General features: G+C 37.2%; 1 long non-coding RNA gene across 1 annotated transcript; it reads right to left on the reverse strand.

Annotated features, from left to right (window-relative positions):
* Positions 1-1,061: 1,061 nt before the first annotated feature.
* Positions 1,062-15,971, reverse strand: LOC148116936 (uncharacterized). The gene is made up of 2 exons (XR_015732829.1): positions 15,383-15,971; positions 1,062-2,887 (listed from the first exon to the last, which is right to left on the reverse strand). It is a non-coding gene; the product is annotated as an uncharacterized LOC148116936 (long non-coding RNA).
* Between the last annotated feature and the right edge of the window lie 56,118 nt (positions 15,972-72,089).

Raw genomic sequence — 72,089 nt, forward strand, 5'->3', positions numbered from 1 at the left:
GATCTCCCCACTTTCCCTCTGGTTCCACTTTAGATTAAATACAATTTAACATTTAGTCATAAAACTGTAATTAACCAGTAACACTGCTCATTGGAACAAATTAGCTAATTATTACTTGAAACGGATTTAACTTTCAGGCATCATGAATCTTTTTAAAAACCACAGTTTAGTCAGATTTGAATGATAAAGGAAAACTTGGTTAGTCTAAAACAGAAGCTAAAGCTTCTAAATCATTCAGTGGAACTCTGTCAATCCATCAAGGGCAGGAGAAGCCAATGTTCACAGATGGTTATTTTCATTAAACTAAACAATGCTTGAAGATGCTATATGTGAACACATCTACTATCTTGGATCTTTTAGATCTTTAAACCTCACACTGAGAGGTGAAAGCATTCTTGCTGGGCTCAGAACAGCCAATTTTAGTATTCAGAACATCTGATATCAATAAGAAGAGCATTTCATGAAAAAGAAGAAAAGAAATTGTGAAGATGGAAAGCAGAGGTTATTGTGAATGTCAAACATCTCCCTTTGCAGTGCTGAAACTTAACTTCCAGCGATACTTGGCATATATGGAGCAGTAAAGCTGCTAAAAGAATAACTTGTTCCTCTCTAATGGCATATTTAGTTCATCTTGGGTAATAAGGAATGCAATGAAATGCAACGTTGAGCAAAATATTGAACTAGAGATATTGGAAAAGGTTTACATGAATGGAAAAGGGACAATAGCTGTAGTTCCTGTTACATTTCACTGTAATTAATCCCAAATTGATATTATCTTGTGTAAGATGGGTGGGCAGGCTAAAGTCCAAGGAACAAAAGGAACACAGCAAAGATGGGATAAAAGCTGAACAAAGAAAATTTGGGATTGGTTCAGAAAAGTAAAATCTCTATCCCCACTTCCAAATGATTGCAGTACAAAAGTGTATAACTTTTACTAGTGCCTTAGTTCTGCTCTCTGTTCTGGCAGCTCGAATACCATTTTAATAGCAGAATCCATTCAAACACCTGCAGTCTTATGTTTTTGTTTGGAAAGTCATAGAGAAACTAAACATGCTATATGGTATGTTGATTCAAAGTCAGTATGTATTTATTTAGTCTCGGGTATCATATTAGCAGAATACAATAGGCTGTGGGTGTGGCTAATTAGAGAGAGCATATTTTCTGTTAACAGGGATTTACTTAGTTCATAGCAGCTCCTATTGGGATCTAAAGGGGAAATTAAATTGGGCTATTATTTGGTTGGCAACTGAGGGATGAAGAACTTCATCTCACCCTAAACGCAAATATCAGATCAGGCAAAATTTCAGCCTCTTTTTTATGCATCAAACACATATTTTAAAAAGTAAATTGTTGACATACAGAGAAAACTAGATCAGTTCACATTGGCATGTGATCTCTTTGTACAGCTATGAAGCTCCAACACCCATCCCTGAAATCCTTCTTTTTTTAGTGCTCAGCTGTCATTTTAATTTCCCCCAATGGTTCTGATATAGTACAGTTACAGGGCTTTCTGGGAAATTTGTCCATCTCTTCACTTCAGAAGTTGCGAGTGCTCAATTACTAGAAGCTTTTAAGTAGAGACAGGACAGCCACTTGTCTGGAATGTTATAGGACCTCATACTTGTGCAGGGGGTTGGACTAGAAGACCTCAAAGGTTCCTTCCAACTCTGTTATTCTCTTATTCATATCCATTAGAATAGAGTTACAGTAGATTAGCCATCATGGAGGCTTTGCCAATGGTCCTCTTGAATTGAACTAACCCAGGGCCTAGTTAGGATTGATGGTGCTTTTGGTGCAGGCTACAATATAAAACAATCATCCACTCCCAAAGATCTACTCATTCCATAAGAGGCTGTTGGCTGCTATAAATTGTAATCATTAAGCTGATGGTGAAGTCACCCATTTCCTGATTTCTAAAACATCTAGGATGTTTGTTCTTGCCTCAGTTTACCCTTAGCCTTTTTTTAGTGTATAGGCAGGCATATTTCCAAACAAAGCCCTGGGCTGCAACTGTTTATATTTCAAATTATTTGTTTCAAAAATTAATGTCTGTGAGTCTACGTATGACCAGTGGTATTGCAGGAACTTCAGACTATGTTTGAGGATAATACATTGCTTTATATCCTGGTCACTTTCTATTTGTTTCAATTAAAGCAATTTTTGAAATAAAAATAAAAGAATCTGGCAAGTGCCAAGGACGTTGTCCATGGACAGACTACTGCCCAGTTATGTGTCCAGGAGTTACTGGATACTCCTCACACATAAAATTGAATAGAACATTTAGCCCTCCCTCCCAATAACTCCCTCCTATAGTAAAATTTAGACTTTGTCCAGCGTTTGATGAAAAACATAATGAGTCCCCATAAAGGCCTGATATTTCTGCATAGGTCTTGTATTAACACTTTACCAGAGTTCCCCCCTTGCCCTCAAGCAGTTAAATGATATGGCCTCCAGAAGACCCTTTGCTGAGGGCTTTGTCAAATTAAAGTCAGTGCTGGCTCGATAGAATCATCAAGCTGGAAGGGGACATTTAGATGATCAAATCCAACCCTGCTCTGTGCAAATTACAGCACCCTCAACAGATGTTCATCCAGCTTCCATTTGATTATATCCAGCGAAAGGGAGTTCACTTCCACAGATGTGTAAATGGCATGGTAACATGCAACTCTGTATCTTTTTATTGTATTATTAGATTTTGAGATTTGATAACGGCTTTCAAAATGTCTTCTTGAATCCTACCGTTAGTAATCTCTGGCAGAAAATATGTGTTGCTTGAAGGCTACAAGAGTTTAATGGAAGGAGTTTAAATGCTGGACAAGCCACAGCTGTGCTCCAGCACCAGAGCTGGCGTGAACAAATATCTCCAGCTGTTCCCCTGAACTTCAACCTGGGGGGGCAAGGAACATAAAAATAGGATTATTTTTTTGGTTCCACATCCTTAGCTTTACTACATCAATATGCTGCACATTGCCAAAGACAGTTATGCCTTTTTAGCAACCCTGAGTAATATGAGGGATTTTTATTTACAGCTTAGTGCCAAATGTTTGTAATTCATTTGGATATTTCAGTTTTATGTGACAAAACCAACAAAACTGAATCCTCCTATTTAGGTCTTCAAGCCAATTTGAGATGATGTTTTTTTTTTCTTTTTTAGGACTTAACAGCCCTAGAGAATGAAGGCAACTACAGTAACGAAGTCAGCAAAACAAAACAGAGAAATAAAGAAGGAATAAATTTGCTTTATCTGTTATATTAAAACATGGTTTCCTTGATCCTGATTTGTTCAAGGCAAAATAGCAGGATTTACATAAGATGATCAGTCAAAGCTAACCAAACCACATTGGCTTTTGTTCCTTATTTAGTACAACCATTTTTGTTCATAACTGGAAGAAACGTTTGTGTGAATTTAATGCCCACATTAACAGAAGTAAATTATACATTATAGAGAAATTGCTGCAGGAAGCTGGTTATTCACATATCTACAAATTGCTTGCTGAAGTGTGGATGGCCCCATTTTTTATCCTTTTCCTAATCGATAAAGATATGCTTATTTTGGCACAAGATAGATCAGAAATGCAGCACAAAATTAACATGGTAATACTGAGGGTTCAACATTCAACACTAGAATGATTCCTTCCCCCCCCACACTAATCAAAGATTATATCAGCAGGGCTGGGCAGGAGTTCAGATTTGATCACTAGAAATTTAGCAGGTGCAGAGGCACAAAGGTAGCACCTGCTGCAACCTCATAAAGCATCTGTGCTTTTTTCCAGCATTGTGGAGCAGGCAGCTGGGCACAGTGGGTGATCCTGGAACCACAGCTGTGTCAAGGTGTTACAGGCAATAGTTACATTTACACTCCTGCAGGGATATTTGCAGGGATGTAATGCATACAGGTAGTCCTCAACTTACAACCATTTGTTTAGTGACTGTTTGAAATTACAATGGCACTGTAAAAGTGACTTACAACCAGTCCTCGCACTTATGACTGCTGCAGCATTCCCACAGTCATGCGATTGAAATTTGGCTGCTTGGCAACTGGCATGTATTTACGATGGTTGCAGCATCCTGGGGTCCCCATTTGCAACTTTCCCAGATAGCTTCTGACAAGCAAAGTCAATGAGGGAAGCTGGATTCACTCAATGATTGCATGATTCACTTAGCAACTGCAAATGAGGTCATAACATTGGGCATGACTCACTTAACAACCCCCTTGATTAGTATTGGAAATTGGGGTCCCAACTGTGGTTGTAAGTCAAGGACTACAGAGCTTTGACCTTTGTAGCTACCACTTTGGCTTTTTAAAAAACATACTTTGCGATACTCCTGTGCACTTGCATGCTAGAAACATCCTTTGAAAATCAAATAAAAAAATCCTGTCCAGCCCTTGTATCCAAAATCATTAGTGCTGCCATATTTTTTTGGGACAAATTTTCTTTACCTGTTGGCAGATCATTCTATGAAGGCACCATACAATCATTGCTGAAGCTGGCACACTTGAATAAACACTTCTTTCAAGGGCTTTGCACAAGTCTAGCCTCAACCTCTTTTCAAAACCTGGCAATTCTGTGTGCACACAGCCTGTAAGCATGGCATGTGCTTGTAGACTGTGCCATAAATTTTGCCATTCACATCAGCCGACTATTATTGATGAAAATTCCATCTGAAAAACGCCTCTTCCAAATTAACATGGGGTGATATGATACCAGAAAAGCATGATTCAGCTGCTTGCAATAAGTATACGAGCTAGCAACCTTTCTGCCAACATTCCCTTGGCCAAAGTCACCTCTAAGTTTTGAGTGCCTCATTTCTTTAGTGCAACCTGTATTCCTACTCTACATAACTGGGAAAGAGGGAAAGGTCAGGGCTGCTGCTTATGACAACCTTGAAGTCTGAGAGAGGGAAGTTCCTCAAGCTGAGACAGCAAAGAAGGGATGGAAAACTCTAGACTCATACCTGGAGTCAATAGGAAGTTAACAATGCCATCCTTGAATTTTCCTCAGAAATAAAGTAAGAATTTCCATAGGCAGGTTCCGCCACCAGTGTTGTAGCCTTCCAGATTGCAGAACCTCTACTGGTAACTGTGAAACTGCAATCGTGACATCACATTTGCCTGCAGAGATTTCTCAATCTGGGACTGATATCTAGTCTGAGAGATGTTTTTGTTTATTAAAGTATTCATTGTAAGCCAAATAAACTGACTTTTCCTGGCATTTCAGTATTCTTCATTTACACAAGGAATAATATTTCAATTTTCAAAAACAATATATACAGTACTAAAACTCTAAGCTACTGCGTTGCTGGGAGGCATGATCAATAACTTCATTTCTACTCTACCAACACACATTCATCAAATGCACAAGAGGTTTCTACAAATACACTTTCTCTATGCAAATGTCTAAGTGACCCCTATTATTAGTTGAACGGGTAGAGCCCAGGAACAGTTGGAAAGTTATCTCCTTCCTTCCACCCAGTTTCCAGAGATGACAATCATGGAGATGAAGTGGCTCTTCCTCTCCAACATTACTGAAAAGGGACTGCAGAAACACATATTGTTATAATTTGTACACCAATAAAAGTAGCTCCAGAGGAGGCCTTAAATAACTCGTGGTAAATCAGAGTTCATTCTATTAAATGGATTATTTATTATTCTGCATGGCATACAAAAAAGGAATTCTTACTTGATGCTTATATATATAAAACAGCCCTTTTTGTATTGGGGGAAAATTGGGTGGGGGGAATCTCTTTGTGAACTTACAACCATTATGTCACAGTGTTTTCCACAACGGCTATTTGGCAACAGCTGGCTCGTGTTCCTTTCTGACAAAGCTGTGGTGGAGCTGAAGACCACCTTGGGGTGAACCATAACCGTTGCTTTGGCAACAGTTAGTCAGCACATGTTTGATTGTTCCACTGTTTTTCCTGGGGTATTTGCAGGTGGTGGGAGGCTGTTCGCAAAGAGGGGTCATAACCTTGTGATCTTTTCAGATGTTGCAACAAATTGGGGGACAAAAACATTTTTTTTCCAAACCGATTAAGCAATTCTTGCTATATGTCACTGAGGAGACAGCTGCAGCCCATAGCTGGAATCTCTTTTGAAAGTATTGGTCACAATTCAACAAAAAAGTGCTACACAAGACTAGGCTACTTGGTGATAAGAGAGCCTGGGCAGTCATTTTTGTTCCCATCATATCCACATTTTCAAACAGTGGAACTTTTACGTTTCATGAACGTAACTATTGCAAATCACTTCAAGGGACATTTTCAAAATAATTATTTATATTTTCCAGCTGTGTCTATGCATATGCAATTTCATTTTAAAAACTTCTAACATCAATAACATGGAAACCAAAACAAAATAGCAAACTGAGAATTGAAAAGCTGCAGTAAAGTTTAGTAAAGTAAACTTACCATGTTTAGTAAAGTAAATTTATCTTGATCTATTGGCACCCATAAGATGACAAGAGTAGCACTGCCATCCTAAAGACAGTAATTTTCAAATTACACGGTTCACTGTTTATTTTTCAGTTATTTTTCACTCTTGTGCAAATGCTGGGATGAACAGTCAAATCCCACCCACCCACCCCACTTTAAAGTACATTTGCATCAGTGTTTTTCAAATGTGACAACTTTAAAATGTATGGACTTCAACTCCCAGAATTCCCCAGCCAGCATTCTGGGAATTAAAGTCCGCACATCTTAAAGCTGGCAAATTTCAAATACTCTGCTCTCCATTTTAATATGATTTCCTGATGTGAGTTCCAGAATCATTTGGGGAGATGATGGTGGTGGTGATGGCGGCTGCTCAACTTCCTTCCCTTGGTGCTTCTTTTGAGATTACTGACCTCCTATGAACTTCCACTGCTACCTGCCCCTGTGCTTACTGGAAGATTTACAAGGGTGACATCAGAAGAACCATTGAGCATTGCTTGTAGAGGTGCAAACTTTCTTGCACAGAACCTTCAATTATTCAGCTTAAATTGCTTGCTACTGTTTTTTCTTTTCCTTTCTACAAGGAAAGTTTTGAAATACTGACCCAACAAAAAAAATCATTTGTTTAAGGTCACCTCACGGTCCTAATAATAACTATCATTATTAGTAGTGTTTATGTGACAATGGAATTCTCAAAATAGGTGACAAAAATTAGAATTATTTAATTTTGCCACATTTAATTTGCAAAAAGCTCAGTTTTGCTTGGAACCATATACGGTAGATATTAAGGCAGCATTTGGGACAATTCCTTTAACTTTAGGTTAAAGTTAGAATCGATCCTAAATTGCCAGCATTTTCTGACTACTCTTCAGAAGAAATTATATAATAACAATAATAACATAGTCATTGCATATACCTATTCATGAATTTGTTGGATGCTATTTATTTAGATTTCTTTCTTGAATGGGTAGCTTGCCTTACCAATCGCTCAGGGTGAATACTAGCTGAAATGAAGTAATACATTTACTAAAGCATTCTAATAAAGGAAGCTCTGAATGTGATGAACATAGGATGCAAATGATTCAAAATAATGCTTAACACAGAACCTATGAAACTTGTAGACATAGTAGACTGTAATCCTACTTCAGTGGTAAGCTCTTTAAAAGACAGGGAACTAACTTTTGAGTCAGCCATAAGATTCCTGTTACTTCCACTGAGAGAGATCATTGTAGCCCCTGAGGTCCTATACTGGTAACTGTTTGGGCGGAGTTCTTTTCTTTTAAAGAGAGATCTGGAGGAGCTATCAGAAGGACAAAAATAATTTTTGATGGCTCAGTATATGAAATTTGGTAAGGATGGAAACATGGTTGTGCATAGGCAAAACCAACCTATCTAGTCATGCTGTTAAGGTTAGAATTGACCAGCTTGGTTGTTACTTAGTTTAGATCCACTTTTGCTTATGTTGAATTATGAGGAAGTAATTGATTTATGTTATAAATATTTACATTAGCTACACACTTCTATGTTCAAAAAATTGTGCCTGTTTATGGGTTATGCATAAGATCATGAGTTTCAGTCATTGATTACTGATTACATCGGTTATTTGATCAGTACTGGAACAGATTCATATCTGTGAGAGGTATTCACAATCCTCAAACCTTGGTCAGGGAGGAAAGTTGTTTAAAGTTCCTTGCTTGCAACAATGTTCTTGCCTTTCCTCTGTGGTTGTTTTTTTTTAGCACTTGATATAGCAGCAAATGTGAGTTATCTATTTTCACTGAAAAAAAAAGGACATAGGTGAATCCCTTATTTTGGAATTTGAAGCATAAAAATCCCACAACTGCTTCTTCCTCCCCCTCCCTGGCAATACAATAATACAAACAACAATGTGCTGTCCCTCCGTAACACCCAAACCAATTACCTGAGGAAGCTACCTCCCTATCTCTCCTGTTTAGAGCCGGACCAGTCTTTTCTGGCAAAAAAGACATTAACTGGCCCTTTCACCTAGGTTGTAGGTAATGATGGAATCTGGTTCTCTTTTGCAATGCTTTGGTGTGGCTCAGCTCTTTTACAACTGGATCTCTTCATATGAATTGCCCAGTTGCCAGCTTAGTGTGGCTATAATGCAGAAGTGTTTGACACTGGGCATTCCTAGCTCAAATTCATTCAAATGCTGGATAAGTTTCAAATATAAATACTGAAATCTGATGGCTGCAGGTGCATTTGTATTTAACTCACTTACCTAATTAATTCTTTTCTGGGTTCATGCAGTACTTTGAACCATAAATTTATCAAATGGCTTTGATTGGCAGAAAATGCTAAGCCATAAGCAAAACTAATCAAAATTAATCTTATCAAAGCATAGCATGTTGTGAAAATAAATCTAAGTATTTATCTAACCCGATTAAGTATAGCGTGAAAACAGATGCTGGCATATTGTAATGAAATTTTATTTGTCACACTCAACTATTTTATTTAAATTAACTGTTCTGTGATCTGCTTTTAATACAATATTGTTGTGGAAAATTGCTAGGTTATAAGATTATTGTTAACAGAAAGACATAGGAAGGTAACTCATACAATATTGAAATGAGTAGACAGCGTCTCCTGCTGTCCAGTTTGAGGAATTCATGGATTTTTTTCACAATATCTGAGGAAAACTCATTTATAGACTTCAAGAATGGTCAATAAACTTTAGATTTAGGGATTTTTCATTGTTTCTTACTAAATCCAGAGTTGCATTGTCTGAAAGCAGCTCAGGAAGACAGGCAGAACTTCCCAAAGAAGGTGAAAAATGCAAGAATTTGCTCATACCATTAAGCAATGCTACCATTTGTGTAATTTGTACACAAATCTGCCCATAAAGCTAACTCTTCCTTTTTTTCTGTAGGAGAAAACTGTAGTTTAATGTTGGAGGAAAAAACAAGGTGTTTTTTTTTGGTTAAACTAAAAAAGTTAAATTGCTCAGAAAAAAGCATTTACATTTTATAGAAGTTTACCAGCAGAACCTGTTTTATTCTCACCTGAATTACAGACACTGTGAGCTTTAGAGCTTTCTTATATAGAGTCTAAAGGCAAGTGACCCATTCATATGATTTTCTATGCTCAGAAAAAGAGAGAAGAATTGGTGAAATCTCTTATACCGGTACATTGTCCTATAGGTTCTATTTCATGGAGTGTAAAATTCTTAGGATGAGTGAATATTCTTGTACACTATAGTGTTCTATATATCTCATTGGTCATTATTTATTAAAATTGTTTATTTCTTAACAAAAATGAAAATTGATCCATTCCTTCAAAAAATGGATATATTGTTATACCAATATAAATTAAATAATATTATAAAATAGAGAGGAATGGGGAGTTGGTCAGTTAGGAACTAGTATAAATGTATGTTCCTTATATAACTCCATGCATCTGCTGTCTGTTCTTAAGTGAAAGAGAAGTTGAAATCAAGAGTAGTTTGATTAATTTATATTCGTATGTACCATTATTATCAAAATCAACCTTCTACAACCTGGAACTGCAACCTTCTACAACCAGATGTGTTAGATTATACCACAAAGATTAAAGTTGCAGTAAACTAAAAGCAACACAAATCAAAAATCTTTTATAGCCTTGAGGATGGTTATTAATTACAATATTGACAATATTTATATTTATGCACCATTACCTTTTCAATTGAAATTTATCAGGCGATTTTCTGTAACTTAAACTACAAACAGAAAAGATTACCAGAACAAAAATTTGAGTATTTCAGACTACATGATAAGAAGGGTCTCTGGTTCTCATATATCCCACTGAGTTAAAGACTTGTCATCTACCCTTAAAAAAAAGCCAGCTGAGAACAGCTCTCGGCTTTCTTAGGAATGGATTCTACAATTTCACAGCTATAGCAGACAAGGGTCTTCCCACCAGAGGGTGATCAGCTTATTTCTTTAAAAGAAAGAGCTTGGACCTAGCTTGAGTTTTTTTTAATGCTCAGAGATTCTTGAATGTCTTCCTTAAGATCCTTGAGGTGCAGGCCATACATGTTTATGAGATCCAAATCACCAGCCTCAATTGGATCTAGAATACAGATAGGCTTTCATAAAGAAGCAACAGTGCAACTCTGTGAGTTTACATCAGGGGTGTCAAACTTGTGGTGTCATGTGACGTATTGTGACATTTTTCCCCTTTGTTAAACTGGGGGGGTGGGCGTGGCCAGCATGTGACGCATCCGGCCCGCAGGCTGTGAATTTGACACTCCTGGTTTACATGGATTTGATGTTTTCTGGATATAAGACAGAGCAACAGGAAGTCCATTCTTTGACAATGATATGCTAAAACTACTTCAAAATTTGGGCAATCTTGACACTCCTCTTTTATTTATTGAAGGAGGGTATCTTTTTCAGGCTTCTCTGGGAATCTGAAAGAAGATGCAGCTGTTTTAAGAATTACAGTAACTCTAAATCAAATTCTTAAACCCGCTGCATGGAAGCCTGGGGAAAAAAAAAGCTTCAATGATTAGCAGACAGTGATATGATGCTCTGTGTTTCACACATGTGCTAATTCTAAACCACATCAACTATTTTTAAAGCCTATGTACAAGATAGTCTGGTGTCAAAGACTAGCATAGTTGGGTACCTATTAATCAAGAAGGAACCCAATGCATGGTTGATGATGTAGGAAGACTTATTTTCCTGGAGTTATGAGAATGGTGAAAAATCGGTTTGCCAGTTTCAATCACTGATTTGATAGATGATTTGACAAAAACTGTGAAGAGCACATATACAGAAACTCATCAAACTGGGGAATCAATTCAAAAGCACCCAATTTGACTCAAGGCATCAAATCAATCCGGCAGTCCGATTTGAAGACTAAATAACCTTTGAATCAAAGGTAGAAATTTCCACCTGTGTTCCTAGTTTAGGGTTTCTTGTCTCTGCAGCAAGTTTTTCTTTGCTCAGAGATGTCCACAGGGTGTGATTAAAATGACAAGATGGTTGCAGCAATGCAGTCAAAGCTTCACCCATTTTTATATCTGTTCCCCACAGGATGCACGTAAGAAACAGGCAGAGTTTTGACCACAGGGCTGCAGTCACTGTCTTGACTTTTTTAAAATCATAACCTGCAAACACCTTGACTCTGCGTCTCCACTGTTTCATCCAGGTCAGCTGAGCAGCAAAAATGGAAGAAAGATAAGAATTCAGACATGATTTGCAGGTAAAATATGGTTAAATGGTGAGTTAGGGTTTTTGAGGGGTTTGATTTTATGTATTGGATGAATCCAGTCATTATAGTTTTGTACCACAGTGTATGGACATAAATCTGATTTAGTTAATAAATTGTAGCTAAACAAATTGGATTATTATGTTGTATTTCATGTTGGTATAGTGTGTTTGAACCAGCCACTGCAGTTTCTAAAACATGGCTTTTGGCTTAATATTGTGTGAACACATCGATTTTGTTCATTTTCAAATCAAGTTTAAAACGACCATCCTCTATGATATGAGAATCTGATTAGTGTGTTATTGGAGAAAATGAAAAAATAAGAATAGAGAAAAAAGGGGGGAAGGGTGACTGAATGGAGTGATAGGAGAATGTGAGAAAGCCAATTGTGTGGTAGAAGAGTAGGAAAATGAAGTCATGCTAAGAGATACGTTAATACATAATTAATCTCCTTCGGAGATATAGATTTGTGTGAACTGGAGAGTATGTGGCTTTGATTATATCCCTGTTCATTGATTTTCCCATGCAATTTCCCATTCCCTTTCATTGGCACAGCAATATGAATGTACCATGGAGAAGGTGATTCAACTGAATTTGTCCACTTAGGATCTGCCTTTTGGCTATGAAAGGGAAGACACTTTTGTGTTTGATGTCTTCTCTACAACTGCTCTTTGGACCCTGAAGGAAAGGCTAAGTGCTCCATTTCTCCTTGCCATCCATGAAGTAGTAACTTGAAGCCATGGAAAAGCAAGCACTACAGATGGAACCTCAGAGATCTGCTTTTGAACCAAACCACACCTGTCATCAAGTTTTGCTTTCAAGGAAAGACCAAGCTATGTGTAAGGATCTCAGTGTGTGCATGTGGGACAACCCATTTAGAGAAAAGGGTTGAGAGAAGATGTTGACCCCCACTCCTTGATTAGCACACATCAGACTCCCAAACTACATCCAGCTCAGAGCAAGCACACATGCCACTCAATTCAGCATGCAGAATATGTTGATATTTATGAAACATCGAACAATGATAACTGGCTGAAATGGGTAAAAGGTGATAAGGATATATATCACATATTTCTTTACATGACTGGAAAAACTGGGGCTAAGGAATCAAGGAGTTGAGCTAGATATGATGTAGAGAGTAAACAAGAGGATATTTGTATTTTATATAGTCTGTGATAAGGCTTATGAAATTACAGATTAACAGATTTGGAAGGGACCTTGTAGGTCATCTAGTCCAACCCCTGAAACTTCCGAAGGCAAGCTGTTCCATTGGTTGATTGTTCTCACTGTCAGAAAATTTCTCCTTATTTCCAGGTTGAATCTCTCCTTGTTCACTTTCCATCCATTATTCCTTGTCTGCTCTTCAGGTGCTTTGGAAAATAGCTTGACCCCCTCCTCTCTGTGGCAGCCCCTCAAATATTGGAACACTGCTATCATGTCTCCCCTGGTCCTTCTCTTCACTAGACTAGTCATGCCCAGTTCCTGTAACCATTCTTCATATGTTTTAGTCTACAGTCCCCTAATCCTAGTTGCTTTCCTCTGCACTTTTTCTAGAGTCTGTGATTCAGATATAAAAAAGATGTTGAGACTCTAGAAAGAATGCTGAAAACAGCATCAAAGATGATTAGAAAGAACAGTTATAGGAATTGGATATGTCTATTTTAATTAAAAGAAGGAAATGGTAGCAGTGTTCCTATAGTTGAGGGACTGCCACAGAGAAGAGGGGGTCAACCCATTAAAAGAACTTGAAGGCAGAACAATAAGCAATGGGTGGAAACTAATCAAGGAGAGAATCAACCTAGAACTAAGGACTAATTTCCTGACCGTGAGAACAATTAATCAGTGGAAAGACTTGCCTCCAGAAGTTTTGGGTGCTCCATCACTGGAGGTTTTTAAGAAGAAATTGAACAGCCGTTTGTCTGAAATGGTATAGAGATTCCTGCTTCAGCAGGGGGTTGGACTAGAAGACCTCTAAGGTCCCTTCCAACTCTGTTATTCTGTTCTTTGTATCTTTTCAGTACTCTAAGTAATTAGCATGGAGAATCCCAAAGAAATCAGACTTTAATTATTTCAGCCTTAACTCGTCTTATATACATAGTAACAGCAGAACAAAGATGGAGAATGGGACACCAGGTGATCCCTCCCCTGTTCTGCACTATAAACAGTTTGCTAGATGGGAATGATGCATCCCTTAACATAGACATGAAAAGAGGAAGAAGGGTGAGGGGGCTTCATTTAAAAATAAACAAGCAAACATTGACAATTTAACTGTTTCCGAATTTTCGGCCCTAGGGAATAGCCATCCAAAGGACTTTTCCTACTTTTATGCCAACCATACCTCTGGCTATTGATAGACCAAGTAAAAGGCTTTCTGATTACTCCGTGTTAATTAAAATATCCCAACTCAATCATTTTATAAAAAGGTTTATACATTTTTTTTAAAAAAATAAAACTTCAAGCAGCAACAATGCAATTATTAGACATCATGATCATTCCAGCAGAATCAGAAATGATGCAGAAGGGCCTTTTCAGTCTTCAGCAGAATCTCAGAGAAAAAGTAGTCTACTCCCTGGCTGCCAGGGACTTTTTTCATCAGACAAAGCTGGATGTCAAACTTGAGCTTGCTACCCACAAGAGGGAGGTTTCATCACAAAACTAAGAAGGTCGATCCCTTGCATAAAGGAGTTTCCTCCCCACTTAAACTCACTTTGCTGCCACCAGATGGCCTCCCTGGAGCGCTTAATTGTTGAAGGATTCTACATTTGGTATATAGATTTGTAGGATATTGCTTTTTTAAAATTAACTTTAAAAAAATCATTTCAGTTGTAGAACAGTTGTAGAAACAGTTCTTGCATTTTAGACATTTCATTTTCATATTTGGTTTTTTTTAATCACGTAAGAAATCTAAGGCCTAATTATCATTTGTTTTTCACTGCTACTATTTTATTTTGATTCTTTTTTAAAACTCTTGAATAAGAAAAATTCAAGAAATAATGTCTTTATTCCTCCATTGACCCCATTCCTACCTAACATAAACTAGATTACAACTCATCTTAAATGCTACAATACATTTGTTGAAATTAATAAAACAAGCTATGAATTGTTGATTGGAATTTAGCTTACTTAGAATAGTCCCATTGAAACCAGTGGGATTGTATGTCAAGTTTAAATTAGTCTTTCTCTTTGTTTTCAATGACACGGTTCTCAGCTCACTGTATTTAAACTTTTGTGCTAAGCAGTTTGTCAGCTTTTATGCTAAACTTGTAGACACAGAAGCAAAGAAACATCAGTAAAGCTGAACAAAAATTAAGAAAGTAATCAAAATAATCTTTTTATCAGGAGATAGCATTACATAATTTGGTCTTTAATGTTCTAATTATCTAATGTGTTGGCAATCCTTGATGAATCTTGTGCATGTTCAAAATGTTACATATATCTGAGACTAATGACAGCTCTTAGCATCTCCCCCCATTCAGCATGCATGCACATGCGGGTGCATGCACATGCCCCCCCCCTTCAAATTTGTAGGCAGCCCCATTGAGTCAGCTGGGATCGCCAATGTTCTCAAATCTGTACCAACTTTCCTGTATGTTGGACACCCACTATACCACACATTTGGTCTTGTCTGGGACCAACAGCTCATACTATCAAACAGATTGCAATCAGTAATGATTTACAAAAATAATTGCCAGTGGTTTACAAATAATTATTAGCAGATAATAAAAAGTGTTACGCTTACCAGAAAAGATTTGTTTGTAATGCTCCTGGATTCAAATGTACCCATGGATTAACAGGTGGGGGGCATGGTTTATAGAGAAGGGGGAAAAATATCAAAAGGTTTCCAGCTGAGAAGTAAAGAGCAAAAATTCACCTAGGTGGCATTTTATAGGCAAAAGTATCCTATTTTTGCTAGCTTTTGATAAGGCCATCCCCAAAAATAAAAATGAAAAACTAGACAGCATCTCTTCTACTAGTAGATTTTTGCTGAAATGGAATCCTCTGTAGTCTTCACTCCCAAAAGCAAAACTTTATTATTTCTATGCTCACTGGAGGTCCTCCTGCTTCCTTGATTTCAATTTCCTACTTATTTCTCTGGCAGCAAAGCCTCTGGCCACTGCGTAGGGCGGCCAAATGCTTTTGGAAGTTTCTGAAGCTCTCCCAATCACACTGAAGAAACCTCAGGAGTGACATGTCCGATGCAAGGCTTTCTACATGTATGAAAAAGTCTGGCAGACTACATTTGTTATTCACTTCATAAGCAGAACTCCTTCTGACCGTCCTAAAGCTCAGGCCCTGCTGGGCTCAGCAGGAGTCAAGCGCTCAGGACCATCTGTCAAAGCTTTGGGATCCACCCCTGCCCCTTGTTCTAGTCTGCAATCTGCTAAACAGAAGGGAGTGAATAAAAGTTACTTTATTGCATTGCAAGAGGGAGTTCAGTGATTGACTCTAAGAAGGAATAAGTGCCTGACTCCCAAAATACTGGAAAGAAAACAGGACAAAAAGGCAGTATTTCCGGGCAAACTTTGGCTTTTCACTTAGAATAACCAAGTGTAAGGTAAAAGTAATTCCCCCAATATCTTAGTTTAAAAATATTGAAATGTATACAATCAAAATATTTCTAAAAAGAACCTTGCTATTTGAATTATGGCTTGTTCTTCCCTCCTTCTTTCCCACTCTCACCACTACACAGTGAATACCAATTTTAATCTTAAATTCTTCAAAAATATGCAAAAATTCCATTTTTTCCCGAAAGCTAATTAGTTTTAGAAAGTATTGAACTTTGTCTGGAAAATGAGGGTTGAAGGTGAAGGATTATCTGCTTCCACTGTTGGATCTGGCAAATAAGAAGTCTAGAAGAAACTTTTTTTGATAGCTTCTTGTGATCTTAGAAGAAAACATGGTTTCAAATATTGAGGTCAAGCAATTCTTGAAAGTCCTCCATAAAAAATGGCATAATGCCCTGCTTCTAACTGAAAAAATTGAGTGTCCACAGTGATTTTTTCATAAAATGGGACTTAGTGCATGTAATAGAAGCCATTTTGGTTAGTAAATTCACAGTGTTCAAGCTTGCACTAAATTATGAATGATGGTTTATAAACCTCATTGTCTGAGTTCAGTCATTATAATAAGCCAGAACTTAGCGAGCTAGTATGGTATAGTGGTAAAAGTTTTACAGTAGGAGCAGGAGACTCAGATTTAGTCTCCTCAACCATGGAAATTCACTGGGGGTCTTTGGATTAGTCAATCTCTCAGTCCAACTTCTCTGATGAGGTTACTGTTATCAATAAAGGATAATATTTGTAGCTCAGGGTTGAAATTAGGGGCCCTTGGTACCTTGAGCTTGGTTATTTTCTTGCAGATGTTTCTGTTGCAATATTTTCAGGATCAGACTCAATAATAATAATAAGAGTTAGAGGTTTAAATATATTTCTCTTTAATTATAATAGGCATTCTATATTCACTGAATATTCACAGATAGAAGCAAAGAAAATGGTGAAGGTGGCTCCTTATATATACAAAGGGTGGAGCCAAGAGTGGGAGTGGTGAATTATGAATACATTAAGAGTCAAAGAATAAGTTAACCCCTGATATCCCATATATACATTATTTACACATTAGGGAATAAGGCATTTACATCTGACAAATCCCCCTCTAAATGCCGGTTCGCTATACAACACCAATTACATTCAGATTCAGGACAATATAAGACATACAATTTGGAAGTTAAGTATTTGTGCTGTTTAGAAGGTAAAGGCTTCGTCAATATGTCTGCTAATTGTTCAGAGGTATCACAATGCACTGCTTTGATAAATCCATCTTGAGACAATTGTCTCACATGCTTAAATTTTATATCTATATGCCTGGATCTTTGTCCAATGGCATCGGATCTAGATATTTCAATGGCTGCTTTATTGTCTTCATGCATAACAAAAGGCAAAGCAGGTTTTTTCCAAACATCTGAAATTAAATCATTAAACCATACAAGGTTATTTGCAGCTTTGGATAAACAAACATATTCCGCTTCTGTGGTTGAAGTGGCTACCAGTTCTTGTTTACCAGTGTACCAGTAAACTGGACAGTCATTTAATAGAAAAATATAACCAGAAGTACTTTTTCTGCATGATATATCTCCAGCCCAATCCGCATCTGCGTAACATGTAAGTTTTGGTTCTTTATTATCACTAGGTTCTAATACTAGGCAAAAGTCTAATGTACTTTTCAGATATCTTAAAATTCTTTTGACAGCTTCCCAGTGATACATTGTTGGTTTGCTAACGTGCCTTGATAATAAATTGAGTGGTAATGCAATATCTGGCCTAGTCCAATTAGATATATAAAGAAGTGAACCTATGACTGATCTATAAAATGTATTATCCTTGAATTCAGGGGAAGATTCATCAGTATTTCTAAGGAAATCAGTTTGCATAGGAGTGTCACAGGGTTTGGCATTGTTTAAATTGCATTTGTTTAGAAGTTCAATAATCTTATCTTTCTGAGTAAGTTTGAATCCCCTTCTAGTTTTGTTAATTTGTACACCAAGGTATTTGTTTACTTTACCTAGAGATTTCAACGAGAAATGTTCATTTAGCTTGTTTACAAAGATTTCTCTTCTCTCTTTGTGTTTTCCTATATATAGAATATCATCTACATAAATCAATACAAATTCAATGTAATCATCACTCTTTTTGACAAAGAAACAGTTATCAGCAGTGGTAGCGTTGAAATCCATGGTCTTAAGTACTTTTACCAAGCAATCGTACCATCTTTTGCCAGATTGCTTTAATCCGTATAAACTCTTGTTCAATAGCCAAATTTCATTTTTATTAGTGTATTGACTGTGAGGTGCTCTTACATATATTTCCTTATCTAGTTTTGCGTGTAGATACGCAGTCTGTATGTCATATTGAAATACATCAAGATTGAGTGCGGATGCTACTACTAGAGCTGTTTTAACACTCTCTGTTCTTACTGTGGGAGAGTACGTGTCAGTATAGTCCTCCGGATATTTTTGTGCATAACCTTGTGCAACCAATCTAGCTTTGTATAGGGTATTGCCTCCTTCTAGGTTTTTAATTTTATAAATCCACCTGGTACCAATAATTGTTTTATCTTTAGGTGCAATCGCAGGTGTGAATACATTTAATCCTTGCAAACTTTCCATCTCTTTTTTCATAGCTAGTTCCCATTTTTCTTTTTCTTCACGAGGGAGTTTTAATACTTCCTCATATGTATTAGGTGTTATTTGTTCACCATCCATATGCATTATGTAATCTCTGTATTTATTTGGTATTTGATTTCTGTTGTTCCTAATAGCTCTTTCAGGTTTGCTATGGTAGTCATGCAAATATCTTGCTTCCTTTTTTGTTAATGTGTCTGTCTTTATTTTGTGTTGACTATTTGTCCATGTTTTGGTTTTGTTTTTATTTTTGTTGATATTTTGATTTTCTATTGTCCCTTCCTCACGAGATTTTGTATCTTTGCATTTATTTGGAAATATTTCATTAAGATGTAATTTAGACCAGTTGGCCTGTTCATGGAACACAGCTGTTCTGGAAACTATAAATTTGTTATTATTATCAATGAATCTGTACCCTTTGGTGCCAGTTTCATATCCCATAAATCTTAGTCTTCTGGATACGTTTTCTCCCTTTCTTCTCAACTGTTTAGGTATGTGTACGTCTGCAGTGACCCCAAATATGTGCATGTGTGCTAATTTTGGTTTCCTATTATACATCACCTCATATGGTGTCTTATTCACAATACTGGACCAGGTTCTATTTTGAGTGTAATTTGAATAATGTAAGGCTTCTGACCAAAATTGTTTGCCTAAACCAGCATCCTCTAATGTGCACCTAATCATGGTTTGTAATGTGGAATTCTTTCTCTCTGCAATCCCGTTCTGGAACGCAGAAAATGGACTAGACGTGTAATGTAGCATTCCTCTATCCTTTAACCATTGGGAGAATTCTTTAGACATGAATTCACATCCCCTATCTGTCATAATTTGTTTTATTCTGATATTATGTTGTGTTTCTATGCGTTTGTAAAATTCCTTAAATTTTTGAAAGGTTTCATCCTTGTGTTTTAATGTGTAAACAAAACCATAGCGACTGTAATCGTCTACTATTGTTAGGAAGTAACGTTTTCTATAAGTGATTGATGGAGTTAATGGGCCAACTAAGTCCATGTGTACTAAGTCAAAAATTTTGTTAGTTGATCTGGTGGATTTTTTTGGCCTGGGACTAGTTTTTAGTTTAGTGGATTTACATACTGAGCATTCCAAATAATTTTCACAATTTTTTATTTTGACACCTTCTGCGTGTTCAGTCATTTTTTGTACTATAGGAAAACTTGCATGTCCTAACTTCCTATGTAAGATGTGAGCACACTCGTCATGAATTGGTTTACCTATTTTTGGTTTCTTCTCATTGTGTGTATCTGTGTGATCATGAGATATTTTACATTCATCATTGTCACTGTTACTAATATTTTCATCATCTGCCTCAATACAATCTTCCATATTTGAATCAATGTTATGTAACCATCTTTCTTTTGTTATCAGATAGGGTAGGCCTCCTTTAATCATCACAGTGCCTACATTTGTTTTATTCTTCTCTAAAGTTGCTTTTCCCTTTGAGAAAACTATATTGATGTCAGAATCTCTGCTTAGTTTTATGGCACTTAGTATGTTATGAGGTATTTCTGGTATTAACAATACCCCCTCTATTTTTCCTAGACCAGGCAAGGTCACATTCCCTCTGCCTAATACTTGAACTTTTTCTTGATTAGCTACCTTTATTACAAACTTATCTTCTGTAAATGAAGACAATATATTTTTGTTATTAGTGGTGTGATTAGTTGCCCCAGAATCAATAAGCCAATTATTGTTCTCATTTTGTTGCGTTTTAGTGCTGTCTTGTTTATTTAGTCCATTCAGTGAACCAGATTTTCTCTCTTTTGAATTTTCTCTGCCCCCTCTACTTTCTCTGTAATTTGGTGGGCTTCTATATTTATGTCTATCTGTGGAAGACTGTCTATAATTGTATTTATTCCTATATTCTGACCTATGTCTTTCCTTTGAAATTTTGGGACAATCTCTTCTATTGTGTTCCCTGGACCCACAATTGTGGCATTTAAAAGTTTCATTATATTTTTCTTGGAAAGCTACCTTCCTAAAAGATTTGTGTTCTGTGTGATTGCTATAACGATTTTTTCTTGAATTGTCTTCTGCTATCAATTTGTTAGACAGACTTTCTATTGATAAATATCCTAGATTGATGGTGTCTAAGTGTGACATAAAACTATCCCATGATGAATCAAGTGAATTGATAATAACACTTTTCATTGTTTGATCTGAAATCACTTCCCCCCTCAAATGCAGCTCAGCTCTTATTTTGTTTAAAGATATTAAATGCTCACTTATGGAAACCCCTGGTTTTACTCTGGAAGAAAAGAAGTCCTTAGACATTCTTGTGGTGGTAGCTACACTATCGCTGTGAAACAAATTAAACATGCATTGAATTATTTCTGAAACAGTTAGATTTGGTTTGATGCTATGATACATTGCAGGAGACACGCTAGATATTATTAAGAAAAATGCCTTATGGTGTAAACAATCTATTTTTAAAGTCCAAGGTCTTCTTGGGGGACTAGTGATAAAAAATAGTAAATTTTCTTTCATAAAGACAACCTGGAGCTGTTGATACCATTCTTGCAAATTAATGCCATCAACCCTAAGTTTTGGGAAGTCACTGGGTAAGTTTCCCACATTATTTTGTCCATTACTTACAACCTGAGGTAGTCCGTGGTCTCGCAAGTGTAGGAAATTGCAAAACGGCATGGGGATGCTCGCGACGAGTCTGCGCGGTTCTCTGGCCAGTTCAAGTCTTTCCGGACCGTCTACGTAGTTTCGCACATGCGCGTTGTTCATTTCTTCTTTGGCGTCGTCGTGGAAGGTTCTCTCCATTGTAGCTCGCTCGCTCCGCTCCTCTTCAGACGAGTCGGTCTCTGGCTCGGTCTTAGGAGTTCTGATGGCGGCGACTGTTCTTCTCTTTCTTTTGGGTGCGTTGGCACTTGCTTCGGTCTGCGGTGTAGGGTGGAATCGACATGGCTCTCTGGGCTCGGGCGTCGTCGCTCTCGAAGTCAGGATGGGAGCGTGCAGGTCTTGAAGTATCGGCTTGTTCGCTTGCTTCTTCGTTGGCGCTTTGGAAATTTTTAATTTTGGCCCAAATGCAGCAAAAAGCGTCTTCATTGCTGACTTTACTTGGGATTTCGTTAAGTCGTCTTCACTTTCTGATTCTGGCTCTTCCGAAGAGTTTGAATCCTCCTTTTCACTTTCGTTGTCTGATAACTTTTTTCGCGCCAGAAATTTTGAACTGAGCATTTTGATTGGCTCTGCTTCGCTCACTTTGGAGGCTTGTTGAAACCAAGATGGCTGCCATTCAAAATTTCGCGCGGGATCACATTTTTTCTTTTTCATAACGACTTTCTCTGTAGTCATATTACTCACAGTTTTTTTGTCTTTGGGTTTCTCTTTAGCGATGTTTTTCTCTCTCGCTGCTCCGCTGTTCTTCAGCATTTCTTGGAGGTTCGCGATGAGGCTTTCATCATTCTTCTGGCTTTTTAATAATTTCAATATCTCTGACCTGAGTTCGTTATTTTCTATTTCGATTTCCTCCTGGCCATCATTTTCATTTATTAATTCTTCTTCTTCAGTGGTGTATTCTTCGGATTCTCTCGAAATCGCGTTTGTGGATTCGTTGATTATTTCTTGTTCAGTTTCTATTTCTTTGCTGTAGGCCCTGGTGTTGGGCCTATCTTTCTTAGACATTTTTAGGTATTTATTGAGTCAATTAACCATCCTCTGCTACCAGCTTGTTGCAATATTTTCAGGATCAGACTCAATAATAATAATAAGAGTTAGAGGTTTAAATATATTTCTCTTTAATTATAATAGGCATTCTATATTCACTGAATATTCACAGATAGAAGCAAAGAAAATGGTGAAGGTGGCTCCTTATATATACAAAGGGTGGAGCCAAGAGTGGGAGTGGTGAATTATGAATACATTAAGAGTCAAAGAATAAGTTAACCCCTGATATCCCATATATACATTATTTACACATTAGGGAATAAGGCATTTACATCTGACAGTTTCATTACCCCAACTAGGTAACATCATCAGTGCTAGTAAGGAGTCGAGTTTGCTCACAACACCCCAATCAAAGAACTGCCAAACAAGCCAACAGTAAACAGCCCAACAAAAGAACTAAGACCACCCCAACCAACTCTGATAGGGCAAGACACAAGAATTTAAACTGAGAGCAAACCCCACTCCTTAGTACCACTAATGATGTTACCTAGTTTGGGTAATGAACCATCTGCAAAAAAACAACCAAGGTCAGAGAGCACGAAGAACCCCACAAGGTTGCAGGGTGTTGTGGGGAAAAATAGGAAGAGGGAGCATGATGTCTCCTCAAGCTCTTCTATAAAATGTGCCATGTAAATATAATAAATAAAAGCAAACAACCATAATTTACCTTAGTGTGGTATGAGGACCCAGTCATTATCAGAAAAACTTTCTCAATTGGAGCAATTGGTACAAATGGAGAGGCATCCCATAGAAGACAAAATAACAACTTTTCCAACTCTTCCCTTGCCACTTGCTACCACTGCAGTAATAAAGTGCAGCTATATTTACTTACTCCATCGTAGCTACTTTAGCTAAATGGCAACACTTAGTCAAGCTAGATCAATCTTAAAAAGCAATGCAAAATGCAGCCTGCTTAGTACAGTACTTGAATGGAAGATCATTCCAGGACTGTAGGCTATAAAGGATAATTAAAAATCCTAAAAATATGGGATTAGAAACCATTTCTGGATCACTGCTAAGAAAACTGCATTAATATGTGCAAGATATCATTAGAAGGTCATCAAACACTATACATTTACTATACATTGTGGTTAAGGATATTGACTTGGGCAAATAATCTCTAATGCATAGTATTGTATAAGGTGATCTGATAGCTCTTCTTCTCAGAAACTGCAGGAACCTCTCAGAAGAAGTCAACACTGAGAAATGTTTTTGAGCCTAGGGCAGAATAGGTTGCCAAGTTACCCTGAGTGAGATATGGAAGGGCCTCTGCAAATGCCTAAAGGCACATGTGTGATTGTAATGGGAATAGACAAGCCCAGCCCAGAGTGGACAAAAGAAGGGAAAATGTCTTTAATGGTTTTGACAGTCTGCTGCAATATGTTTTCTGTGTGTTCATTTGCACAGAGACAGAGGAATCAAGACTACAGCCACAAAGTGCTCTTGTAAGGAGATCGTAGGAACTTGGATAGGAAACATTTTTTAGAATCCATTCATATCCATGCTGTCTTGACCAGCAATTTTGTCATACAGTCATATTTTCCTTAACAACTCCATAAAGGCCATTCAAATTCTACCCAAGATTTTTGATTTGAGATTACTTGCAAATTATAGTCATCTTTCAGACTCAAAGCACAAAAAAATAATATTTCTTTGTCCTCCCTGCTACACTATTGATTATAATAACCAAATATGGAACATGTACCTCCATGAATATAAAAATATTCTCCTATGAATATGTGGCTAAATAGAATTAGATTGCAAATGGTCCCTACAGTTTATTAATCGCTACATTTGTTCTTAGTCACTGAAAATCATTGTACATTACGAAGAGTAGAACTTGTAAATTCAATCCTTTTAAGAATTAAGATAATCTGGAGTTGAGCCTGACTGGATATCTACCAGTGAGAGGAATTTTATTGAAGGCATTGTATGAAAGATTGAGTTAGAGGGAGGCCTCTGGTCGGCTTGTAACACTGAGCGCTTTGCAGAAGTGACTCAGATCTTAGGGAGCCCTATGACTGATTGTTGTTTGAATGAGTAAGTTTTGTGTGGGCCTGGATATGGACCAATTGGAGCAGGGCAGAAGAGAAGTCTCTGGAAGGATGAGGGGGGCTATACCATCTCTATTGTGATGGGTAGGGTGAGATATGATAGAAGAGAGGAATTTGGCTGTTCTCAAGAACTGCACTAAACTCCTGACTATGGTCAGAGTTAGCCTGCAATACTGTATTCTAACCACTGCGCCACCATGGCTCCTACTGGGTTACAATCCTATAATTAATAAGCCCGACGCTAAGGATCATTTGGGACTGTTGCTACTCTAGCAAACTTTCTGCCAGAGATCCTTGACTCAATGGTTGGGTTGGTCGTGGAGTTTCCAGGCCTATCACCTAGGACAGGGGTGTCAAACTTGTGGTGTCACGGCATCGTCACGTGATGTATCGGGACTTTCTTGCCCTTCATTAAACTGGATGTGGGTGTGGCCAGCGCATAATGCATCTGGTCCGCAGGTCGCGAGTTTGACAGCCCTGACCTAGGATAACTTCAACTTGCCTTCCTGGGGGGTGGGGTCTTCTATTCACAATACCTTTTCCTCCAAAATGTTATTTTTCCTTATATAAGGAGTTTGTTTTGGAATGAAGGATTATTCAACAACTCAGTTTGCCTTGCAGCTAAAAGTATTACATCTCAGAAGAAGCTTTGCCAAAGATTAATATATGAATATTGACATGCCCCACTGATTCCTGGGTGGGTGGGGAACATGACATAACTCCTTGAGCAACACTAGCAAAATTAAACTCTTGTAAGTTTTTTAGGTGTACAATATTCCCAGAATGTAAAACCAAGTCCACAATCATAAGCAAATCTAACTTCTTGAAGAGTTAAACTTCAAGAAGTAGGTGACTTGATTAAAGATTGTTGGGGAAGGATCAGCAGTGCCACTTATGCTCTTTACGCAGCAGGAGACTCAGCAGTGACCAACTAGTGCACCTGTTCCTCCCACAATCCTACTGCTCTGGGGTTGTTAGCAATGGTTGCCAGGGAGGTCCATGGAGAGTTACAGAAGGTTTACAATGGATCAAGGAAGGCCTAGAGTGTTCAAGGTTATTGCTGGAGTTATAAGTAGCTGTTCATTTTCATACCACTTGTCTATTTCTCTCTTTCATACATGCCTGCGCACATTCTTATCCTCTAGTTCTCTTCAGAGCTGTATTTAAAGGTCAGAATCTTTGGATATGTAAATTAGACACAATATAAAAAAATACTCTTACATTCTGACTCATGCAGCATTTAGTGGAATAATGCTAAGCAGAGATTACTGGTAAAAACTAATTATACCATAAGAAGATGTAATAGTACATGGCAAAAACCTTGGGAGACAGGAAGAAGAGACATAGTCAAGAGAACAGTCAGATAACTTGCAGCAGAAATGTGGGCAGGGCAGGCAGCTTAGGGAAAGCGACCCTCCATAGCTTCTTGGGACTTAAAGGGAATGGGGAGGGGGAGAAATGTACTTTCAGACAAGGCTGACATAAGGCAAGAGAGGATAAGGATATGTTATAGACATACACAGATGTTCTGAATTGCATGGTTCAGAAGTGGTTGCACAAATGATGGATGGAAATATTCCTGCTGTCTCTGTCCTCCCGGAAGTTCTGCTCCACCTTCATACACTTAAGGATCACTATATTACATGAACCCATATGCATAGATCCATATAGCAGAGATGCACAACATCTAGTCCTTGGGCTGTAAGTGCTCAGCCCAGCACCTTGAGTTTAGCTTCTAGAGTTTCCAAACATAGACTTGACTTGAAGGATTTTAAGAGAGAAGGGAGAAAGGTACTACCAGTGTTATCTACACTTGGCAATATTGTATTAAGATTGCCTTACTATATATATTCATTCATACTTAATTCTAATTCTGTTATCTTAAATCAAAATTTATTTTTTGTTCTTTATTTTTTTTTCTTTACTGACCTAATTTTTCCTATAGCTTTACTGAGAAATTAGCCCTAAATGAATACCTTATATGCTAATTTACATTTTATAGCTTGAAGTAGGAAGAGTAGAGCTTGGATGTACCAAGCCCAACATTTTAGTTTATGTATGTGTTGATCTTTCAACAGACAGAATTTTCATAAAATCATAGGGTTGGATGGGACTTTGAAAGCCTAGTCCAACCTCCTTCCCAGTGCAAGAATTCATGGACCATCCCAGACAAATGGCTGTCTAACATCTGTCTGAAAATCTCCAGTGATACAGCATCTATCTGCTAATATAGAATGCTCAGACACCATAAACCCTCCGAAAGCCCTCTAAAACATAAACAAAATTCAGCCCTTTTCCCAGTATCATCAATGCCTCAACCACGGCCCTCCAGGACACTAAAAGAACAAGAAACATGGAAAAGTGGCAATAAGTATTTCTAAGGTGTGGCTAAGTATTTTTAATCAGCACAGGGTCCTTAATGAATCATCTTTCGCTTTAATTTTCATTTGCACCCTATCGATTTTGAGGGAACACACTATATAGTGTGTGACCATAATTTTCTTAATGAAGAGGGAAAATCAATTCTGCCCCTTCCAACATTTCAAAATTAAATTAGGAACATTTGTGTACTTGAAACATCACCCAAGACTAATACACAACATGGTGTCCTTCCTCCCTTGTTATCACATTGATTGTTTCCCATTGTATTCATTTATCCAGAACTGCCTTGTGTAGGCGATATTGTAGAGAGCTAACACAAACGGTCTTATTCTCCACCACACTTTTGCCCTTTTCTTATGTGTGTTGCACGTAAAAAAAGGCAGAGCTTCGATCACCCTGTCATGACTGCCATCTTGATTTTTGTTTACCAGACCATGGTAAACAAAGACCACAGACCATGTAGACACCTCTGAAAAGGTGTGGGACTCCATATTTATCTCCTCAGATGCATTAGATACTTGTCAGAAACCTACTGCTGTCTTCTTCATAGGTTTAAATTGTATATGCACTGGATATAAGACTTACAGCAAAAGATCATGCAAAAGACCAACAATGTAACCAGCATAAGAACTTTCCTAGCAGGATATCAGACTATTTATTCATCAAGGTCCAAAGTGCCCACTCTGATTGGCAGCTTCTTCCCAGGAGGACTAGGCAGAGAAACCTGTCACTTTACCTGTTTTAGGATCCTTTTAACAAGAAAGAACTTCAGCAGAACCCCAAAGCATCTGCACACAGTGTTTATGTTTTACCACTACTCTCCAACCCTATAATGAGAACAAAAATGGAAAAAAAAAACCAGGTAATAATTTCCTAAATAAAGATTCAGGAAATAGGGTTTCTCCTGAAAAATATGACATGACTTTGGCAAAAACAATGCTTTACATTTATTAGGAAAGGCACTGGAGCAAGATACTCTGCTGGAACTAATTCTAACCAACAGGGAGACATTGGTCAAAGAAGTGAAGGTTACTGGAACCCTGAGAAAATATGGCCATGTTAATTTTGTCTTTCAGTTTCATGATATCGACAGAAAAAAAACAGAGGAGAGTCAGACTTGAATACTAGATTTCAGAACAATGGATTGTGATGAACTCAAATAAAAGTTAATAGAATAGAATAGAATAGAATAGAATAGAATAGAATAGAATAGAATAGAATAGAATAGAATAGAATAGAATTTTTATTGGCCAAGTGTGATTGGACACACAAGGAATTTGTCTTGGTGCATATGCTCTCAGTATATATAAAAGAAAAGATACGTTCATCAAGAATCATAAGGTACAACACTTAATGATAGTCATAGGTTACAAATAAGCAGTTAGGAAATAATATAAATATAAATCGTAAGGATACCAGCAACAAGGTTACAGTCATACAGTCATAAGTGGGAGGAGATGGGTGAGTTAGGCTGGATCCAAGAGTTTTACATCTTGAGGAAGAAAACTGTCCAAGATGGATAAGAAATCCTGTGATATTGAAAGTACAACTGCATGTAATTCCTACCCCCCAAAAAATAGAAGACATCTAGAAAGACCAATCTGGATATGTACAGAGCTTTCTAAAGTGTTACAAAAAAAGAGTGATATGTTTAGGAAATGGAAAGAGAGAAGGCAGTCATCAGAAACTGTGAAAATTATGTCAGATGAAAGTGCAAGAAGGATCTGAAGCTTGCAACAAATGCTCAAAAGAACAAAGAACAAATAAGTTTTTGGGAGATATTTCAGAAACAAAAGAAAAGGCAAAGAGACTGTAGGCTAGTTGCAAGGAGAAATGGGTAAATTGATAAAAGCTGTTGGTGAGAAGACAGAACCTCTTAATTTGCATTTTCCTTCTAAGGTATTTTCTCTCAGAAAAGAAATTAAGTCCCAACTGGCCACGGTTGTCCCACAATTAGATGGAGAAGGAAATGGAAACTCAAGATTCAGAAGGAGAGGTTAAACCATGTCAATGAATTCCAGTCTCTAGGGTAAGATGAATTATATCCTAGAATACTGAAAGTGATCACAGAACAGTAATTATTTATTAAATTTAATAAATAAATAATTTGAGAATTTTGGCAGAACTGAGAAATCTGGGAAAACTAAGAGGAGGTCAAATATTATCCCTACTTTTAAGAAAGGGAAGAAGGACCGAGAAATTATAAACTGTCATCTTAAAGTCTATACCAGGTAAGGTCCACAAGCAGATTTTGAAACTGCTTATTTCTGAGCAACTGGATAGGAATGCAACAATTAACAAGAACATAGGTTATTTTAAATTGGTCATGACAAGTAAATTTATCTCTTTTTTGATAGAGTTATTAGTTCATTAGTTTTGGGAAAATGTCACGGACATAGTTTATCCTGACCTTAGCAAAGCATTTGATGAAGTCTCTCACGATATTCTCATTAATAAAATGGTAAAATATGATCTAGAATGTTATGTACATCTATTGGACAGATTCATAACAAGTTGGATATCTGCACCCAGTATTCATCAAAGGATTTACATCAACTGGAAGAGAACTGCCTTAGCAGTAGTACATGTGAAAAGGATGTACTGTATGTGCTCTAATAGATCATACAATGAATATGAGGCAACAGTGTATTGCAGCTGCTGAAAAAGGGAAAAATATGTTTTGAGGTATTAACAAGAATAGAGAGTTCTGGAAATTCCAATTCCTGGAAATTGTCCATTTATGTTTATGTCAAGCCCAAAAATCAAGAATGACAATGTTAATTCTTCCAAGCTGAGTTATTTATTATTTTCACACCTCTAGACCAAATCTTGAGAAACTGAATCATTGTATTACCTGCATCTACCACATACTCTGAGAACTGTTAGGGAGGAATTATCTTCACGCCCTTTCTCTCACACAAATTATCTGAACTGAGTTGTCTCTTATTGTTTCCCTCCCTCCTGGAAATCCATTTTACTACAATCCATCACAGCTGCTTTAATCAAGTCCCAATGCTCGAACCTAGTTTTTGATACTGTAGACCAAAATAGACTTTTATAAAGTAGAACAAGATAAAAGGAGTGCTTCCAGAGCAATGAGATGGCTAGAAAACTAGTTTTATGAGGAGCAGTTAAAAGAACTGAATATGTTTAGCTTGCAAAAGAAAAGATCAAAAGGAGATATAATCACAGTCTTTTGTCATCTAAAAGAAGAAATGGATTTCTTCTGTCATCAGAACAGGCAGGTGTAGCATGTTGAAATGACAGAGAAGTAGATGAAGGTTAGATATCATGAAGAATTTCCTGTGAGAATTGTCAATAGGTTTCCACATCAAAATGTATGTTTCTCTTCACAGAAGGTTTTCAAGCAAAGCCTAGCGAACCATTTGTCTAAAACCTTTAGTAGTTCCTGTATCAAGCATGGGGTTAGGCTAGATGATCGCTGGGATTCCTTCCGCTATGATTATGTGATTTTATCATTTTAAGTAGCTAGGCATACTAGTTGATACAGTAAAACAATATATACAGATTATAATGTTTAGTTAGTACTACTGTCAATCTTGACAATGTTTATGGGACAGATACAGTTTTACCATGCTGAATTATAAAATGATTCCAATAATGAAATGTCAATAAACATAAACATGACTTATTTTTACATATTTGAAAAAAAGTATGTTAGAAAAAAACTGACAACATACATTTGCATTTTAACTCAAGCCGTAACTTGCAGTAAAGAAAGAGATTAAGAGCTGGGGCATTCATTCTGAACTAACATTCAGAAAAAATATAGAAAAAGTATCTGGTCCAGCTGGTAATGTAAATGTAGAAGAACTTACTTGCTTTTTCTGTTCTTTTATATGCTAGTATTTTTTCTAACTCCTCTGTGTCTGTTGCCTGATATCAGTCCTGATTTGCTAATAAAACAGTTTTGTTACTTGATAAGTCACATGATGAACTGAAGCCCAATGATGTGAACAAGTTATTAACACTTCAAGGCTGACCCTGCCTTATTTCCCAGAATGCTTCTGGTGTTCTTATTGATTGGATGTATGTCTCTTTTTGTCATCTGGGAATTAACAATGTGATGTTTTATTTGACCATTTATCTCTTTAGCCAAAGTATTGCAATCTCTTGACCTTTTAAAATGTTTACGACAAGGTGTTTGCTGTGAATTGCTGATATAAACAACAGAAAACTGCAGCATTAGACCAGGTATCTATAATGTTATTTTTGAAAACTGAAAAGAGCATATTGCACCCAAGAAAATTTCATGAAAAAAGATTGTTGTTGGGTTTTTTTGCCAAAAATGGGCAGACATAGATGTAATACATTTTAATGTGATATTTTTTCAACTTGTAGCCTACTCTTCAAATTTCAGGGCAGTAGTGTGTGTGTATATATATATGGTATAACTTAACCCATAATTTTTAGACTAAATCTGTCTGGTAAATTTATTTTCTGGATCTTACTTTTAATATCATGTACTAATTTCATAGTACGGGTTTAATGCAGCTAGCAGAATTCCCTTTTGTACCTTAATTTAATTATTTCAGAATGTGAACAGACATTTGTTCTACATGTAGGTACCCTAATACAGGGGTCCCCAACCCCCAGTCCATGGACTGGCATCGACCTGTGGCATGCCAGAAACTGAGCCGTACAAACAAGTGAAGCCCCATCCATGGCATGGAGGCAGCATGTGAAACCACACCCCCTCTGACCCATGGAAAAACTGGTTCCTGGTGCCGAAAAGGTTGGGGCCCAACGCCCTACTATGTATTGCATTTCCCAAATCCTACATTGTTGATATTGCTGAAGGGTTACAGAGAGAATACTAGGCAAGAGAGAACTAGTGGTTAAGATACTTCACTTTTTTTCTTTTACATTTACCAATTCTCCACTTAAAAACATCTGAATACCTATGAAAAGATGGAAAAATTACAAATAATATATTGCAAAGGTATTTTCATTCCATCTAATTTAAGATATGGGTAATGTTAAATAATGATAATAAAAAACAACCACAGATGGGAACTTCCCTTTTTCTCTCTGCAAATGTCCCACATTAGTTTTATGAAGTGATTAGATTATTTGGAATCATACTGCATCTGTTAAAACTAATTAATAGGGAGTCAGCTTTAATCAGTAAGGCTGCAAGTGAAAGCATACTTTAAATTTCATTCGAAAATGATTTAATGCACTATAACAGGGAATTTGAAGCATTTCTAAATATAAGTTTTGTCCTTCAGTGAATAATGGGTTATGTTTACTAAAATGTATATTGATTTTGTAACCAGAATTTTTAGTATATTCAAAACTAAATGAATGTATTATTGCTTTAAAAAATAATTAATTTATTCACAACATTTGTGAAAGTTTGGTTAAGCATATGAATTTGTTGAATGGCTTCATGGTCGATCAAAGATACAAAACCACCATTTAGTCCATGCTGGTACCAGAAAAAACAGACAAAAAAAAAAAAGGATAGAAATCATTAGAAAGTCTACAAAGAGTGATATATTGGACAGAATTTTTCAACAAATAGAGGCAATATCCTATGTTAATAAAGGAATCCTGCTTGCCCAGCTCATTTAATGTGTGCCTTGGTTGCTTATAGCAGTCCCCTCGCTACTTAATTTCACACATCAATATGCTTGTAAAGCAAAAAGCACAACTCTCAAAATACATCTTTTCAAATACAAGACCTTGGCATAGACATACAAAAGTGCAGAGGAGCAAGACTGTGATATTGTTACAGTACTGCAGGAGGTGACCAACCGAGTCAGACTCAAACCACAGATATTCTTACACCAATAATTACTGCTGAAATTCTCACTACACTGTAATGGAGCCTCTTCTCTTTTTTGTTTGTAGTATTTCTATTAATTTGTGTAAAACAGCCAATCATATTATCACATCAGGAATATGATGTGATAACGTGATCACAAGTCATTTCCATATCACATTAGGAAAGAACATCTTATTATTTTAGATGCCTTAATAGGTTTTTAAGAAGGAATCATAGCTCCTGTGCTCTGGTGTTTTATGTAACCTAGGACTGGGTCATTAATCTTGAATGGACTGAAAAATGTATATTTAAAAACCTTGTTGAGAAGCCATTCCATCTGCTGCAAGCCTTTATGGAACCATTAAATGGCCCTTCTTTTGGCACATAAAGAAAGTTACAGTTTTAACAGAGGATGATCATAAACTTGGCAAAGCAAAGTGTGTATCATTAAATAATGATAATTTTGAAAAACCTTCTGGATGAACAAAGATTTTCTTTGCCTTATCAAAAGAGCAGCTCTGTGTGGCTTGCCCTGCTGTTTCTTTCCCATACTTGTTCATGTTCAGTGTACGCTTTCTGGTTATTTTTCAAGGTCTGGCTTTGAGAGATTAGGCTAGGGGCGCACTGCTTCAGTCACATCTGCTGCTTTCCTGGAGGTCAATCACACTGTTCTCCATTCAGGACCAGAAGTATAACAGAGGCCTTACAAAGGAAAACAATTATTCCAATTGAAGATGCATCGATCCACGTCCTGTGGCAGTTTGAGGATAGGATGGCTTTTGTGGAAGGGGGTGGGGAGAGGAGGAAGAGAGATCAATTCCAAGGGTTGCTGAATCAGTAGAGAAACTCAAGTTGCTCGATCAGTCTTTTTGTCCAAAAATGTGGCTAAAGCTTTGCAAAACAGCTTGGAAAATAGCACTATTATCTGGAGTGACATAACAGTGAAAAAGGAAGAAGGATCAGCTAGTATCATCTCTGCTTAAACTGAAACATGTCAGAGTTCAAAAATCAGAAAGTTGAATGGTTTCTTATGCATCATTTAGTTAGAATTTATTTCAGGCACATGTTCTTTTCTTGGATGCACTTTTACCAAAAGTGTGGTTGCATATGGTTCTTTTTCGAAGTGGTCTGTTACCACTTCGAAATACAACCAAAAGTGTGGTTGCATATGGTTGTATTTTGAAGTGGTCTGTTGGTGTCCAATTTCCTTGAAAAAATATTTGATATCAAATATTCAGTATTCATGGAATATTTGGAGAATGAATATAAAAATTTGTAGAAAATCTTAGGGAGTAAAAATATGTAGTTCTGGAAGACTGTCAGTTGCACTGCAGAAGTTTCCAATTGGATGAACACTTCAGGAACAAGCAGGCAGGCAGCCTTTCAGATGGAGTCCTTGGCTGTTTTTTAAAGTTTTTCCCCATCTGAAGCGCCTGGAAATTATGAAGTCAGTAGGGGGTTCCATCCATTCCAACCAGAAATACATTCACTTTTGCTTCCATGTGCTCATGGCTCTGTTTGGGGGCTAAATAAAATATGAGATAGCAGATATATAACACATATTCACTTTCATCCATGTGATCCTATCATAGCTGCTTGTTGTATTTATGTATTTTAACCTAACCCACACTTCTATATTTATGTGAAGCATGAATAAAATGTACTTTATTTGGGCGTGTGCCAACTCTGTAAGTCAGTATGCATATATGTATGTATGTATGTATGTATGTATGTATGTATGTTTGTATGTATGTGTATGTGTATGTGTATGTGTATGTATGTATGTTATTATTATTATTAAATGTAGAAGCCACTCAATTCCATATAATTCTAAATGGCTTTCATTTTAAGAGTAATGAACAATAAAACAAGAGAAAAAGATCATGCATGTCCAAAAGGAGCAAACACACAGCACTCCAAAGAATAGCCAACTGAGATTCAACTGCTACACCACCCCAGACCTGGGAGCAAGCTAAGTTTTCAAAGACTTATGGAATATCACTGAGGTGAGAACCCTCTCAAGATGTGCTGTTACAGAGAACAGGCACTGCAACAGAGAGTTTGCCCTGCAAAATCTGCTTCTTTATGCACCATGCTTACCCAATTCATATAAAGAAACGATCAGAGCAACCACAATCTTTGTTTATCAGTCAATTTGTCATAGAACCTGATGCTGATTAGGATTGAGGAGTGACTGGCTGAAGGTTACCCAGTTGGCTTCAGTGTCTGAAGGAGTGGAAATTGGGTGTGTTATACCACACTGGCTCTTAGACAACATGTATAAATACAAATGTTCACTTCTTTTTTAGAATATTTCCATTTTCCATGCTATCTGGAATTCTGTAAGTTATAGTCCTAACTTCTTGAAGGACAACATCTTCCAGAAAGCAGCTCTATCACTTATCAGAGTACAGGTGCCAAGATAGGAATGGATGATAACATAGCAAAATTATGATCTGCCTTGGTCTGTTGACACTACATTAGCCCTGCCTATAGAACCAATGATTTATAATGCTTTAATTCAATGGAATTTCATTTTAATGTATGCCGATTAGTGTACATTTAAAGTGGCAATAAAGTTATTCTAAATTCTAAGTCTAAATCTAAATTATAGCTGCCAAGAAAAAAAAAAGAAGAGTTTCAAGAAAAAATGAGAAAGAAATGTTGAGTATTACTTGTCGGAAAGAGTTGCAAAAATTTCAGTGAAAGACACAAAAGATAGTAAAATATGTTTGAATTAAAAGATTTTATTCACTTATGGCAGAGGGACATGGCTCCAAGTTTTACATACGCAATTGTTTTAAAGATAATTTAAAACAAAAGACATATTCAAGACTATTCCACTGTTTCTATAGCTTCATGTCTTTGTTCATTTCAAATGTTAGTTATCCTTTAGGAAAAAAATTAATAGTCAACAATACTGCAGGCAAAAGGTTTATCATCCATTCTCTTCATAAACCTTTTAATAGAAATTAGTTTGGGAAACCTCTAATCTATACTTGCTGCCAAGGAAGGTAGAAAAAAGAAACCATGTTCATCTTCATAACAATCCATATGTACTTCACCATGAGAGATAATTAAAAATGTATTCAATTTTATCTCTTGATGAAACACACATAAGATAAAATAACAATAAATAGAAAACAGCATCACATTGAATTTTCTGATGCCAAGATGAATTTCAACTACTTTATTTTTGTGGAAAAGATATTTTAAAAATGGGCAAGAAAAAACTCCCTTGGCCTAAAGAAGTAAATAATATGCTTATGCATATATAATATGGGACAAGCAGAAGGGCTTTTTAATGGTGATCATAGCTGTTAGTGAATGATGTATTAGTTAAAGAATGCATGCATTTGGGCCTCCAATGACAATAATCAATTATCTATCTGCTCCTTAAGAGGGAGAATGAGATCCAGCAAGCTACCTATTGGCTAAATCTAGAAACTATTCATTTCCATATTCAGCCTCAGTTTATCAGTCTCGTCTCATTTATTGCTATATCCAACTATTGATTATGGCCTGTACCACACCTACTGATTAAGGTGTGACAGAGAAATAAAGATAGGGGTCACCAACATCATGACAGACTTGTGCTTCAAATCTTCTCCCAACAAATAGTGTCCCATATATCAAAGAATGGAAGGAATATGCTACAATGTAAATTCCATAATGTGTAATATTTTTATCTTTCAATTTTAGGACATAAATGTTTAACATATGATTTCTGATTCCATATATATGCCCTGTTTCCTCCAAAATAAGACATCCCCTGATAATAAGCCCAAATTGGGCTTTTGAGCACATGGCAATAAGGCCAAGCGCTTATTTCAGGGTTCAAAAAAAATATAAGATGGGGTCTTATTTTCGGGGAAACACGATATATATACTGCAACTGCAACTCTCAGAAAAGAATAAAGTAAAACCTGGCTAGAAAGAATATGCACATAAAAGCCTACGAAAAAGAAAAAGACACATTGTACCTTTACAGGGGGAATATCTGAGAAGTGGGTGTGGCTCACTGACGACGCCTTAAAAGGCAGAAATAGCTATCTGAGTCTCCCAGAGAGCAACACAGAGTTGCAGTTTGTCAACAAAAAAAAGCCCTGAAGCTTGTGAATGAGATTTCACACAACCAGAGCTGCAGAACAACTTAGTTTACGTAGGTAAAACCTGGCTAGAAAGAATATGCATATATATATATATATATATATATATATATATATATATATATATATATATATATATATATATATATATATATATATATATATATATATATATATATATATGTAAGTTTTATATATATGATTTTTTTATATATATATATGATTTTTGAAATGGTTGATCGAATTTGAAGTTATGCCTATATTTTGACAGTCATTAAGCCAATCGGCATATTTTTGCTGGAAACCAGAAATAAATGCCAGGAACTCACAAAAACATTGCCTACTGCAAATGGCTATAAAGGTGAGCCAGTTGCCAAGCATCCAAAGTGGGATCACATGACTGTGGAGGATGTGTGGCATTATAATTCCAAAAAACAGGTTGTAAGTACCTCTGTGGAGGTCCATCAGAACAATTGTTAAATAACCAGTTGTAACTTGAGGGCTGCTTGTATAGGGGAGATGGCTGATCAGAGACAAGAACTCATAATTTCTGTTCAGAAAGTGGGACTTTGCCTGCCACCTTATCTGGCAGTGAAAATAGTAGAGAGGTTACTCAATAATTTACATGCAGCTCTCTATACATCCAAGTATATATAAGTGATGCATTATTCTTCCATCTTGAGCAAGTGAAATTGATTGTGCAGTGCTATATCGTCCATTTGCTGCCTTTATCATTATTTATAACTTGTGCTGAGTCTGAGGATCTGTTGAACCGAGCAGGCCATCCGTCAAGATGCTGAATTGCGATTTTCTGATATATATATTCTGAAGGCTACTTCAGCAACCATTATTTGACCTTTACATCACTCGCTGTATTTGGCCAATACCAAAGTTGTAAATTTGAATTAGGAGCTACAACCACAATGCAATCATTTGTAATCAATTTTTCTTACTATTTGAATGATCAGGCATTTTACAAATGAAATGAGTTGGAGAAACCAAGTAAGTGTTATATTATAAAATATGAGATTAGGGTTTAGATGTTTAATTTAATTTAATTTTGTCTTAATTCTCCTTCTGAGTTCTATATTTATAGATGCAGCAACATATATTTATAAAAGTTTCCACTCTTCTTAATGAATACATTTTTTCTCAAGTATGCATTTGTTGGTAATCAAGTTTACTGTAGGAAATTGTGACATAAATATTCTCTGGTATTCAGATTTTAATATATTTTATTTATTTATTTATTTGGAAATTTATATTGCTGCCTATTTGCACATGGCAACTAAAGGCGGCTTACAAGAATACACACACACACACACACACACAGATATATTGTTTTTTAATATAAAAAACAATATAAAAACAAGAAAACTAATAAAAAAGAGAATCAGTAATAAATTAATAAAATAACATAATAAAATAACAGCCCCCACCACCACCACAGCAGCAACATATCACATGAACCATTTAATGGGCTCCATCCCACTCTGCGTTCCCCAGGCCCACTTGCTGAACCAGGTCTTCAGTGCCTCCCGGAAGAATGTTAGAGTGGGGGCCATTCTAATCTCTGGGGGAATGATGTTCCAGAGAGAGGTAGGCACCACAGAGAAGGCCCTTCTTCTGGGTCCCACCCGGTGTATCGCCCTAGAGGATGGAACCCGCAACATTCCTTGCTTCCCCGCTCTGGTGGGTTGGGTAGAGACGTCCCTCAGATAACCTGGTCCCAAGCCATGAAGGCCTTTAAAGGTAACAACTAGCACCTTGAATTGCACCCGGGAGCAAATCAACAACCAATGCAGCTCCTGCAGGAGTGGTGATACAAGTGCACACTTTTTTACTTTTTTACCAAGATTCACATTTTGTTAACATTTTTTGAGTTTCATAGCAAGTCGCAGAAATTTGAAAAAGTGTGGATTTGATACAAATATGAATTATGGATTTTTGGATTTATTCAGCAAGTCTTGGATTATTTTTCCAAAAAGACCAGTAGACCAAATTTATAATTTACATATACTCAAATTGCTATCAAGAATAGAGCCACAAATTTCATATCATGAAACATAAGTCATGTAGGATACTGTTGATGTTATCTTTATTTCAATTTATATTCAAACATTCTGCCCATGAAGCTTTTCAAAACTATCAAACTAAAACAAATTGAAACAATTGAAACCAACCCAAACATTTAAATTACTATTAACATAAAGGCCTGGCTGAGTACTTTAGTGTCCTTAGGATTCATTGATGGTTTGGTCACTTCTCCCTCACTCATCCCCAAATGTCTAAAGAAGAAAGAGTATTTTTATATCAATATTCTTTGAATTGTCTACAGAAAATAAAGTTTATAACAGTGGTTCTCAATCTGTGGTCCACGAAACCTGGGGGCCCATGATGTTGTCACATAAGTTATCACAACTTATGTTTTATGATGGCTAATTAGATATTATTTCAAAAAATAGTGCCTTTTTTTAAAAAAAATAAACATTTTGGTTTTTTTTGTGGAATGGCATTTTCTAATTTCCTACTTAAGGCCTACTTAACTGGTCCTGCCATTTTCACTTTGTAAATTAAATTAATAGACAGCAAACAGAAAAAGCACATCACAGCTTACCTATCCTGTAAGTATAGATTTCTAACTCTTTATCCTTCCCATCACATCTCTTGTTATTTGCTCTGCTTAAAAGAAAAGAGGATCAAGTACTGAATAAATAAGTGCATTAATACATTTATAAATAAAATGGTAAGAGTTGAAGGTCATCCATGCAGTTGTTCAAGTCAGCAATCTATGTAACTTTAACCCTGTGGAGGAAAAGTAATTACCCTTTGGCTTTTCTTGACCTCAACTAACCTTTTCTAAAGGACTAGAGAAAATAAAAGGCTGACCAATTGCTTGCCCTTTGCTGCCCCATGTTTAACCCTCTCCCACAATGAGTCCCTCCTCCCCATGTGGAAATGTTACCATGGAAATACAATTAGGTGAAGAAGAAAACCATTATAATTAATAATAATTTATTTCGAGATAACCACACAACCTGTTCAATAACATATACTTTAAGTTGCATCATCTTTAATACAGGGAGAAAGAATAGGACAGGGAAGAAGGGAAGGAAATCAACTAAAAATAAAAGAGAAAGCAAAGCTTCTTTCAAAACTCCCAGGCTATTGTGTGATCAAAGCTGGGATGCTTTACAAGAGATAACAGAGTTAGAAATAACTTGTGACCCACCAATTATATGAGCAGCAATATCAGACCAGTAGCTATAGTACTATTAAGTCATCCTTCGGTATTGTTTTTGTTTACATTTAGAATTAAAAATAGTGAATTTCTAAGAGTAGGACAAAACTTGTCAGTCTTTACCTCTTCAAACAACTTATTTCACATTCTGTTTCCTTAGTCAAAATTAAGCATCATTACTTAGTTACAAAGACTACTTCTGTACATTAAAAGGGTTTTAAAATGCTTTTACACAATTTTGATACTGCCTCTATTTTGCTTGGGATATGTTGATTTAATTCTCAATTAAAATATACCACAGATATATTACTATTTCTGGTATAGCTAATATTACTCCAAAATATTCCTAACATCTAAGTCTAAATACCAATAATTTCTTATAGGCATTCCCAAAGGGCTGCTCCCCCCCCAAATGATATAGAGGACTGTCAGTTGATCAGATCAATAATCTGGTGTGCCCTTAATACATCCTGACATAGAGAAATCAGCAGGTAAAATTTTCTATGAAGTACAGGCAAATATTAATAATCTGCTATTGCCTACACACTGAAAATCTATTAAAGATAGAGCTACAATGGCTGGATGAAAGGTTGAGGAACTATTTGTCAACTTGGACTGGAATCTAAGGAGATCTCTTAGAAGACGATCAAAGAAGAACAGCATTCAGATTCCTGAGATCATGTTCCCTGACAACTGAGAGACTAGAAGAATGTGGACTGAATGGCTATGTTCACAAAATACTAGGTCAGTTTAAAACGTAATGTTGCATACTTACAACAGACTAAGCTTAAGTAGATTTAATTTTTGTTAGTATTTGTGTGGCTTTGTATATTGTATGAATCCAGCCCTTTTCATAGTTTATGATTCAGTATGTTATGCAAATCTAGAAAATTGATTAATTTAGCTCAAAAACCTATACTGAGTTAAGTGTATTATACTGTACACCTAAGCAGCACATATCTACACATCTAAATATCCAGCTTCCCCAATCACCACACAGAGCTCCAAAGAGATGCCAATCAAAGCCTAAACCAAATATAGTAAGATATGTTATATTGAATCAGATGATTGGTCAAGATAGCTCAATATCACACACAAGAGTCTTTTACCATGTGCAACCCTCAAGCTCTTGTGATCTGTAACTTCTTTCAGCTGTGGACATGTTGCTCAATAGCCAGAAATGTTGGAGATGGTAGCATCTAGATCTTGGAAGTTATCATGTTGGGAAAGTACAATCTGGCAAAATCCAGTAGCATTGATTTACCTTGAAATGCTGAGAATTATACCCAGAATTATTTCCATGAAAAGATGTGCTTTTTCTCTGATCCACCTGCCAAAGTAAGTAAAAACTAAGATAACAAAAAGGATAAGGGAAGCTGGCTAAATAGTTTAGTTACCTTTCTGGAAACTAAAAATGAGATATGAGTCACTTCACTTCAACAGATAAATTTGTGCCTGGGAGTAATGTCATTATTTTCATCAAAATGAAGAGGAAATTTGTTTCACTTTGATGAAGGTCTATCTTAGATTTCTCCCCCAATGTGGGATGAAAGTGTTGGACTTTTTTTTTTTTTTTTACATTTCAGGACTTCCTGCAGCTGCTGGAGCTACCCTGGAACATGTTAGTGCTCCAACATGGGTAGAGGAACAATGCAGGGTCCTAGGAAAACTACAGAGCAGGACAGAATGGACCAGCTTGGTCCCTTTGCTTCATTCTCTGTGCCGTGCTATTTAAGCACCTTCAAGGGGCTGCTTTGCTCAAACATTCATAGAAAGGAAGCATTCCTTGACAGAACCCTATTGTGTAAACTTGTTTCTCGCCTAGCTTTTTAAAAATAGTTCCTCTTTTGCTCGGCACTAGAGCCTCTGAGTGCTGATATTGTTGGACAGCTCCTCCGACTAGTTCAGAAGGCCAAAGTGGGACAGTTAAATTTCAAAGTCACTGTTTGTGGAAAAAAATAATGTCCCACAGCATCACCATCCTAATGAAACAACCAAAGGCCTGAAAGAACAGTGGGGTTGAGTGAATCCCTGCCTTTGGTTCCACTACTTCACATTGCTTAATTCAGAGGACTGAAAGCAAGTCAACTCTCTCTGATCTTATGGGGCATACAGATACAGGTAGTCCTTGATTTACAATAGTTCATTTAGAGACTTTTCAAAGTTACAACGGCACTGAAAAAAAATTACTTATGACCATTTTCACACTTATGACCATTACAGTATCCCCATGGTCAGGTGATAAAAATTCAGACTCTTGGCAACTGACTCATATTTATGATGGTTCCAGTCAGGGGTGAAATCTACTTACCTTCCCTACTGGTTCAGAAGTGCGCGCTCTGCGTGCACATGCTTTCACACACACATCACATGTGCACTTAGACCCTCTGCGCATGCAGGGTCAAAAACAGATTACTTCCTGGTTAAAATCAGAAAGTAATGATGTCTGGGCGGGTGGATGGACCCTCACGCTGCCGCTGCTATTGGTTCTCTGAACCACATACCGCTGCCACCGCTACCAGTTCTCCGAATCGCATGCTGCTGCTGCTGCTACCGTTTTGGCTGAACTGGTCCCAACCAGTAGCATTTCACCCCTGGTTCCAGTGTCCTGCGGTCATGTGATGATCTTTGTGACCTTCTGACTCCATATTCCCTTAACAACAATGTTACTAACTTAACAACTGTGGTGATTACTTAACAACTGTGGCAAGAACGGTAAGAAATGGGGCAAAATTCACTTAACAACTGTCTCACTTAGCAACATAAATTTGGGGTTCAATTGTGGTCGTAAGTTGAGGACTACCTGTATTATGAAAAACAGGCAGGCCTTCAGATTGCTGAGCCTTCTGCCATCATATGTGCATTTGTACATCACACTAAGCCTAAAGTATTACCTACTACTATGCTACCAATTCTAAATCTCAGCGTTTTCCTTATGGAGAGGGATCAATTAAGGAAATCCTCTTTGAGAAGATAGGAAAGAGAAAGGAGGGGGGTGTTTTTAACATTCCAGGAGGATCCTCCTTAAATTAGCTTCTCACATACTCAGAATACTTGCCCTGTAGTATAATGGGCTTAGGGAGGACAATTCAATTTTGTTTTTGTCCCTTTCCTTTCACAGGAAATCCCAACTCTCAATATGTCCAGAAAATTCATGTATTCTTTAAAGGCATTTTTTTTCACTACAAAACAAACCAACCCATTAATACAGGGTAGTCTTGATTTACTACTGTTTTCTTAATGATGGTTCAAAGTTACAAATGATGGCCTTGGAAAAAGTGACTTACAACCCATCCTTGTCACACCAGTCCTGTGATCATGTGATCAAAGTCTCTCAGATCCGGATGGGTTTAGACTCTGACTGGGCAGGGTCTGACGGGGAGACGGGAGCAAGCCTTGAAGGTAACATCTGGGTTGACTTTGACCCTGTAGCTGTAGATGAAGTGGACAGGATTGTTGGTAGATTGGGGGCTTCCACGTGTTTGTTGGACCCGTGTCCCTCCTGGCTTGTTGCGGCAACCTGAGAGGTGACCAGAGACTGGATCCAGGAGATTGTCAATGCTTCGCTGAGGGATGGGGTCTTCCCCACCACCCTTAAGGAGGTGGTGGTTCGACCCCTTCTCAAGAAGCCTGCCCTGGATCCGGCCTCTTTGAACAACTTTCATCCCGTCTCCAACCTTCACTTTATAGCGAAGGTTGTTGAGTCTGTGGTGGCGTACCAACTTCCACAATTGCTGGAGGAAACAGATTATCTAGACCCGTACCAATTGGCTTCAGGTGCGAACACAGCATGGAAACGGCATTGATCGCTCTGGTGAATGATCTCTGGCGGGCCCAGGATGGGGGTTATTCCTCCATTCTGGTCCTACTTGACCTCTCAGCGGCTTTTGATACCATCGACCATGGTATCCTACTGTGACGACTCAAGGGGTTGGGGGTGGGGGACACTGTTTTGCAGCGGTTCTCCTACTTTTCAGGTCGCACACAGTTTGTCTGGGCAGGGGGACAGAGATCCTCCCCGAAGCCCCTCACTTGTGGGGTGCCTCAGGGGTCGGTTCTCTCCCCCTTGCTCTTTAACATCTATATGAAGCTGCTGGGTGAGATCATTCGTAGTTTTGGGGTGAGGTATCATCAGTATGCTGATGATACCCAGCTGTACATCTCCATTCCGGACCAACCCAGAGATGCCCTTTCCATGATGTCTAAGTGCCTGGAGGCGGTACGGGTCTGGATGGGTAGGAACAGGCTCAGACTCAACTCCTCCAAGATGGAGTGGCTGTGGTTGCCGGCATCTCATGGCCTAGTGACCCCATCACTCTTGATGGGAGGGGAGTTGCTTACTCCCTCTGAAAGGGCTTGTAATCTAGGTGTCCTCCTGGATTCGTGACTGTCCTTAGTGGACTATCTGACAACCGTGACCAGGAGGCTTTTGCACAGGTTTGCCTGGTGCGCCAGTTACGCCCTTTCCTAGACAGGGATGCCCTCCGTATAGTCACCCAAGCTCTCGTTATCTCCCGTTTGGACTACTGCAATGCCCTCTACATGGGGCTGCCCTTGGGGTGTACCCGGAGGCTCCAGCTGGTCCAGAATGTGGCCGCGCGGGTTGTTATGGGAGCTTCCCATTACTCCCATGTACCTCTTCTGCGCAAGCTGCACTGGTTACCGGTGGTCCTTTGGATCCACTTCAAGGTGCTGGTACTTACCTATAAAGCCCTACATGGCATTGGCCCGGGGTATCTGCAGGATCACCTTCTGCCTGCCTCCCACTGCCCTGTGCGCTCACATAGGACTGCCCTCCTCCGGGTGTCATCGGCCAGAAAATGTCAACTGGTGGCACCCAGGATGACGGCATTCTCTGTGGGCACACCGACCCTCTGAAATGGGTTACCCACGGGGCTCCGGATAGCCCCCGACCTCCGCTCTTTCTGCCGTGACCTGAAGACATGGCTTTTCCAACAAATTTGCTGATCTGATGGGTGATTTTTAATTGGGGAGATTTTAATTGATTATTTTTAGTAGTTTATTTTTATTGTTTTCATTTTAATTTCTGTGAGCCGCCCCGAGTCCTTTGGAAGAAGGGCGGCATATAAGTATAATAAAATAAATAAATAAATAAATCATAAATTGTGCTCTTGGCAACCATCTTGTATTTACAACGTTTGCAGCTGCTTTCAGTCAATTGATATGATTTCCAACCTTCTCAGCTAGTTTCTGAGAAGCAAAGTCTATGGGGGATGCCAGATTCACTTATGGTAGATTCACACCTATGGTAAAAATGGCCATAAAATTATGTCTGGTCACATAATGACTTGCTTAATGATTGCATCGCTTAGCAATGTGGTTGTAAGTCAATGACCATTGCATGAACTCAGCCAGTTAACAGGCACTCTCTAACTGGATGATAAAAATCCATAACAGTAAAGGGGGCAGCAAAGGGAAAAGTTTATATTATTTTTCTGCTGCCTTCAAGGAATTGCCTGGAGGTTTGCAGTCCAGATATGATATATCTACAGTAAGTAATCCAATGCATACAATGTAATCACAGGAATATTAAGCATTCATATGCTTTAGATGTAAGAATCTATGGAGATTCTCAGTCATTCAGGTCATGGTTGTTGCAAAGGTGCTTTTTTCAAGAGGCAACTGGACTTTCTGGTTATTCTTTGAAGATGTTTTGTTTCTCATCCAAGAAGCTTCTTTAGCTTTGACTGGATAGTCCTTCCATTCCCCACCATCAAGTCAGAGCTGAAGAAGCTTCTTGAATGAGAAGTGAAACATCTTTAAATAAAACCTAGAAAGTTTAGATGTAAAACTTCCAAATTTTAGTAGTTTCCATTCTAAAAAAATCTGGAAGAGACAGGTTGAGGAAGGCAGTGACCTACAACTTCACAAACCATAGAAAGGAATCCAAGAAGTCAAAGAATGATCATATGTAAACTCAACTGGAGCTTTTTAAAGACATTTGTATATAATTTCATCCAGGAATTCAACATCCCTTGTTAGATCACAAATAATATATATTTGAGTAGTGAATGGTTATTACTCAAGGTTTTAAAGATGCAATATTCCCAATTTTCTACAAACATCACACACTGGGCAATCCCCACCTTGAGTCACCGATACTTTTATATACAGCGATTAATTTCTGTATGCTGTATGCCTACCTTTTCTTTCATAAAATAAAGTGAACCAATGCACTATTAAGTAAAATAAAATGGAAACATGGATAAAATAAAATAATGCAAAATATTGCTACCATATTGTGGCTGAAAAGGGTCTGTTGTCATGTCTGGGACTGAACACAATATCTCAGACAACTTTGTTCTTGAAATTATATTTGAACAAATCAATCAAAAACTTCATTTTCTGCACTATTTAGACAAAATTGGTTATATCAATTCACCTTTCTTTTATTATGGAATTATATGTCAGAATAATTGTGATTTGTTTCATTAAGACATAGTCACTAAATCACATTTATATAAAACAATAGCAAAGAGATGTCACCCAACTCATTTTCATTGTTCAGAGTTATTTGTCAGAACAATTGCAATAATTTGCAAAGTTGAAGAATGATTGACAATACCTGCCTTTGAATTATATACACAGGTTCATGGAATTTAATAGGAAGGGTTTTTTTTATGTATAGAAAGGTACAAATACTATCTTACGTTGTGAGAAACTGTGCAGGTGAAAACTTTATCTCAGTATTTAATTCTCAAATATATACAGAGAAAGGTTTACTGAATAACAAGTTGGCATAGATCAAATTGTAAATAATAAAACAAGGGAAAATAGTATTTGACATATAAGATGCAACTTGTAACAAAATACATTTCAGAGGCTTCTATTATCCATGGACTGTCTTATAAGTAAGTTCTATTATAATCACAGGACGGATTTCTAAGTAAATGTGTAAGCATTCAGGTCAAACAGAAACAGAAACAGTTCAAGCAGATGCTTACTTTCCCAAGCTTTTATCTGAACTCTAACAGGAAAAATAAAACATTATTTCTGGTGAAGGTTTCTTTCTGGCATCAACAGTTATGCCACCTTGCTCAAAGTTATCCTAGGCATTCAAGAATACTTCAACACTGCAGCATGCCCTGCTTATACAATAAGCATATACTAAATACCACAAACTCCTCTCACATTGAATACTTCTGGCTTAGCCCCCACTTGCACATATCCCCCTCCTCCCCCAGTATATATTATTGAAATAATACCTTTAAAAACAAGCAAGCAAGCAGACAAAGCTGACAGATTAGTTGAGCCTCTATAATTGTGGTCATGCAAAGCCTCTCGACTATGGTGATCATTAAGAATGGACATACCTGGCGGATCAAAGGGTGTTCTGGAGAGTCTCTTCTATTTATTTATTTTTTAAATGAACTGTACATGTGGCATGATACCGATTTTCAAGCCAGAGTCCAGGTAAGAAAAGCTGATCCATGCTATCCTCCACACGTTGCTAGTCATTTAACTCTGTCCCACAGTGCTAGAGAAAAGGGGATATTGCTGCAGGGAAAAAAAAAAAAAGCTGGCCATACAGTAGAAATAACCGCTGCAATCCAGCTCACACCATTCCTCTCTCTTATTCCTCTCTCCCTCTCTCTGTACAAGGCCCCAGATGATTCTGACTGCATCCTTCCATCCATAAATCATTCCCCTTATTCTATTGGTTACATGCTACATGGCAAGTATTGATTTTTTTTTTCAGTTGCCTCATCACTAGAGGACCCATAGATTTTGTGAGCCTGTATGCACACAGATTCACACATATCCACACAAAATATGAATATCTCTACTGTGTGGTAATGTATTCACGTATTTATATATGTATGAACAGACAGGCTAGGCACAAGCAAGCTTATTCTCACCAGAGGTCTTTCCATTACCTTTTTTTTAATGGAACAATTTCTATCATGTACATTTATGAATATCCAAATCCATGGAAATAAACAACTTTGCATGCTAGTGCTGTATAATTAAACTGTTCTTTGAGTGAAAAATATAAAGAACTGCAAGGGTCAGTTTGAATATGACAGCAAGCAGAGAATCATAGGTCTGAGATGCTTCAGATGGGAAGCACAAAAGAAACCTTCAATGGCAATTACTGGAATTCAAAATCCTAATAGATAACTATTGTTTTATTCTTCATCATGTTTCTACAAAGGCCGAGTTTACAGTGCTAAATCTGCATTTCAGATGCACTGTTCTACATTGATGAACAAGTCCCAGTGACAGGGAATGACAGGTAAAAACTAAGCCAGAAACAAGTGACCACATTAGGACTTAATGTGGTGCATAAGGAAATCTGATGTATAAACCAAGCCAAGTTTTAACGAAATGTATCACATGACATGATTTTATTATGAATTAAACTTCCTGTTCCATCTGGGGGCCATCAACGATGTCTAGAGAAGAAACTTATTTCCAGCACGTGGTGATGTTGTCATGCAAAACTTATTAACCATTCCAGGAGAGAACAGAAACACAAGAAATGCTTAAGAATTTTAGGCAGAACATCTAAGGAAGATCTGTTTAAAGAGATGTGATCAGTTGGAGAAGGCATTTCTGGGCATTAGAGACTAATTATATGCTATAGCAATAGTGTTAGGATAGCACTTAGACTTATATACAGTGCTTTTACAGCCCTCTCTAAGCGGTTTACAGAGTCAGCATATTGCCCCCAACAATTTGGGTCCTCATTGTACCCACCTCGGAAGGATGGAAGAGCAAACTTTGAGCCTGGTGAGAATTGAACTGCCAAATTGCAGGCAGCCAGCAATCAGCAGAAGTAGCCTGCAGTAGTGCACTTTAACCACTGTGCCACCATGGCTCTTCTATACCAATTCTCAATATGGAAGTTACAGATTAATTACCATTAATCTGTTAACAATGAAGTCCAAAATTTTACAGGTTATTTGCTATCTTGTGAACCATGAGAAGGAGGTAGCTAAGTTGTTAACATACAATACTCTAAATGATAGGAATGCTAGATTTATGTCCACGTTTTCCTTGCAGATTATCAACCCATGAAGAAATCAAACTTGGAAGGCATTGCTATGCTGCCTTCTATTCTGAGCAGCATGTGTTTGCATATACAACAGGTTTCTTCAACTTGTGGCCTTCCACACATGTTGGGATTTCAACTTTCAGATTTCCAAGCCATCATGCCTGAAAGAAATCCCAATACACTTGCAACCCAGCATCAGGCTGGGATTTGCAATCCCATCGCATCTGGAAGACATTAGAGTGGAGAAGGTATAGAGAGTCCCAATTCCATTTTCTGTAAATTCTCTATAAAAGGATCTGGATTAACAGCACAGAGCAAGATCCAACACTGAGATCCTTGTTTAATATTCACCACTAATACCCCACAAAGCATTGTACTATTTTCTCACAATACTTATAATTGAAACAGATACATGGTGAAATATATGGTTTTGCAGGATAGTGTCTGAATTTACCCCCTTCTATATGGGTAATATAATTTTTCTCCTCTTCCTGAAGGAGCCTAGGACAGTATCCTAAAAGCAGCAGTGTCCTAAAAGGACAATGTAATTGCTTCTCTATTCACTTATCAGAAAATTAATCATTCATGTCAAAAGAAGACACTTAAAAAACAAGAATGAAAGCAAATTTCAGTTTAAGAATCCAATTTCATCCAGGAAATACCTGGTTGAACTGGCACGTCTGTCATTTAAAATAAAGGAGCATGGTAGCCAATTCTACTTTCCATGAGACCGTGTGGTGGTGCATGGTATTCAGAATCAACACAATGACCCTATTACAAACCAGAATGCAGACATTAAGTTTCAAGATCTCAGGAAAGTGACACTTGAAAAACACTCACAATGAACTACTCACTGTCCATTGTATTTTAATGCTTAGAACCTGAGGTTTAGGTACTCCAAAGGAAAAGGTATTTTTGAAAAACCAAACAGTTCAGAAGTGTTTTTTAAGAGATTCATAGAAGCCATAAAATGGTTCAGAAAAGTAACATTTTTCAGCACTCCAGCTCTAAAACTAAGCCCAAAGGACATGGATAGATAGCTGACAGTCAATGAGGCTGGCTTGGTTTTTGGTCTCCTAGAAATGGACTCCAGGGATACTCAGAGATGAGTTTCTGCTTCTTTTGGTAACACTCCATGGTTACTGAGCAGGGAGAAACTGCCTTTCACAATGAGAATGATCGTACTCAATACATAAAGGTCAGACCCCATTCAATTAAGTCATAAAATTGTGCAGTAACTCAAATCAAGGGCACTGTTTTCTCCTTGTACTGGCAGCTTATACCTATTTGTGGGTCTTTTATTCTTCTTCGGGATGCTGGGAATGGCTAAATCCAAGAAATGATGAGTACGGTGGAAATTTACTTCTGGAGCATAATGTACATGAAATGAAGCAGATTCAGGGTGGCCTCTTTGACTTCAAGTTAATCTCTACAATCAAGATACAGTGTTTCCAAAATGATTATACTTTGCATACAAATTAACTACAGGGTCAATTTTTAGCTTCTCCAGTTGAGGTCAGAGAGTCCCTTGCCTAAAACTGAGAACAGTCGCTGTCAGTCACGGGCTAATGGTCCACTCAGAATAAGATCGTTTCTAGTATTCATAAGGCAGCATTTTAGTCTTGATTACACTAAATATCTGAATCAACAGTTCACTGTCTATTGACTTTTGGTCATCTCTAAATCCCAACACTACATGAGCAAAACATATCAGATTAAACACCACAAACCTTTCCTTACCTCCCATTCAGTGGGCATATATTTACAGTAGAAATACAATAAATTGTCCTGAGAGTAATTTTCCTTTTTGTGGATAATTCTAGAAAACAAAGTTCTGTGAAGTGGAGTAGAAGGAATTGGGGTGATGGACATACAATTCTTGCAATTCTTTCAAGGATATTATGATCATTATATTGGTGAACATCTTTCCATCAGTTTTTTTCTATCTGGCAATTATTTTCCTTTCCTTTCTATTCCTTGGACTACTGGAAGATTACATTAGCCAACAGTTGAAAAAGAATCCAATTTGAAGGAATTTGCTGATGACTCTTTTGTTTTTAAATGTACTCTTTTACAGTTGGATCTGTTACTTATTATTATATGCATTCAATCATTTAGCCCATGAAAAGAGGAATAATAGGACTTAAACACTCTGTTTGCCATTGTTGTACAAGAAAGAATAGGATTGATACAAGTAAAATTATAGCAAAAATGCTCAGCTTCTGCTTAGCCATAGTTTTTTTTCTGGAAACTTCCTCCTCTAGGCATTTTTTTTTTCATTTTGAGTAGGAAACTTATAAAAAGCCCAAATGGAGAAGGAGTATACAACTGGAAAATAGAAGCTTTGTAGCTAAGTGTGCACGACCCATTAGCCCATATGTAGTTTCACTCTGTTTTTTTCCTCTCATTATTTATTTATTTATTTATTTATTTATTGGTTTGATTTATATGCCGCCCTTTTCCAGAGACTCAGGGCGGCTTACAATGCGTTAAGCAATAGCCTTCATACTTTTGTATATACCTGCTTAGTAGGGCTTTTTGGCCCCCCCAAGCGGTGTTCTTTTTTATACGAAGTCAATTTATTGCCCCCACAATCCAGGTCCTCATTTTACCTACCTCGAAAGGATGGAAGGCTGAGTCAACCTTGAGCCTGGTGAGATTTGAACTTGCAGTAATTGCAGGCAGTGCTTTAACAGTGCTTTAGTCTGCTGTGCCACCAAGGCTCTAACCCAATTTTCTACCTTTGTTTGCTACACAAGGTCACAAACTAACCACATAAACTGGGATCACTCAGCATACTAGATTAAAATGTGATTGACTAGTGTGGATCAGTGTGTTGTGCTTGCAGTCAAACTGGTTAAGCATATGCCTTTCTCTCGCCTTCCCCAACAACTGTTTTGCACCCTGGGAGTAGAGCGGGTATGTGTTTACCATTAAGTAATAGTAGCAAAGAGTATAAACAGTTGCATTATGTTTTAAAAGTCTTCTAATAATCATAAGCATCTCAGATCCAGTCACTGGATTTAGTACTTTATGCTGAAATCAAAGGAGTTGTTTTACCTGAATGTATCACTTAGCAACCACTGTTTCTACCATCAGATGTCCTCTGGTTTCCAAAGTAACGGTGACAATTGTTAAACAGCTGCCCTTCTAATCTGCATAGCCTTTAACCATGTCAGCTGAGTGATTGGTTGATGACAGCCCACAAACAATAGAAAGACACCCTAATATTTTATTTACGAGCTTAGGGAAATCACATCTGCAGGTTTGATATGACCAACCAGACCGAACTGTATCAAGTATTTTTTGCTTTCCAGGAAAAAAAAAAGAACAGTTTTTTATTGCAGCCTGAGAAGATTGAGATAAATTATACATGAGTTTTCTGAAATATCTCTGAATTCTTTTCCCCCTCCTGTCCTTTGAAAGTAACTTAGCATATGGTTGCATACTTTTAAAAAAGATGAAAAGTATCTATCTATATAAAACACAAAAATCATTTATAAATAAGAAGCAATGACAAATGTATAGAAATAATGAAATGTGTCATTTTAACAGCATTTGCCATTGCTCCATGTCATGGAAAGAGAAAAGTGGTAATAAAAAGATATGGAAATTAGAGTGATAAAAAGTACAAATAAAAAAAGCAAGAGGCATAAATAAGGACACAGCTGAATGGTCAGCACGTCAATGCCTATTCTTCCAACCCTTCAGAAAGATGTGCTAACATATATTGTGCTGCTCCAATGGCCAAGTTTTAACCTGTCTCAGTAACCCTTAAATTTTGTTGCAGGATAAGTAAAGGAAAATGGTGGAGTCCCCAGCTTTGTTTCAAATCCTCTTCCACATGATTTTTGTGTTCCATGTGTGATTTTCCAACTGGAAAAAATAACCAACAGTATGTGGTGAGTTGGTGTTCAGTGAATCTAAGTTGGTGCATGGGAAGAGGGTTAAGCCCCATTAAAGTTGCCCAAGTGAGGAGGTAACCTGTACTGGCAACCTATCGTTTGGGGTATTTCTTAACTTGGATCTAGTGTTTCTCTGAAAAACACTAAACCCATGTCCAAACAATAGCCCAACTGACAAAATACATGGCTGGTGACAGAACACAGACAAATTGAAGTGGCCCTGATTCACTCCATTAAATAACAAGTTTGGGGATGCAGAAGGTATGGAAGTTGTCATGGTGAGCAATATTCAGAAATGACTCAAAAAATAGCATAGAAGTATGGAAAAGTTCCCTATCTGCCCCTAACCCTAACTCCAGCAATGAAAACAGCAAAAGGTATGGCCACATGAAACCCTCTGTCTGCAAATGCAAAGGAAAACCCACTTAACTGGGATAGAACCAGCGACGCACAAGAGGCAGAACTGGCTTTCTTTCCCAGTTTAAATTTATATCCTGTGTAGCAAAGGCTTGGCATCTGTCTCAAGAGAGCATTAAACAGTTGTCTCAGAAGACCACTATATCTGAATCACTTACTACGTTACTAAGATTTTTCAAAGAGCACAATGTAATTAGAGGCTTCTTGGAAACTAGCTGTCCAGTTTCTCATATAGCCCAAGCCAAAATAGACACGAAAGGCAGTTCTAAGTGACTGAAGGGGACCATGCTCATATAGTCTGAAGTGGATGATAGAAACTGGACAGTGTCTAGCCCTTGATCAATTCCTTCCAGCATCATTCTTGAAATATTGTAAAAACGGTACTTGAGTTGGAAGAAGTAGGGAAACATTATTTTAAATCCAGAACAGTTAAACACAACTTTAAACTGTGTCTTCATTGGATTGAGAATGAGATGAAGACAGGTATGTCCTTTAAATTAGTTTTTGAGAGTGAAAGTAAAACTACTGCAAGAAGAGAAAGTACATTCTGTATGAAAATTATTAGACAAGAGTTATTTTCAAAACGGAGCAAATGGGAAATGGAAGTAAGGAAAGAGATGTGAAGGAAGCTTGGAACTGATTAAAAATAATTATGTTTTACAGTGGTACAAAGTGTTTGGAGCTATTCTAATATGAAGTATGAAAAAAATTGATAGAAAGATGAAGTGAAAAAGGCTTTGGCAACGGAAATGTGCAGTATCATTCTCTGTCTCTGTCTGTCTCTCTCTCTCTCAATTTAGACAAAGGTAAAGCAGAGAAATGGTATGTGGATAATGTCTGCTCATAGAGTGACTGTGTGACTTGTTTAATGTGTGCATAAAATTAGCAGCTGTTCTGATTATGGGAAGAATTCTATCATCCCATACAAGGGAACGATAGCATGAGGTTTTTTAAAAAATAGAATGAAAACCCTGTAGGGGAATTAGTTTGCTAAGGGTGCTGGAGAAGGTGTTTGACAGACTTCTGACTGAAAGGGTACAAAAGATAAGAATGAGCAAAATTTGGAAACAGAGCAAGGTGACCGAAGAAGTACAGCCCAAACTTTTGCTCTTCAGCAAGTTATTGACAAATATTTGCATGTGACAAAGTTTAATGCATATTTATTTTTTTATAGAATATGCATGATAACATTAAAAGGCTTAAATTACAGATGGTTTCATGGGGTTATGGAATTGAAGGTTGGATGCTGTATGCAATAAGGATGGTATATAATAAAAGTAAAGAATGAGTAAAAATAAACTGAACGCTCAGTGAAGAGTATAGGATAAGAATGTGTGATATCCTCTTGGTTTTTAAATATATTTATGGATAAATATATAAAACATGCCTGTGGCGACATCAGTGATGCATTAGCTGGAGAAATGGATATGCAATATTTCATGTGCAGTTGCTGCTGTATTGCTGGCCTGGAATTTGGATGGTCTGCAGTAACTGTTCAATAGACTGTATAATGCAATAAACACTATGGATCTGAAAATTAATTTATTGGAGACAAAAATGAATTGTGTTTGACAGGGAAATGGGATGAATAATTGCAAAGATGGTAGGTAGTATGAGGTCTGATGGGAGGAGCATTTATTAAAGAAGGAAGATTGGCTGTATATAAAAGTATGCTTCTGCCTCGCTTTCTTAAATGGAATTGAGTTGAGTGGGCCTGAAAAAAAGCATTCTAAGTTTTTTGGTGAGGCTCTGTCATTTTTACAAGAACATCATACAAATGTTCACAGACAAAAGCCACACTTGGCCTTTGAGGAGCATGCTGGAACTTCATGCCGAGAAATAGGTAAAACCAGGACCAATTGGGGGAAGTAAAGGAAAAAAATTGAAATGGAAGTATATTAAAAGCACATTACAATGAAATACAGCTAATATATATTTAATCATTTCCCCCTTCCACCACATTAAAAATTGCACTTTGATAACAATTTTTCAAGAGCCAGTATTGGAGCAACACAATTCAAATATCTAAGCACAAATGTTTTCCTCTTTTCTGGAATCACTCAGCATCCCATTTAGGGAAGCATACTAATGTAGAAATCCGTGGGTTGTATAGTTTATTATGAATTCTTTGAAGGGTGGTGCCAAACAAAGTTGTGCATTCGTGGAGCTGTGTGAAAGGCTTGACTCCATTGTATCTTTTTACACTCAGTATTGATATAATGCTCATACCCTATATTCCTAGATTCTTTTTTATAACAGCCAGCATTGCACACTTTTGAGTTCCACTGAATTCATTCGCTGAGCTGAGAAAGTAAATTTCAAAACAGAGCAGTAATCAAGGTGCTTATATTGAAAGCTCAATAGCTTGGCAGCTGGCATTCAGTCAGAATGTTTTGCAGCATTGGTGCAGCTGCAGACTTCTCTTTTGTTTGGAAAGCTCTCAAGTGTTCAGCTGCTATCATACAGTGATATTTATTTGAGTCTCAAGGTAATAACCACAGAGACCCACATGGATTCTCTCCCGATGACCTTATATTCTCCAGTTCCAACCGTTATTATTATTACAAGAATTCTCAGTGCTGCTTTGGTGTCATACGGGAAGCTGAAAGAAAAAAGAGAGAGAAAGAGGGAAGAGTTCATTTTGTCAAAAGATAATTTTGTAATTGTGTAGATGACTCCTCTTCATCCAGGGATATACAAAAAATAAATTTCTGGGTGAATATGTTTATTTTAATTTTACAATGTATCAGTATACGCACAGTAAAGCACTCCTAATTTTTCTGTTCAATTTATTAAACCATGCATCAGTGATTGATATTTTAGTTCTGATTCAATTTCCAAACAGATCAGAGTAAGTTGCTAGAATATATTTGCTGCACATATATTAGTTCAATTACTGTTGAAATGTTAAGTGGGGAATATATTAATTCTCATTTATCTTTACAATATTCTTGCTGTGGACAGATATTTCCATTTTATGTGGAGTTGACATAGATAGCTCATTTAAATCTGCCATCTTTCAATTAGATGCAATTTTTATATTCTTCTACAAAGTATCCCAGGAGCCCAGAAAAAATTCATATAGTTCCAATTCCCTACCAGTTTTGATAGAAATTCCAGTCAGCATTGGTGGAAGTTCTGACTTTAAAGTCCTCAAAAATGAGCTGTTAGAAGTTTGACAGGGACACATGAGGCTGAAAATCTGAGGAATCGGCCATACTTTCAACCTAACTAAAAAAATTAAATTGATCAAATAATCAAAAACAAATCATTTTGTTGCCCTTAAGTATTGGAAGGGGATGGGATAGTGCAAGTGTTACTGTATCTTAATTTCCATTATACTTGAATGCTGGCAATAAGCTTAAAATAGTGTAACTTCAAGATATAATCGTTTTACTCATTATCTGAATGACTTTTTTTCTCTAAAGTTTTAGCTGGGAAACAATTAAAAACATATAGCTGAGGCATTCACACAGATGGTTGCCTAGCTGGGTAATGAAATGTCTGCAAACAAACAGCCAAGCTCAGAGAGTACTAAGAAGTCCACAGTTCAACCCAGATATGCTTTTCTTCAGTATAGACACTGAAATATGCTTGATGATAGTACTGCAATGCACATGAAAAGGCCTAATTTTAAGCTATCTTTTGAAGTACCTTCACCTGGTATCTTGTCCATTGCAAGTGGATGGATGATCATCAGGGAGAGGACCTTTTCAATAGTATTGATTCATTACACTTTTATAACACTCAGTAATTTATCTGAATTATATATAATCATTTTAAACATATTATGAGGGGTCCTTGGTGCTCTCTGAGCTTGGTTGTTTTCTTCAGACATTTCGTCACCCAAACTAGGTAACATCAGTGCTAGTAAGGAGTGGATGCAATTCTAATTCTAAAACCCCACTCCTTACCAGCACTGATAATGTTACCCACTTTGAATGATAAAACATATTATAAAAAGTGAGTTTCCCCCCCAAATTTTAAAAATTGTGTACAGGCAATATAATGTCGAAAGGAGAATAGCAGACAAAGAAAAATCAGGAGCGATAACAAAAAAGCTAACAAATGCAGCATAAAATCATATTAATAAAACAGTATCAAAACACAAAGTTCTAAGGTAGCTATACCAAATCCCCTACTGGTACCTAGGGATAGGCAGAATGCTCAATTTTCATTCTATGACATTTTCATTTGTATTATTCCCTAAGTCTGCTCACATATGTGAACAGTGTTTTTCTCTCAAAATACATTTTAAGATACATTTTATTATATTTTTGAGGCAAAACCTCAGAAAACCAAGATAACTGGGCAGGTACTTTATGATCCTCATATTGGCCTACATGGTGCAGATCAAGTCAGTTTTATATAGTAGTTTGCATAAGACATTTCCTGAAACAATGACATTGAAAGTCAACAAATTAATACATCAACAATGAAACCTGGTTTATAGGAATTTCATTTTGTTCTTGCTTTTATTGGACCTGCATGCAGGCTTATCTTTTGGCTTTACCTCTAGCTGGGAAATTTAATGTGGGGGAGAAATAGGTGACAAAAGCATTTGCTTATTCCTGATTGTGCTATTTTCATGTGCACATGAAAAGTTTAAAGTGATTTCTAGCAGAGTAATATGTACGATATAGGAACTATTCATTCAGAGACAAATTAACAAGCAAATAAGGGTGAACAAGACAAATGTTTAGTGCGGTTTAGTTTATTATCAACAGCTTTTCAGAAGTGGACCACTGGATGATCTGAAGAACAACCTAGGGACAGATCATTATGGAGAAAATCTATCTATGTGGGCACTAGGTATTAACCCTGACTTGATACTTAATCAAATCAATCAATTTTCAGAAGTGGAGTTAAAGCATCTCACCATAAATGCTCATCATGTTTGAAAAATGAAAGTTTATAAAGAATATCAATAATTTTGGGCTACTAATACAATTTAATAAACTATGTGAACAAATTATAATTATTTCATATTTTCATATTATAATAACATATATTAAAAGGTTTAAAGCAGGGGTCTCCAACCTTGGCAACTTTAAGACTTGTGGACTTCAACTCCCAGAATTCCATAGCCAGCTTTGCCAAGGTTGGAGACCCCTGATTTAAAGGTTTCCCCTATCCAGTCATGTCCGACTCAAGAGGGCAGTATTCACCTCGATTCACAGCCAGCGGAACCTGTCTGAGAGACATTTCCATCATCAGGTGGCCAGCATGAAAGTGTAGAATGCAGTAACCTTTCCTGATGAAACAGTACCTATTTATCCACTCACACCTGGATGCTTTCAAACTGCTAGGTGGGCAGGAGCTAGGGCAAGAATGGGAACTCACCCCATTGCAAGCTGCTTGAGACTCAAACCTGGCCTGTCACTTTCCAGCTGATAAGCTCAATGCCTTAACCACTGAGCCCTCGCGCCCCCAATAAAATATAAATTTATATTATAATAAAATAAAACTATAATAATAACATGACATAATACACTTACAAATATAATTAAAGTGAGCATGTTTGGCAATGAATTAAGTAAAATCATAAATAAAGTGGCCCTTGTTTTACCCAGAAACTTTCTTAGCTTGCCTCATAAGAAACCTAGCAACATTGAAGAGGTATTCTCAAATTTAAATGACTATGCCATCACCCTAAATCCCTGTTGGAAAATTCTTCAGTTTGGGCTCAAGTCTTCATGCCATTGATCTTTCCTATGCCAAAGTTATTATTATTAATTTTTTGCTACCACTTTCTGTTTAATCTTCCCTTCATTTTCCTCAGTCCTATTTATCAAAGTTTTGTAGGTTATATGTGGAAGGAACTTTCATTTTAGAAATGAATATTGATGGCATATTATTAGAGAGGGCTGTAAAGCACCGTGAAGCGGTATATAAGTCTAAGTGCTAATGCTGTTATCATCAATTGTTATAGTTTGCATAATCACTTTAAAACTGAATGTGTTGGCTGATGGAATGATAAACATCAGCTTCTAAACATGATGAACATGTGAAATATTGTATCTCAGAAGCAGAGAAACAAACCATATTGTGTGGGTAGAATGGCTTTGATTTAGAACTTTAGACTTTAGAAAGTCAATCTGCAAGGCATATAGGAGATCTGGATTTCTGTGTGGAGTAGGAAAATGCTCAGATGCAAAGATAATTCCATTATTTGAAAGTAACTATGTAAGACCAATTCTGTGATAGAGAAAACAAACAAACAAACACACACACACACACACACACACACACACACACACACACACACACACACACACACACACACATATAGTTCTTTTCCATCACCATGAATCATTATAGGTGATCAAAGGTTTTGTTTATTGATTTTATACAATTTATTCAGTGTCCTATTGTGTACACATTTGGGTACTACTTTTATTCATTAAATTATATTATTTATTATATTTATATGCTTTCCAACTCCCAACAATTCTAGGTGGTATAAAATAAGAATATGTAGATTATTCTGTAACCTATTATGGCTATGTCCCATGGCAGATAAATGAAATAAATATATCTAAAATTTCAGAATACCTGAACAGAGGTGACTGTTTTCTCACAGAAATCTATCTCTACCGTGCCTTCCTTTATTTTAAGTCCTATGGTCCCATACTTTTCTATGTAGAGGAGCTGCCCTAGCTTCCTAATAAAATTGAGTGCTGATTTCTATACCTTTTTAACTCTATGGTATCTTCTTGACTCGATATTCCAAGTGCAGTTGAACCAGCGGTGAAACGCTCCTGGTTCGGACCGGATTGCCTGATCCGGTAGCGATGGTGGCGGGTGGTTCAGTAGCAAAAATCCCTGCCCCCCCCATGCCCAGCTGAGCTGCGCCATCATCAGAGGCTTTTTTTTTTTACTTTTAAAAGCATTTTTTCTACAACCTCTTCGGCCGAAAAAATACTTTTAAAAGTAAAAAAAAAAAGCCTTTGATGATTGTGCGGCTCAGCTGGGGTTGTCAGAGGCTTTTAAAAGCATTTTTTTCTGCAACCTCTTAAGGTTGTAGAAAAAATGCTTTTAAAAGTAAAAAAAAAAAAGTTGGCCACGCCTACCCAGTCACATTACCCCACTACCACCAATCCTCCCCCACAGAACCGGTAGTAACAAATTTTATATTTCACCACTGAGTTGAATCATAAACATCTGTATCCCTTTGAATTTTAGATTCATGTCTTAGGCAAGCCATGGCTATAGGCAAATCTGCATCTGTGACTTTTTAAAAAATTAAGTTAATTGATGGTGCTTTGTATTAGATTAGATTTTATTCATACCTTGAAAAGAATGAATCTTAAGGGCACGCCATTGTGACCAATGGGCAGAGAGACATGTATCAGCAATGAGAAATACAATATATGCAAATATGAGAAGCCAGAAGCAATTGATTTCTACAGGGTTGACTTCATCATTAATATTTTAATTCCTTTGTTGCAAAGCTTTATGAAAGTAGCTACTGTCTTGTGTCATCCTAGATAAATGAAACAGACTTCATCTATTTGATAAGGAAGCTTAGTTTTTATGTCCTGCTTAAATCCTATCCACTGCATTCAAGAGTCATTATAAAATTCATCTTCAGGACTGCTTTTTATGGAAGTAAGTATTTTCTTACAAGATACTGATAATGGTGACAGCTTTCATGATTCACAGTCTCCTAAATAACAGGCAAACAAATGAGGAAAGTAGCAGAGATACTAAAGATGAAATCAAACACAATAAACAAACCTCTATATTTTATTTATCTAGGTTTGTAAATAAAGGGAAAAGTTAGCAGTCGAGCTAACATTTTTATCTAATTGAAAGAAAATGTGAACTTTTCCCATTGTTTTTAAACTGATAGTGTTAATTTATAGAGAAATTCCAATTACTGAGTTGTCTTAAGCTTTTGTTCCAGTCATATTTCAGTTATACACACTCTCTAATGATCCTTTACAAGGTACAGAAGCAGAATTTGAACCTCACCATCTGCTCTCCAGCTTTGGGTTTTGTTCTTAGAATTCAACTTGAAGTGAATTATTGGAAAACAAAGAAATAAATCCCAAATAGGAGCTGACCCCCTGTAGCCTTAATCCACAGCAATAAGACAGGTCTCTCTGGGCTTCTTAAGTGTGATTAGTTGGACCATAATTAAAGAAATTATGAAGGAAGTCTTCTGCTTCAGCATGATTATCCCAACCAGAATTCATAGGAGCCACTTCCTAAGAATCTCTACTGTCCGGACCATTATCATGCCTAGTTTGCATGGATTTACACACACACACACACACACACACACACACACACACACACCACACCACACAAAGATACATACATACATACATACATACATACATACATACATGCAAGGAAGATACACTACTACTTTTAGAATTCATTGCAAATAGGCTAGCTTTTAACTTTTGTCAAGGAGTGTACAGTTAATAATTTATAACATTAAATAAAGGAAAGGTAAAATAAAGGAAACAGAGTTTATGTAAACCAAGAAATAGCTTCACAGAAGGCAACCAAAAACCAGAGGGAAGGGTGTTTTTTTCTTACTATTTCTTAGTTTTTTTACAGACTGCTCAAAAATATTTGTTTATCAGATAACAGTAACCCAACCCTTCTTTCAAGAATTTCAAGGTAATCTAGAAAAGGTCAGTGGTAGAGTATTAGATATTTCTGTTCTCACAACAGCTCTATACTAGTGAGGGCATGGGTATCTGTGATAGACTGAAAAGGCATCATTGCAGTTTGGATGCAATGATATGGATGTTGCTGGGCTAGGCTGAGTGACAGGGGATTGGTTCATACATAACACTAAGTCAGGATTTTTAAAATCATAGTTTCTTTGAACCAAACATACCCTGTTTCCCTGAAAATAAGACCTATCCCAAAAATAAGCCTTAGCATGTTTTTATGCATGTGCCTAATATAAGCCCTACCCCCAAAATAGACCCTACTCAAGAACCTGCGCAGCCGCCCAGCTGCCCATTCAATCTGGTTGCTCGTGGTGCCACAGCAACAAGACAAGGTGGGATGGTGGTGGAGCTGTCCCATGCATAGTTGCCTGGTTCACACATAACATTACACCATAATGGATATATCAACAACAAACTCACATTATAACTTAGCACCGTGAGTGAGCTGGTCTGAAATCTGGCCCACGAAGATTTAACTTCTATCCCCAGAATCATACTGATGCTTAGTTAACAACTTAATTAAATCAAATTATTATCCCTAATTACAGATGGAGGTTGCTTGACAATAACAAGATTAGGGCTAGATCTACTATGCTTATGGGATACCCCTCCGCCAAATATACCACTGGTGTCCTTCTTTGATGAATCACTTGTGGGTTTTTGTAGTCACAGAAGAAGACCCTATAAAAGCATGTATATATCCAAAGCTGCAGCAAAAAATATCACTTATTTCTGTTTAAAGTAGCTATCTAGATGGGGGGAAAAGGTACAAACATTTTTCATTAATAAATCTATTAATTTACAAATAAGAGAGGTTACTTTTATGATTGATTGATGAATAGTACAGTAGGTGCTTATTGTTGCTACTGTAATGGAGTCACATGCCGCAGGATGTACCTGCAGAATCTGTTGTTTTTGTCAAAATGACAAATGCAACTTTGCAATGTCAGAATATAAGCTCTACCCCTTCGATTCATTCAAACAACCTTATAATGCATGTATAAAAAGCTTGTTTCATGATGATGCAATGCTACTTCGTCTTTTGTTCCCCCTCCTTTGTTCCCCCTCCTTTGCAGATGTCTCTGATTCCTTTCTCTCCATCTATAGCAGGGCTGTCAAACTTGCAGCCCGTGGGCCAGATGCGTCATGTGCTGGCCACACCCACACCCGGTTTAGCGAAGGGGAAAAAAGTCCCGATATGTCACATGATGCTGCTGTGACGAGTTTGACACCCCTGATCTATGTAAAGTTACATTGAAAGTTACATTTCAATTTGTATTTCCAGGCAGAAAGTCTTGCTGAATGTGGGCTTTTTTTAAAAAAAAACCAAACATGGTATTTATATACTTGCAATATTAACATTAAATCAATATTAAATCACGTTTTGTTTTGTACTAGTTCCATGCATTCCATTAAGCCATTATTTGCATAACTATGGCTTGTTGAATATGTCACAATTAACTGATATTACTAAATTCATTGACACAAAATCCAAAGAAACGGCATGATGCCTTAGCATGTGATCTGAACCTATCCATTTGCTGGAGCAAAGGCATGAATATTCTTTCCAAGTCTATCCCAGCCCCGTCATTGCCCCTCATTTCCTGAAAACTGCAAGTTAAGGGTTGCATCCATGAAGACTGGCTTACAAATCTGACAAATTTCTGCTTGACAGATAATAAAGAGAATAATTTCATGATTAACTTTGAATTTCTCACAATGGTTACGGGAGAAATGAAAAATAATTGTTAGTTAATTCTAATGGCATTTATGGAGGGGGTCAAAATGTCAAGATGTGACACAATTATTATCACTATCTTGACTTTTTTGGCCAACAATACAACTGTTGGAACTTTTCCAACAATGAGATAAATATGCTATGTATTTTTTAAATCTATGTACAAAGTTGTGTGTGCGTATTCAACTTCTTCCCTCAAGATGACTCTATAGGGCATTGCACGCCAAAATAACCAGACACAAAAACAGTTCCCCCCACCCCCATGCTATCATTGTACTAAAACAACTAATTCCACAACACTGTTTTATGCCCTGGGACAGTGATGGTGAACCTTTTAGACATAGAGTGCCCAAACTGCACGCTTGTGCATGCCCAAGCTGAAAGGTGCACGTGCGCGTGAACATGTGCATGTGTGGACATGCAGGTTATTTGAGGGACCGTCTTTTGCCGGTCACATCTACCTGACCCACTAGAGTGGAGATGCAATGAATGTTGCGGGTCCCGTCCCCTAAGGAGATTCATCTGATGGGACCAGGGCCGGATTTTCCTATAGGCTAACTAGGCTTCAGCCTAGGGCCTCAAGATCAAGAGGGGCCTACATTCAAATTGTTAGCAAAATTAAAATTACACTTTCACTATAGGTGAAAGGGCCTCATAAGTGGAATAGCCTAGGGCCTCTTTTCATCTAAATCCGGCCCTGGATGGGACCCAGAAGAATGGCCTTTTCTGCAGTGGCTCCCTCTCTCTGGAACATCATCCCCCCCCACCCCCCGAGATTAAACTGGGCCCTATTCTAACACTTTTTCAGAAGGCCCTGAAGATGTGATTCTGACAGTGGGCCTGGGGAACCCTGAGGAAGATGGAGCCCATTAAATGGCTAATATGAATGTGTGTTGTCACCGGGGTGGGAGAGTGGGAGGTTATTATTTTCTTTTTCTTTTTATTATTTTTATTTCATTTATATGGTGTTTTTATATCCTTGTAAGCTGCCTTGAGTCGCCATGTGTGAGTAGGCGGCAAAATACATTTAATAAATAAATTTAAATAAAATAAAAATGAAACCCTCCATCTTACAAAATGGCTCATATGCAAACGATAAGGTCACTGTGTCCTGTGGAGTTTAACAGATGACAGTAAGACTGCCATTTCTAGGCTGTAAAAATGGGGAACGCTACTGGAGGGCAACAATGATATAATAGTCTGACACCCAGATCTGGGAGCTTTAATTACAGTGTAAAGATCAGAGAACTAAGTAAGTGACTGAAAAGAAAAAAGTGGAGGCTAAGGCTTGAGTAACAAAGGAAGTATAAAGATGATGCTGTTATCTATGCTAGTTCTTCACTTTAATTTATGAAGAGGACCAGAATCTTTGCAATGGGGCAGGTTATAGGAATGGAGTAGAAGAAGACAGAGGGAAAACCAGGCATATGGGCAGAAAACTTTACAAATGGGGCTCCTAACACAGTTGTGCAGTAACCTGTTCACCTCTCTACAGATCCTTCAAGCTTGATGAAATACCCAGGTCGAAGGCCAACAGAGGGCAAAGGCCAATGGAAGTGAAACGTATGCATAGAACCACTGAGCTCTTCTCTGCTGTGTCATGAAGACAAATGGCAATTTAAAAAACTTTCCACCTTCAAATGAAGCAGCATTCAAGGGGGGGGGAGGGGGAGGGACAAGAAGGCTGTTCTCCTGGCTCCCAGTTTCCTAATGAGCTGAAGGCCTCATTGCTTCCAAGCCTGATATTTTCAAACTACCTCTAATCATCACCATGACAAAATAAATTCATTTCTAAAGGGGAAAAGGATAGAAATTCTCCTTTCAGGTGTACACTTCATTAGGTGGGACCAATAAAAAAAAATTAAAAATCAATATGAATTGCTGTAACAACGAACAGTCAGAGTCTCTACTACAAAGTATTAGGAAGTGTGTGAGACATAGCAGTATATGGCCCTCCCCAATTCAATTGGCCATTGGGACTCATGACCTGCAAAGCTTTGGAGCATGAAATCTACTAAGCTAGGAGGCAAGGCTGAATGTTTAGTAGAAGCACATACCATAAGGCACAACTGAATTCTGTTGTCTAATGACAGGTCCTGTTTTTTCTTTCATGTTAAAAAAGCTGGGCTGCAAAAACACAGATAAGCTCAAGATGGTAGCATCCTGTATATCTAGGTTACCATCTTATGGTGGTCCAGATCAGTGGTGGGTTTCAATTTTTTTTACTACCAGTTCTGTGGGCATGGCTTTGTGGGCGTGGCATGGCTTTGTGGGAGTGGCAGGGGAAGGATACTGTAAAATCTCAATTCCCACCCCAATGCAGGGGAAGGTTACTGCAAAATCCCCATTTCTTCCCAATCAGCTGGGACTCAGGAGGCAGAGAATAGATGGGGGCGGGGCCAGTCAGAGGTGGTATTTACCGGTTCTCTGAACTACTCAAAATTTCCACTACTGATTCTCCAGAACTGGTCAGAACTTGCTGAAACCCACCTCTGGTCCAGATGTTTGTAATCCAGATCTAATAGTCTTATAGTTGACTAAGTGTGGCACCATGCAGCTTATTCTACTCTCTCCAATTTCAAACCCTCGCATACCTCATAGACACTCTTTTCACTAATACAAAGGAATATCCAGTGCAAGGATTTAATTGCAGTGCACTCCCAAGGCACCAAAGTGCTTATTTAGCAGTTAAAGTGGAAACAGATATATTAACCTGTGCCAAGTGGAAATGTAAAGCTCAATTAACTGCTTTTCTTCTCTCTGGAACTAAATGGCATGGCAAATACTAATGGAATTATATGCCCTGCACACTTGCCTTTTAGCTAGAAATCTATTAACAAACCCTTGCTAAGGAAAACCTTGGGAAAGCAAATCACAAGGCAAACTACAAGGTGATGTTTTAGGAGCGCTGTTCGGCTTTTTTCCCCCTGGAGTTTCTACACTTTAGGTCCTTGTGGCTAAAGGTCAGAGACCCGAATTCTGATTGTAAACTACTCAAGTCAAAACATGCATGAAAGATTACCATTTTCCACACCTCTCTCTCTTGTACACATTCTTTTCAGCAGTTTTCTCAAAAGCAGAATTGCTGGTGGTACAACTGGGAGAAAAAGAAAAGTTTCTGCTGGATGGAGAGAAGCATGGCTCTTTACTTTCCTGGTTATTTTAAGAAATGAGACCATAAAGGATATGGCGAAAGTGGGCATCTGCCAGTTGTTAGTGTGTGTGGCATGCAACAATCTGCTACATGTAAGATTTGGCTTTGGACATGCATTTTTTAAATAGGCCTTTTCCCCCACCCACACCCCCAACAAACAAGAAATATGGAACAGCTGGGATTATTATTTTTTTTTAAATAAATTGCTCAGCAAGTTTTGGTAGAAACTATATACAGGGTTATAAGATTTCCCCCCTGTTGTAACAGTAATTGGGAAGACTGAATCAAGATGTATTCTATAGGCTTAACATTTACAAAGAACAAAATGATTGGCCATTTTTTTCTTTCTTCTTCCTAACTCCCATTTCCTTCTGTGTCATGTCTCTTCTAAGCCTTTGGGCAATACCTGGCATGGGCAAAATCGGAAGGCACAGGGGAAACAGTAGGATTTAATTAATCATTTATATTAAAGTAGGGTATTACTCCGACATGTCTATGTCGAAGAAAAAGATTGTTATTTAGCCTTCATTGATTGCTATTTTAAAGTGTTTATTTCTATATAGAGGAAAATATGAATGGATAATATTCAGTGTATACATTCAATGATGTAAGTCGCCTCTTGATATGAGGCATTCCAATTACATGCAGACTATTTCTCTTCTGTTTAATGTGTAAATGTGTGTGTGTGTATTGGAGTATTATACTGAATGAGTTTCAGCCATCAGTGTGCAAAATTTTCCACCCGATTTAGACTTTATTTTAGGCTGTGGCCAGTTTGCACATTGGGCTATGCCATAGTTTGTTTCATCATGGTTTTGTTGAATAAACCACAAATGGTTCCATTCCCGCAACAAATTATTGGATGCAGAGCTTACATTTGAAGAGCAGGTGGTAGCTGTGGCCAAGAGGATTCTTGTACAGATATATCTAGCCTGCCTGTTCCTGGATATGGAGGCCCAATAGTTACTTATGACATACTAACCTCATGGACTATTGCAATTGCACTCTACATGGAACTGCCCTTTTTTTTTTTATTGAAAAGTTTTACAAAAAGTTTACATATTCCCCCCCCCCTTCCCTACCTCAACCTCCCCCCTCCCCCCCTCCCCTTCCCAGAACAAATTACAGGGTATAAACATAATCAATCCTAATCTAAACAATTATGACATTTCACATCTCTTGTTTCTTCAATTCCCTAATTACCCGCCTAGCTTTATTACTTAAAGACACACTAAATATCTATATAATCATTCATAACCTATCTGCAATTTCTTATTCCGATATTTATTTTGAATATAATCTATCCACCTTCTCCAGTCTCTTAAATATCTTTCATTTGAATGATCCTTCAGGTACGCCGAGATTTTTGCCATTTCCGCTAGATTTATAACTTTCATTGTCCACTCTTGGATTGTAGGTAAATCTTGCTTCTTCCAATATTGTGCCACCAACAGTCTTGCTGCAGTTATTAAATTCAAAATCAATTTAGTCTCTATAACTGTACAATCCGTAACTATACCCAAAAGAAACAGCTGTGGTGTAAATTTCAACCTCTTTTTAAGAATATTTTGTAAAATCCACCAGATTTTAATCCAAAACGCTTTAACCTTTTTACATGTCCACCAAATGTGAAAATAAGTAGCATCCTCACAATTACATCTCCAACATTTTGGTTGTACATTCGGATACATACGAGATAACTTTTTTGGATCTAGATGCCATCTATAAAACATTTTATAAAAGTTCTCCCTTAAATTTTGCGCTTTGGTAAATTTCACATTTGTTACCCATATTTTCTCCCACGTTTCCATCATTATTGGCTGTTCAAAATTCTGCGCCCATTTTATCGTACAGTCCTTAACTAGCTCTGTTTCCGAGTCCATCTCTATCAGTATATTATACAATCTTTTTATATGCATTGGGCTTTGATCTCTAATTTGTTTAATTAAATTTTCATCACTTTGTATAACACCAGTTTTCTGGTCTTTTCTCCATCTGGCTTGTAATTGTACATATTGAAACCATGTTTGAATTATTTTCTCCTCTTTCAACACATTCACAGATTTTAATTTTAATATACCTCCCTCCATAATGAGAATATCTTTATACGTAATTACATCCTGTCTACATTCTATACTCGTATTCTCTATTGCGTGCCTGGGTGCTGTCCATATAGGTATTTTTTCATTTAACTTATATTGATATTTCTTCCAGACATGCAATAAAGCATTTCTCAGTATATGACTCTTAAATGCTCTGTCCACCCTTTTTTCATACACTAAATAAGCATGCCAACCATAGACCAGATCATACCCTTCAATATTCAATATCCTTCCATTTGTTAAATTAATCCAATCACTAATTGCTGATAAAACAGCTGCTTCATAGTACAATTTTAAATTTGGCATTTTCAGTCCTCCTCTTTCTCGTATGTCCTGCATTATTTTCAATTTTATCCTTGGTTTCTTACCTTGCCATACGAACTTATTAATACCTTTCTGCCACTCTTCCAGGTTGGCATCCTTTTTTAGTATTGGTATCATTTGAAAGAGGAACAAAAACCTAGGCAACACATTCATTTTTATAACTGCTATTCTGCCCAGCAAGGACAATTGTAGTACATGGAACTGCCCTTGAAGACCACTGAAGTGGTCACAGCTGGGTTTGAATATGGCGGCACAGGCAGCAATGGGCATCCCACAAGCTACATTGGGAACCATCTATAAAACTTGTCATTGCATAGGGTCTGCCCATTTGAAGGGTAATGCATTTCTAACAATTTCTGCAAATCCCTTCAGATTTGGTACAACAATTATGCTATAAGTCCATTAAAGTAAGCCATGCTATTCCCTGGAAATTAAGAAGTATATCTGCTCTCTCAGGGTGCTTGCCTACAGAAAAGGATCTACCCAAAAGATACATTTGGCTTCCATCCTAATGATATTATGAAATTGATTGGAAACCTGGTAATGGGTCCTGTGAGAAGACAGGTGCCAAGCCTCAGCAGAATTCTTCATTAAGCATTTATGTTCTTGCAGAGATGCAAGATCTATCTTCTTATTGTCAATGTTTGCCTGCTTTAAAAATTGTAAGCTGCCCAGTCTTGAGGAGCTGGGTTGTCTCTAAACTGTATAAATGAAAATAAAAACACTAAAGTAAATAAATATGTGAAACCATATACCATGATTTGCGGGCAACTGCTAAACCAAAACTAAGCAAACATTTTTAAAAGTAATTATATATATATATATATAATTATATATATAATTATATATGTAATTATATATATATATATATATATATATATATATATATATATATATATATATATATACATATATATATATATATATATATATATATATATATATATATATATATATATATATATATATATATATATATATATATATATATATATATATATATAATTATATATATATATATATAATTATGGAAGAGATGTACAGTATGAATCAACTGGTAATTTTTGTAAGAATCTGCTACAACAACTGTTTCCCTCTTACCTCACTTGGATGAATGTTTCTTGATAGGAAGAATGTTGCTGTTACATTCTATCCTGATTTACGTCTTAAACTGTCAAGAAGAAAATAAGTCATTTCCAATAATTCTGTTAAAGATTCTGTTAAAAGAAACATATGAGATTGGAAAGAAATTGTGTGTGCATTTTTGTTCATTGTAATGGATAGGGAGCCATCTGCTGGTTCATTTCAGTTGTTAGAAAACTGAAGGTTTATTTTTAAATGCTATGTTTTGGCAGTGATATTGAGAACAATAGAAGAGGGGAAAAACAACCACCACCCATGTTAGAAGCAGAACCGATGAACCTAAAATGCAAGCAAAGTAGGATGTTTAAAAGAACAAAGCCACAATACACTGCACGTACATGTTTAAACATTTGACAGTATTTAAGGGACAGTGGGGGTAGAAATAGCTGCTAGATAACATAGATTAGACATGATTCAAAATAAAGATGAAATTGCTTCTGCACTGCCTCCTGGTGGTCACATAATGTGCAAAACCACAAGAATATACATTATGCTGAAATAGTCCCCACTTTGAAGTACAGGTAGTCCTCAATTTACAACCACAATTGAGCCTAAAATTTCTGTTGTTAAGTGAGACATTTGTTAAGTGAATTTTGCCCATTTTATGACCTTTCTTGCCTCAGTTGTTAATCACTGCAGTTGATAAGTTAGTAACCAGGTTGTTAAGTGACTCTGACTTCCCTATTGTCTTTGCTTGTCAGAAGGTTGCAAAACATAATCACATCACCTGGGGACACAATAACGGTCATAAATACGAACCACTTAGCACCTGAATTTTGATCACATGATCATGGGGATGCTGGAAAAGTCGTAATTGTGAAAAATGGTCATAAATCACTTTTTTCAGTGCTGTTGTAACTTTGAACAGTCACTAAACAAACTCTTGTAAGTTGAGGACTACCTGTATAAGAGCCGTGGACCTTATGGTATGAGGCTGTGACATAAAATAAGCACTCTATGTCTTTAGTCTGAGAGCTCAAATAAGGAACCTGTATCTACCATTCATAGATTATATATATAGCTACAGGCTTAAGCTAAGACCATTACAAGCAAAATTGGTGAACTTTATTAGTGAACTTTATTCACTAAGCAATGTGCTTGTAAAATGCGATTCCATTGCCTATTGATGGCAATCTCTGCATTCCTGGTTGTTGTTATTTACCAAAACCCACCGTATTAGGCAAACCAACTTTCTGCCAGCTTCCAGCAACAAAAATAATTAGGAAAGCTGGGAGGAAGTTGAATGCTCCAGGCCTGGAGGCAGGTAAGTGACTGCTGCCAGTGGGGGAGTAAGTGGATGTGTGGAGATTCAGTATAAGGTTGCAATTGTTACAGTTGATTTTGTAAATTACATTGTTTCTTTCATCCTTCTGTATCTTGTCTTTGGTTCTGGATAATTCCTGGCAGAGTGTGGCTGTGGGTTTGTGGGCTATTGCTATTCCTAGAGGTTGGAGAATTCTGGCTGTCGTTTCTGGCTGTCAGACCCATCACAAAACCC

The sequence above is a fragment of the Pantherophis guttatus genome, chromosome 1 (assembly GCF_059756535.1).
Source record: "Pantherophis guttatus breed Tessera chromosome 1, ASM5975653v1, whole genome shotgun sequence".
NCBI lineage: Eukaryota > Metazoa > Chordata > Lepidosauria > Squamata > Colubridae > Pantherophis > Pantherophis guttatus.